At 47.6% G+C, this 72,089-nt stretch overlaps 1 protein-coding gene across 1 annotated transcript; it reads right to left on the reverse strand.

The window, feature by feature from the left end:
- Positions 1-6,939: 6,939 nt before the first annotated feature.
- LOC142588592 (uncharacterized) lies at positions 6,940-56,389 on the reverse strand. The gene is made up of 7 exons (XM_075700428.1): positions 56,339-56,389; positions 49,128-49,176; positions 48,206-48,273; positions 41,358-41,482; positions 30,716-30,778; positions 10,040-10,126; positions 6,940-7,047 (listed from the first exon to the last, which is right to left on the reverse strand). Exons 1-7 carry the CDS (start codon positions 56,361-56,363, stop codon positions 6,940-6,942), a joined length of 525 nt encoding a protein of 174 aa, XP_075556543.1. The 5' UTR covers positions 56,364-56,389.
- Positions 56,390-72,089: the final 15,700 nt, after the last annotated feature.

Consider the following 72,089-nt stretch of genomic DNA (forward strand, 5'->3'; position numbering starts at 1 on the left):
AAAAGACTGGTACAACGTGCTAGTTAGTGACTATGCGCATTCTTTGGATATTGTGAGCACAAACTGTGTAGTTCATCATCCTCTTCATCAGTATATACTCATCCTAATACCAATAATCACCACCGTTTTATCTTTTTCTCGTTGGAACTCACTGACTGGCTCGCGCGGCCGCGTTGCACTACAAGGGCTCTGTCTTGGTACCATGCGTCGTCTTACAAGTGGTGGACCGTGCGTTGATTTCCATGTCCTCTTGCTCTACCGGTCACCCCTGGAGCTTGGCTCTGGTCACCGGTTGTGCTCGCCATCAACAGTAAGAGCACTAACGGACGCTTTCACTTCTGCACCTACGTCGGCTCAACCAGCTGGACCTACTTGGTCCGTCGATGCACTGCGCTGCAACCTTCAGGTTTTTTTTTTCTGGTCTTCGCGGCAAAGACGTGGAAGACTGGCTGGACCATTACGATAGGGTCAGCACTTACAACCATTGGGAGGGGGCACACAAGCTCCGCAATGTTGCTTGCTACCTTAGGGAGGCCCGTAAATTGGAGTTTTTCAACAATGAACGCGACTTTCCTGATTGGTTAACATTTACTGAGCAGCTCTGCTAGATATTCGGCACGTCTGCGAGCGCTCCGAAGTAGCCAAACAGGAGCTCGCTAACCGCGTGCAGGAAGCCGACGATTCTTACACCTTTTACATTTAAGAGGCCCCGTCTCACTCCCATCGCATTCAGAGTGACATGGCAGAAGAGGACCGTATTCACCATATCCTGAAGGACATCAATTCCGTTGCTATTAGAAGTCTTGTCGCTCAGAGCGCTATTAGAGTACGTGTTATTATCACGATATGCCCACGCCTTTCCACGCTCTCCTCTTTTCGTCTTCCACACGCCTCCTGCGACGCCCGCCTTACAGACAAGAGACACCTTTAGCACTGCGCCATGACGATACGTACGCAGCACGCAAGCTTTTGCGGAGCGTAGCTGCATGTGTAACGACAGGGCGTTTAGTACTGGGAAATGCCCACGTACGTAAGTTTACTGCGCCGTCTGATATATAAAAATAAAGGCACTTATTATCGAGAATCATACCAAGCCAATTCGAACGTACTATCGTGATTTCTTCCCAGAATACGGCACATTAGCCGCATACGAGTCGTACTATGAACGTACACTCGGAAAACGTATCATTCTGCACCTGACAAAGTGTCTGCGATTTTTTTGTCCTGCCGTGTGGTAAGTGCTGCGATTTTCCTAAACCATGGTGTGCTCCAGTGTTCTTTGGGACCCCTAATCTCTCGCGTACCTCAGTTGGACAAACGTAGGGACTCTCATGTTGCGTCAGAAAGAGCCGCAGCGTAGGGTGTATGTGTCACGACATGGCCAGCTGAACCTCGATCCAGTCTTGAGCCGGGCTTTTAGACAACAGTTCCATTTCGAGAAAGCAGATTTTACACTACTCGTCCGTGCCCTGCAGATACTGGAGTGCCTCACAAGTGCCAAGGGAGTGATCATATCAGCATGGAAGCCCTGTGCATGTGTCTGAAGTGACTCGCATACTCGCACAGGCTCTGCGACCTGCAAGAAGTTTTTGGATGGTACTACTATGTGGTGCCCAGCGCATGAAAGAAGGTACTTTACCACATAGAGAAGAAGTTTGGTTGTCTTCTGAGTGACCTGACGGTGCACCACTGGCTCAAACATTCAGAATTGGAGTCAATGCGCGAGGTAAGTCACGTCTTTTTCTGCATCGTTTGGACGCTTTGTTCGCGTTCAAGCGACACGCAGCATGTAGGTAAATCCGCTCGCTGCTGCTGCCGCGCCGAGCAGCGTCTGCGCGTTGTCTTGTGGTGCAATTATAGGTGCAGTAATTGCTGACGGCGCCGAGCAGCGTCTGTGTCATTTCACAAAGCAATCAAAACCCTACTATTGCTCGAACAACTTGGTTTAACCGCGTTCAACCACTGCAACTTTTACCCTTTATGTACTTGCCTCCACATTGCGGGATTCTGCAGGACTAATTTACTTAACTAAACTATAATTTTATTGTGCAGCTTGATCGAAACATCAATTTTACGCCAGCCATACACCGCAATAGCATGAGCCTAAATCATACAAAATCCTTCTTTAAAACCTGCGTTCCCTCTGTTGACTTCTTGCAACCGCTAGGATACATATTTTTCTTTACATTCAAATGAATACTAAGCACGATATTCCCAAGGGTAATGGGTTGCTGTCCATTTTTAAAGATATTGATACAGCGTATACACCAAGGGCCCACCATATTATGATACGCAAGTTGAGTTGCTCCTCAAACCTGCAAGTGTCTTGGCTACAGTTTTTAGCATGTCAATTTGTACATCATAGTTTACGTAATCAGGAATAGTGTACTTACTCCGCACTCGGTGGTATTCCATAAACGAAGATATTATTCCACCAGAAAGGCTGTTCTTGGTATTGGCGACATGCAGCCTTCATAGAAAAAGCAGAACGCAATTATTTCTTAGCAAAGGTGCACAGTCTTTTGCACAACAATAGTGCTCATAACTTTCTTTTTCGGACAAATCAGTGAGCTCGCGATGAAAAACTCTCATTTTTCAAAGAAGAGCCACCAAGTGGTAGTGATGACAACGACTTGCCTGAAACCTTGTCTAGCTTGTGGTTTAATTATTGCTAGACGTATTTGTTATTATCATTTATGTATAGCTTTAAACTGAATCCTACGGTGCTGAGTGCATCGCTGGAACATGAATAGTGAAAACAATGCCGAAATTTCTCAAATGCTATCAAATTTTTTGAGGGTTCCTTGTCGGAAAAAGCAGTTTTTTTTGTTCTCTCGGATTATTCATTGTGAAGCGCTTCGGTGCCTTTAAAAGTGGTGACTAATGTGTACACATATATGTTTTCGTGGGGGGGGGGGGGGGGGGTTGGAGATATAGTGGAAACGAGGATGGCTCACTATTAAGCACTACGGTGTCTTTAAAAGGAGGGACAGATGCAGGCGCATATATCCTTTTTTGGGATAAAAGGGAAACAAAGCATTAACAAAGCCCCTGGCTGTTTATGACACCATCAATCATTCCAGGAAATTTGCTAAGGCTCCGAAAAGTCAATTTTGTCATTACGGAAACTAATACTCGCTAAACTTGGGGATTTTTCACTAGCTTACCAACACTGCGCAATGCATACGGGATTGTTAGGTGGCCTATATCACAAAGCCGTCATACACGCGCATACATATGAACATAACTTGTCGGTAAGCTGTGCTTTTCCACTGATTGATCTGAACGAACGATAAAGATGGCTACAGCACGGCGGAACACGCTGTAACATGACGCGATATCATTTGAAAGAGACAAAATGCGACAGGATCCTACTTTGCGAATAGACTTGTTTAACCTCGCATACTGCGAACATCACAATGAATAATCCGCATCTACATTCTGCCGGCAGAAACAAGAAAAGTGTGTATACCAAACTAACTGAACTTCCTTCGAAGTCAACGGGTATGCATAAATAATAACTGTGATTAAGAAACTGCACTAGCGTGTTGTGCGATAAAACCCTCTAGCGTAATTCACCGTGCTTATAATGTCCAGAACGTTGACTACAGAAAGAAGACGTTTACTACCTTTCTTATGGCTCTATCATCCAACATGTAGTGCCCTCAACTTTCAAGGGTCCGTAATTTTATAAATTCGCTGAGGTGCACAAATGCTTCTTCAACATGTACGCCTTCGCAAACGGAGTTCTCGTGAACTAGTTAGCAAGTACAATATTACCGTAAATTTGGTTATTGATTATTTACATTTTGCGGCTATAATAAATGTTTTCCTCGGAGGTGAAGACAACCGCATTAGCAGTCAACTCCATTTTATCGGATTTTTCTAAACTGCTTCTGCTCCTGCATACTAACCGCCAAATTCAAGAATCAAGAGGCTAATCTTGCAATCGTAAGTGGAATTGTTGGGAAAACCAAGCACGTGGCGTGCCTCATTGCAGGGCAAGAAGTGTAGTATCCCTTTCTCTGCCGAAAGCTGATGCATCCGTGTTCTGATCTCCAGCCGTCTTCAAAGCTGGTGTTGTATAAGGATTTAGGTGGGTCACATGGTACGGTTGCCTTTACGCCAAATTGGGAGTTCTGAGTGCCAAGTTTGGCGGCGAATGCCTCGCAAACAAAGCGCTGTTTGAAGTTGTCTTTACATACCATTGCCTTCGAGGCTTACTATAAATACATACCATGATCGCGAAATTTAGATAGGGAAATACTACATTATTCATTATGTGTCTTCCCACTCCAATTGTTCAAATTTTTCTGTCGGCTTAGCCCATAAACCAGTTGAATTAGCTGCCTTTTCGCTGGCACAACAGCGCTGTTATTAAAATTGAAAGATATTTTAACTATAATGGTAGAGTAGAAGAAACCTGAACAGTTCAAATTTTAGACGAAAGATCGGAACCTATTGGGAGCAGAAAGTATCATCTGGTTCTTGGCATTGTCTCATACTGAAACAGACATACAACAAGGAGCACCTGGCAACAGAGATGGACAAAAGTCAGCCTAGAAATACATTCACAGGGGATTGGGAATATAAGATGAAAACATGCAGACTATGTAGTCCTAATAAGTTGTCAAATGTGCAACGCTTTTGTACAGTTTACAGGGGATGCGGGTGGAGGACAAAAACGCAGACCCTTTGCAAACGAAAAGATAATTCATTTAATTAATTTCCGACCAAACAAACGCTTATCGCCCTGCAAGATCCCTGCAAGTTCTCCAGCAATAACACCTGTCCAAATTTTTCTCCCTCCGTTTGAAGCAACTATGGAGCTCCTCAAGCTTAATGCTGTTCAGTGCCCCCTGGCAGCGTTGTCCTGGCTCTGTGCTCAGGGGTAAATCGTCTTCCTTGATTCAATTTTCTTCTTTAAAAAACTGGAAAGCATAAAGGACATTAATCGATGAATACAACGCACGGTAAGCGCGAGACCATTTCTGAAAGGTTAAATAGCACGTCATAGCTAAATCAGCCCAATGTGAGATGACGTTGTGCCGTGTTAGAGAGACCAGTGATTTGTGTTCCCGAACTGTGCGCGTTTCCGACACTCATTCTAACGTATTCGCCTTAGGAGGACGCTCTACCTCTTGCCCAGCTCCGATGCCACCTATTCAAAAACCTTTGAAGCGCGGAAATGCTATTCGGAGATAACCCCAGGCCCCATGTTATTGAAAGTTGTTCCATTGCAGGAAGAAAACTAAATTGCAGTGACTGTTGAAAGCAAAGTTTTGATTTAGGGCGTGAACGTTGTCACATTTTCTAAAAATCTTGAGTTTAAAGAATATGTGCGCAGCTTGGACAAGTGGTACACGGCTAGAGTCAACAGCGGAGCTTGAGATCACCTAGCTTTTACGTGGTTTGCCTAAGTTGTTTGTAGGTTGTAAGAGGTTATGCTAGGTTTTGCTATGTTGTCGGTAGGCTTGGGGCTAAGTCATTTCTAAATTTCGCCTTGGCTAAGTTGCTGCTAGAATTTGTGAGGTTATGCTGGGTTTTGCTGCCTTGCCTCGGCGGGCTTGACGCTGAAAGTTTTCGAGCAGTCGCAGGCCAGGATGGCTTTCTCAGTGACGTCGAGTGTTCAGGCGCCGACTCTTGCATTCTCTGGAATTAAACTCGACATCTTCGACGCGGCGTCGCCTCTTCTTAGCCGGAGCTTCGGCGCGGTGTTCCGGATCAGCTCGGCGGCGACGCATAGCTTCTCGCTTGGCAGTACGGCGCTCTTCTTGGTAAGCCGCTTCTTCGGGCGTCCGTGCGTTCTTCGGTCTTCCCATGGTGGCAGCACGTACGCACGGAGTAGAGGAGGCGAGAGGTGTGTTGCCGCGCAGGCTGTTCCGAGCTTTTACTCACCAGTGACGTCACCACTTCGCCGTACGCGAGTGGGGTGCGAGGAGGTTACCTGTCTCGGTGCTCTTGTGGGTGATTGCTAGGCAACGCGAGGTGGCGCACAGCTGGGCTAAGTTTTCTGGTAACGTTCCATGGTGGAACTAAAAGCTTAAACAGCTCCGTTGCTAAAAAATAGAAGCTCACAGTTTTGCAAGGTTGTCCCTCTACATACAAAAAACAAATACCGCCATTCTGTAAACTTCATTAGTTAGAAAATATAAATGGGCATATGGGACACATAACTTTAGAACTTACGTGAAATTGGAAAAATGTTTACAAGTCTTCCGAAAGCCATATTGAAATAACAGAGCTGTGTATAATACAATCTTGTCCGCTCTCAATGTACCAATAGCAGCATTTCACATAATTGTGGTATCATCTTTAATTGCTGAGTTACAGCGTTATAATCTTGGTGGCGTTCTTTTAAGAAAGTTTGCATTTTTCGACAATTTATATAAACTCATCGACAACCTTAATCAAAAATTCGCTTCCACCATTCGCTATATCTGAATTTTCCATTTTAAGTACGCCAAACCTGATTAATTTTGCTGCAGTGGTTGATCAGAAAATTATGGTTCATCCCTTTTTCACAGGAATCGGTGGAACACGAAAGTGAAGCGCGTCTTCAGAGAAGCTGTTCATTGCACGTGCTGGAGGACGGCGCAAGTTCTCCACAAACATCAGGAACTCGCAAACCGTACAAGTGAAACCAAGCGGATTGGTAGTAAATCGCGTCATGAACTCACGGTCCGCTGCAGCGAAAGGCGCATAATTTGCGGGTCGGCGACCGCGTTGCCGGTTTGCTTATCTAGGGGCGTCCTGTTGGCGAGCACCGTCCTGCTGCCAAGTCGCTTTGACGAAGGGGCGAGCATTTCGTGCGGCTATTCAATACCTTGCGTGGGTGGTTGAGTTGCGAAGTGCTAGGCTTCAGGAATGCGAGGGGCGGAGGCGTTCTGTTTCGCGCCGGACCAAAGCGAGGTCGACGTCGCTGCCTTCCTTCGGCGCTTAGCGCAGCAGGTTTCCTCGTGCCATGGCGAGCGAAGCAGTAGGAGGCGTGTAAGCAATGCTGATGCAGGCTGAAGCAGCACTCCGTAGGCGACCAGGCGTCACAGACTAATCCCACGCGAAAGAGAAACCATGCGCGGAAACTGTGTCGTCACCTGAGCTGAAGGCCTACACCACATAAACCAAGCTACACCGCGTTGGAGCCCCCCCGGCGCTAAGGCTGCCGAAGCGCTCACTGACAGCGCTCGTTAGCGTCGTGAAGCCGTAGTTCGCTTCACCGCTCCTGCATGGCGGTGCAATCCATGTCAGGATAGAGCATATTTTACGCGTCCGTGGCGACGTCACATCCGTTACAGAACGTTCATGGTGGACCCCGGCATAAAACACTTTTGTATTAAAAACAATTTCTCGTTTGCCGTGTACTTCAATAGAAGCCCCCGAGCTAAAACTTCCGCTTAATATCTTCAAGTAAGTTTGCCCATAACAGTCTGGTCAGGACAAAAAAATTACTACGGCAGAAATCTAAAAACGTTGAAGAAGGAAACAAAAACTATAATCATCGTCTTTAAGCAAACATGTTTGTCGCTTTTTTTTATTGGTCTTGGTGGAGAAGGCGTCTTCAAGTGGTTCCTAACTTGCTTCGCTTTGAGGTCATACACATAGCAGAAGCTTTCTTCGCCAGTGATGATCTTGAAAGAAGGCCTAGGTTACTTTCGATCAGATTTTTTTCATATCCTTGCACAATACAGGTAAATATTTTTAGCTTTTTTTTGTTGTTCCTCACTTTCGTAAGAAGACGTGGCACATATGTTGGGACAACGAGTCTCATACCTACATACCCAGCCAAATTTGCTCAGAATAGTTTGAAATTGTGCCATCAGCTCCTGAAATTTTGCGAATTGTGTAGCGAGACTTCTGCTTGGTTTTTTTTATTGAATCCTATTGACAATTATTTCGGTGCAAATGATTGAAATTCGGCGGAAATTCAGATGGTTTTTGACACTCATTTCATCTCCCCGAGCCGCCAAGATAACTCAACGTCTTGACTACGGCTAAGCGCCTCCTTCGTAAGTGTCGTTTGAAGCACTTGAAATGATTAACTGGCAGTTTTTGTAAAGTGAAAATCAAAATTCCAAGGAAATTTCCTCTCGGTTACTAACAGGCGTTGCAATTTCGTGAAAGTAGCGCGATGACAGTTGGGAGAAATGTAACCACAAACACGTGAGACTTTTCAGGGTTATATCGGCTTGGCCACTTACTGACGAATTGTCCGCCAACACAAGATTAGTGAGAGAACATGTCAACGCCACTAAATAGAGCTTTATAAACTCAATTTCCTGGTAGATTTTTCGTGGTGCCCCTTTGCATATGCCTGTTTTCATTAACGTGAACATCACTGGCGGTCACTGCTATAAAATTGTGCGAAACGCACGTAAATAAAAAATAATACTCGTCGACAGAACCCAACTAAACACACATTTCTGTAAAGAAACTAAAAGTGCAAGAGCTCACTTTGAAAAAAGTTTCGAGGTTTTGCAATTTTACCTGGACTATCCGAAGACTCTTGCGAGAAGGATGCTGATTGACTTTTTTGTGTTTGCGTGCCTTCTTTCTTTGGTGGTATAGTCTGAACTGTGCCGCATAAATGAATCAGTATTATCGCTCAACAGTGAACTTCTAACATTATGACAAGTGGTGGCTTATTAACGCCTGCCTATGTTGAGTATTCTGGAAGTATATTTATTTAATAAAGTAGCCAGTGACCTATGCGGACGATGTCAAGTTTACCACCAGTGAACCTTACGAAATGTCTCGGTCGGATTTTTTTTTATTCTGTCCATATGTTCATCTTCATTATAAGTCGACTTATGTTCACAAGCTAACCTCAATTACAAAGATATTTACTTATTTTGCATCAGCTGACTCTGCACTGTACCTTCATGCTTCTTAATCATATCAGGAAAAGTAGTCCACTGACACCTTTGGTAGTATGTACTGGCACGACATTGCGTACTTCCTCATGTTCTTGTTTTTAAGTTTATTCATTCACTTCACAATCTTAGAAAAAAGAAAATGTTGGCCCAGAGTGCCCTGAATAAGTTAGTATAGCAGGCGTTATACGAACCAGCTTCGCTCTGGTTTCCCAGCAGGTGTATGTGCGTGTCATGGCGCAGACGTATTCACGTGGGAGTACGCCAGTGCCGTGTTTGGGCGTGCGTTACGGGTCGCTCAATCCCCTGCGCTGCTGCTACACGTCACGTGGTACTACGTAGCAGCACAGACGACAAAGGAGTGAGCCTGAACGAGCGCGAAACATGTCGATGTTGGTATACCCCGTGACAACCTTTAGCAGAATCACCTCACTACATATATAATTCCTCAGAAACGATATCAAAACTACTCCGTAGAAATGCTAGTAGAGTCAATCGTCTAGGGTGCTCCAAGACTTGTCAGTATCTTTTCTGTAGTTTCGGGGTCCAGGAGCTTCATAATGCACAACGACGTCCACGTTGAAAATGTCCCTATCTGGGCTCCTTCAAGAACACTTAACTACAGAATGTGGGCAAAGAAAGCTTCCACACTTTAATCGACTGCGAATGCAAGCCGCTGCAAAGTGGTGAATCGGTGTCATTCAAATGGAAAGTTAATGCACGAAATTCGTTGACATGCATTTCTTAAATACGATGATGACATCGAGAAAAATCATTCCCACAAACGCACAGCAGAGCTGTAGACACAAGAAAGGTACTGTGCAGCACATTTAACTTCCTTTCTCGTCCAAGTTAGTTACCTTTTTACGGGAACCCACCCGGACTTTCCTGGCCGTGGCTACTAGGACACTTCAAACAACTAACTACTTGAGGTGATCGCCGAGTGGTACACATGGTGTAACACGGGAGTGCGTAAACACATGGGCGCGCGCCTCCGATTAGGTTACGCCAAAGATGCCGCAATGAAACTTGCAAATCTGTAGCATTCGGTAAACCGCATCAGAAAAGGCTTGCTTCGCATAGATTCAAAGACGATTGTTGCAGCTGCACAATTTTTCTTGGTAACATCCAAAGCGCGTTTTCAGCTCGTGATTCTGACGACCACCCACCTCAGCGAACAGGATGTACTTCATCCAGTTCTTGTACTTCTTTGGAAGACCGCGATCAATTTCCTCGCTTCTCAGGGCTCCGAGTTCCTGGAAATATATGTTAAACATGAGTTCTCCCTGCATATTAAAGCGCCCCTTATCTATGTTTAACGCCAGTACAATGAATTAGTGTCTGTGATAACAAAACTTTCAAAAATACTCGTGCCAGCGCTTCTCGCAGAGCCCTCAGTGGCGAGATTAGGCGCCGAATATCGCAAACACAAAAGTCCTACCAATAGAGTTATGTACGCCAGCTTCACTACCAGTGGCATCCTCGAAAATATTTGCGCAGTTTGTAATCACTCGGCCTCGTGCACTGTCCATGCATAAACACAGCCATACCCTCTTCGGGTGCGAGATTAAATCTGCTATACCTTCAATAAATATTGTTACGAAGGCTTACGAAGAAATCATTTTATTTACAGGAGATGGACGATGATCGCAACGTGATGGTAGCGCAGCCCGGCCTCCCTAACTCCTCGTTCTCTTCGTCTTTTTCTCTTCTTGTCTGCGCCTTTCGTATCCGTTACATTTTTCCCCGCAAGCATACGAAGCCCGTGGGGCGAGTCAGGATGGACAAGCAGGGTAAAAAGGCTTCAGGCGAGCAATATGAGTCAGCTGAGTTCTGCTTGATCGCCGACCATTGCACAGGAGGCGAGCTATGGCTTAAGTGAGTTCGCTCAGGCAGTCCACAACTACAAATGGGCCTGAATATTGTGACAAGAACTTTTGGCACAATCCACGCTTGCGTTGCGGTGTCAAAGGAAGGACCAAGTCACCTTTTTCCAATTATACTTGTACGTGACGGTCGTCGTATCGCACTTTCGAGCGACTTTGCGAGGCCAGAGTACGAAGACGAGCTATTCGACGGGCTTCTTCGGCGAGACACAAAGTATTCGATACAGAATAGTCACTGTGCAGTACGAAGGGTAAGAAAGTGTCCAGAGGGCTTCGCGGCAACCTTGCATACAGGAGATGAAATGGGCTATAGTTCGTGGTTTCATGTTTCGCCGTGTTGTATGCGTAAGTGATGAAAGGAAGCACGTCATCCCAGCTCTTATGATTGGAGGAGACGTATATGGCAAGCATGTTGGTCAGCGTTCTGTTCGTCCTTTCAATGAGGCCATTGGTCTGTGGATGATACGGCGTGGAATGACGGTACTGTGAAGTGCACAAACGAAGTAACTCTTCAATGGCAGCAGCCGTGAACTGGCGACCACGGTCGCTTATGAAGACACGTGGCGGGCCATGACGAAGAACCACGGAACGCAGCAGGAAGACCGCCACGCAAGCAGCGGTGGAAGACGGTATGGCTGCAGTTTCTGCATACCGTGTAAGATGGTCTACGCAGACAATTATCCAACGGTTCTTGTTGCTAGATAACGAGAATGGACCCAAAAGGTCAATGCCTACTTGCTCGAACGGCGTACTGGGCGGTGTCAGTGGCCGAAGGGGACCCGGCGCTGCGGTGGTCGGTCGCTTGTGACGTTGGCACGTTTCACAACTAGCGACATAGCGCTTGGTCGTTTCGTAGATCTTGGGCCAGTTAAAGCGCTCCTGCGTGCGGTGCAGCGTTCGTACGAAGCCGAAATGGCCGGATGTCACATCGTCATGCATGGCGCGTAGAACGTCGGAGCGGAGACTCTCGGGGACAACAAGCAGAGAACGCGCTCCATGCCCGGAGTAATTAGTTTTGTAGAGCAATTTATCACGGACAGTAAAGCGACCGCTGCCATTAGAATTACGGGCGGCGACAAAAAGCGGATCTAGGGTAACATCGTTCCGTCGTTCTCGCTGAAAGTCTGCCGCGTCAGGGAACCTAGAAGTAACAGCAGCGAGACAGTCGTCAAAATTCTCAGCATCGCAGTCGGTAGTCGCAAGAGGAATCCGAGAGAGGCAGTCTGTGCCAGCGTGATGACGGCCACTCTTGTACGGTACCACAAAGTCGTATTCCTGGAGGCGCAGCGCCCAACGTGCGAGGCGACCAGAGGGATCACGCAAACCGACCAGCCAGCATAAAGAATGATGGTCGGTGATAATCTTGAATGGTCTACGGTAAAGATAACACCGAAACTTTCGTATGGCGAAAACGGCTGCCAGGCATTCCTGTTCCGTAACCGTATCATTTGCTAGGCAACGGCTGGCATATGCGACAACATGTTCTGCGCCACTGTGACGTTGTACAAGCACCGCTCCTATCCCGATTCCACTAGCATCAGTGTGAACTTCAGTCGGGCAAGATGGATCGAAGTGACGCAAGAGAGGTGCTGACGTTAGTATAAACTTCAATTGAGAGAGTGATGCGTCACACATCGGTGTCCAATTGAAGGATTCATTTTGTCGCACAGTACTTGTCAATGGGTAAACGATGTCGGCGAACCGGGGAACAAAACGACGAAAATACGAACATAGGCCAATGAATGAGCGGAGCTCTCGTGTTGACTGCGGTGGTGTGAAGGAACTCATTCATTCATTCACAAAACTTTATTAGTGTCCTGAAGCCCGGTCTTTTCAGACCGAGGCGGGCCACGTCCACGTCGGCACCGCCAGGCCGAGCCTTATGGCGTCATCGTGGACCCTCTGGACAGCCCATAGCTGATCTTGATATGAAGAGCTTGTTATCAACTTGTGCCAGTAAAGCCATTTTTCTTCGGGGTCGGCGAGAGTTGCGGGACAGCCCGAACTCACCGCTTCGATTTTACGAGGATCGGGTCTGGCGCCATCCTTGTCGACTAAGTGTCCCAGAACCAGGGTTTGACGTTCGCCGAACCGACACTTTTTTTTAGTTCAGAACCAGTCCAGCTTTCTCAATGCAGTCGAGAACGAGGCTGAGGCGTTCGTTATGTTCTTCAAACGTGCGGCCAAAGATTACAACATCATCGAGGTAACACATACAAATCTCCCACTTTAGACCACGTAGTACTGTGTCCATGAATCTTTCAAGGGTGGCAGGAACTTTGCAAAGGCCCAAAAGGCATAACATTAAATTCGAATAGGCCATCTGGAGTCACGAAAGCAGTCTTTTCCTTGTCGGCAGGGTCCATAGGTATTTACCAATACCCCGATCGCAAATGAAGTGTTGAGAAGTAAGAAGCAGAGTGTAAGCAATCAATGACGTCATCGATTCGCGGTAGTGGATAGACATCCTTCTTCGTCACTGCGTTTATATGTCTGTAATCCACGCAGAATCTCCAGGAGCCATGTTTTTTTTTCGGACAAGGATTACTGGGGCTGCCCATGGACTAGACGACTCTTGAACGACACCTTTGTTCATCATCTCCTTGACTTGCTCTGCAATAACTTTGCGCTCGGAGGATGACACTCGGTAGGGCTTCTGGCGGATGGGCTGTGCTGAGCCGGTATCTATTCTGTGACGAGCGCGGGACGACGGCAAATGAAGGGGTGCATCTCCATGCGTGAAGTCGTATGCAGCCTCATGCCTGGCAAGGACCTGTACTAGTGCTTGCCGTTCCGATGTACCGAGAGCCTTGCTGATCATACGAAGCATTAGCTCTTCAGAATGGCGATTATCGCAAGGAGAGCAAGCTGTAGAGACGTCCGTAGTTAGTGCCGCTATTGAGCTACATGCGGCTTTATTGAAGAGAGCGATTTTCATACCGCGAGGAAGGACAACCGGCGTGGTGGAACAGTTCAGCGCCCACAATGTGACGACTCCTTTCGTCATGCACACGACAGAGCAGGGCACAAGTATGTCTTTTTTAGCGCAGTTTATGCGGAGAGACCTAACTACAAATTCAACACAATCAGCATCCACAGTAGTTGCAGAAACACGAACGGGCGTCAGGCACCACAGTGGTGCAATCACTTCATCAAGAACACTGAGTGTGTCTGTGCCCCTGTCTTCACCACCCGAGCTTTGTTCGGAATGTCCAGATATAAATAACTTGTTCAGTGATATTTCGCCACAACCACATTCCACGGAAGTGCCGCACTGTTCAAGAAAATCGGTACCAAGAATAACATTGTGCGAGCAACGAGAAAGAACAAGGAATTCCGACACAAAACACTTTCCTAGCCAACAAAACACTGACAGCACAAACACCAAGGGGATGAAGCCACTCGCCGCCTACTCCATGAAAGGTAATACCTTCGTTCCACGAAAACATAACTTTGTGGCCTTGACGGTTTCTGAAAGCGAGGCTCATCACAGACACAGTCGCCCCAGTAAAAACTGGCGCCATGGTCGGTATTCCGTCAATCGTGACATTCACTTTGTTTTTGTACACCACAGCAGGCAGAGGTATTTCTTGCAAAGACCGTCCGGTGACCACACCTCCATTGGCCGCGGATGTTAGTTTCCCGGTGGCGGTGAGGAAGAACGGCGCCGAGGGGCCGGAGAGTGACGGGGACGGCTATTTGATGGCGTCAAACTCCGCTCAGATGCTGGCGAATCGCTGCGTCTGGTCTCGTGTGAGATGTGATCGCTTGGAAGCAAATCGGTCGTCCGCAAGTCATATAAAGTACGGGTTCTGGGTGGCGAGAACATCGATGGTGTCTTACGTGATTGACAGGCTTGGCGACAATACCGAGCTATATGGCCTCTGGAACTGCAGTGTAACACACGGGAGAGTCGCGGTTCACAGCGTCTTCCTCGAAACGAATGGTAGACGGCTGCGGGCGGCGAGAAAGTTCGTTGTCATGTGGATAACGTGCCTCTGCTGCTTGGTGAAATCCGTTATATTTTTCATAAGTCGCGTCGTGGTAGTAGGGTCGCTGCTGTTCTTGTCGCGTCGTGACAGAAGTCGAAGGGCCTCGGGGGTAAAAACGCAGCTGCTCTCGTTGTGGCCGAGCGTCATAAGTAGCGCCTCTGTCGTAGAGACGTGGCTGCTGTCGGGGCGCGAGTTCATAATCATCCGTGCCCCTTGCCGCAGGATACTGGGAGAAGGATGCCACGTTTGGCTCAAAATCTGGTGGTAGGCGGAAGCTATGAATGCCTGGATGTGTCACTTGCGCGTGCAGGCTGAATTCTTCCCGAACTATTTCTCTGATCGTTGATGCAAGATCAAGGGGCTGGTGGCTGTCCTCGCTTGCAACTGTCGTCACATAGGCTAGCCTGCCAAACTTCGGCGTTATCCGCCTCGTTTTTAGTTGCTCGAAAGTGCGACAGTGCCGAATGATGTCAGCGACGGAAGCCAGGTTGTCTTTTGCGATGAGAAAATTGTAAACATCCTCGGCAATTCCTTTTAGGATGTGCCCGACTTTGTCTTCCTCGGACATTCCAGAGCCCACCATCCTACACAGTTTCATTACTGCCTCAATGTAGGTCGTGCAGGTTTCGCCTGGCACTTGCGCACGTTGCAGTAGCGTCTGTCCTGCCCTTTTCTTTTTCGTCGCGGAGTCGCAGAATCGCCCTTTGATTTCCTAAACAAACCTTCCCCATGTTGTGAATGTTTCCTCGTGGTTGCCGAACCACAACAACGCACTATCCGTTAAAAAGAACACGACGTTCGAAAGCTGAGATGCGCTGTTCCATTTGTTGGCGGCACTCACCCGGTGATAATGGATTAGCCATTCGCGGACGTCTTCGTCCGATCTTCCGGCGAAGGGACGCGCATCTCTCATTGCAGAACAGAACTAGTCGGGGCAGTAGTTGGAATCGGCCGTTGTTCGTCTGCGTCGCGGGACATATTCAGCTCCGGTGGATTTGGTGGGAGTCCAGCAAGGTGACGGCTCCGTCGAAGAACTTATGCTTCAGCCTCTGTCTTCAGGTGTCGATTACCCCGCACCTCCACTACAACTGTTACGAAGACTTGCGATGAAATGGTTTTATTTACAGGAGATTAACGATGATCGCAGCGTGATCGCAGCGCAGCCCGGCCTCTGCAACTCCTCGTTCTCTTCGTCTTTTTCTCTTCTTGTCCGCACCTTTCGTATCCGTTAAATTATTGTTACGTGTAGAAAGACGCAGACGAAACAGGCTATTTACAGGCTATTTGCACTGGATTGGAGCCAGAGCGCCAGGCCGACATTCACTCGCGCCAAGGGCACAGACCCACTTCGTCGTCGTTCTCTCGGCAGCTCGTCCCTTGAGCATCGCTCGATGATAACGTAATACTACCCCCGGCGGCAAAAGCGCCGTCACGGCGCTGTTAAATATCCAAGGGACCTGGAGAGTTGTAGGGTTTCAGTCGGGCGACGTGGACAATGTCACTGCTTGCCACAGCAGAGGACGTAGTGGGCGTGGCTGGACGATTTCATAGGTGACATCGGTCACTTGGCGAATCACGCGATATGGGCCCGTGCAGCAGGAAAGCAGCTTTTCAGAAAGGCCAACTCTACGCGATGGTAACGAAAGCAACACGAGGGTGCCGGGCACAAAATTGACATGGTGGTGACGGAGGTCGTAGCGTTGCTTTTGTTTGCCTTGACGGACTTGTAGACGAGCGCGCGCAAGTTGGCGAGAATGGTCAGCATGGGCGATATCATTACGGGCATAAGCGCTAGTTGATGCTGTGTTGGACGGAAGCACAGTGTCCAGTACTAGCGTCGGTTCACGGCCATACAAGAGGTAAAAAGAAGAAAAGCCAGCAATGTCGAGAGGGGAAGAGTTGTACGCAAAGGTGATGTGAGGTAGAGCCTGGTCCCAGTCACGGTGGTCGTCTGGAACATATTTGAATAGCATGTCTGTAAGCGTACGGTTCAAACGCTCAGTGAGGCCGTTCGTTTGGGGGTGGTAGGAGGGGGTAAAATTATGCTGCATTGAGCAGGCACGCATGATGTCGTCAATGATTTTGGCTAAGAACGTACGGCCATGGTCTGTTAGCAATTGACGCGGAGCACCGTGAATCAAAATGATATCATGCAGGAGGAAATCCGCAACATCAGTTGTGCAACCTATCGGAAGAGCGCGGGTTACGGTGTAGCGGGTCGCGTAGTCCGCCGTGACTGCAACCCACTTGTTTCCTTATGTCGATTCCGGAAATGGGCCGAGAAGGTCTAAGCCGACACGATGGAAGGGCTCGGCAGGGATGTCGATCGGCTGCAGGTAACCAGCGGGGGGCTGGGAAGGCTTCTTACGTCGTTGGCAAAGTTCACAAGCGGCGACGTAACGTCGCACGGAACGGGCAAGGCCCGGCCAGAAAGAACGGCGACGTACACGGTCATAGGTTCGAGATACGCCAAGGTGTCCTGCCGTTGGTGCATCGTGAAGCTCTTCTAGAACGGTTGAGCGGAGGTGTTTAGGTATGACAAGCAGGAACTCAGAGCCGTCCGGATGAAGGTTACGACGGTACACAGTACCGTGGCGGAGGACAAAGAGGCGTAGTGTTGCGTCGGCCGGAGAGTGTTGAGAACTGCAGTAAAACACGTTGTGGGGCTAGTTGGTGCATAACTTACAATAGAATAAGCGCCAAAATTGACGACACACAAGAAAGTGTGTTAAGTGTTTGTTAAGTGTGAACAAGGGGTAGTATACCACATTCCACTGAAGTGTGGAAAAGAGTATATCGGCCAAACTGGCCGATGTATTAATGAACGCCTGCGGGAGCATAAGCTTTCATTGAAAAATGGATATGGTTCTAACTTGCCGCTTCATTGCAAGGCCTGCGGAAATGAGGATGAACGGGTATGTGAAGCGAGGCTTCATGATACGACAATCATGTATAAAAGTAAAGATTCTGTTGCCCGTGAATTATTGGAAGCCAACGAGATTAAGAAAAGAGGGGACAACTGTGTCAGTACCCCGTCTTTGAATATATACACGAATGAAAGCATGTTTTTAGATAAGTTTTATATTTAGATTAAGCGTGATTCCCTATATCTTCAGTGTTCTCGCACGTGCGCATTCACCTATTCAGTGTCCCTCTTTTTCATTCTCCTCTCCCCATGGCTATATAATCAGCCACTTGTCATTTCAATAAACAGTTGCAAGTAGCGCCTTGTCCTGTCCGCATTCTTTCTTTCTTGTGTGTCGTCAATTTTGGCGCTTATTCTATTGTAAGTGTTGAGAACGGTGGATGAGTGCTCTGATGTAGGCGTCATGACGTTGGTCGTCGGCAAAATGAAGCAGCTGCGACACAGAGAATACGGAAGGAGCACTGGTAATATTGGATGAGTCAGGGTTGTGAACAGGGTAACGCGACATGCTGTCAGCGTCTTGGTGCAGGCGGCCAGACTTGTAGACCACGGAATATGAAAATTCTTGTAGCCTCAAAGCCCATCGACCAAGCCGGCCTGTAGCATCTCTTAGCGATGAGAGCCAGCAGAGAGCATAATGGTCAGTGACTACGGAAAAAGGGCGACCGTAAAGGTAAGGACGAAACTTCACAACCGCCTAGACTAGAGCAAGGCATTCTCGTTCCGTAATGGAATAGTTGCGCTCCGATGGTGTGAGGAGGAGGCTCGCATAAGCAATAACGCTATCCTGGCCACGCAGACGCTGGGCTAAGACGGCACCTACGCCACGACCGCTAACATCTGTATGCAATTCTGTAGGGGCATCACGGTCGAAGTGGGTGAGAATGGGTGATGAGGAGAGAAGAGTAACGAGGCGAGAGATGGCGGCGACTTCTGCAGTACCCCACGAGAATTCTACGCCTTTCTTCAAAACATTAGTGAGGCCCTCGTCTAGCAATTGGCCCACATCTTGAATAAAACGACGAAAGTACGAGCATAGCCCTACAAAACTTCGAACGTCGGCGGCTGTCTTCGGAACCGGAAAGTCTCGGACAGCGCGAGTTTTTTCGGGATCAGGCTGTACTCCGGAAGCGTCCACGAGGTGGTCGAGAACAGTAATTTGGCGGCGGCCGAAACTACATTTGGACGAGTTAAGTTGCAGCTTCGCCTTTCGAAATGCATCAAGTATAGCTGTTAGACGCTCAAGGTGAGTGCCCAACGTGGGCGAGAAGACGATGACGTCGCGAAGGTAAAAGAGGCATGTGGACCATTTGAAACGTCGGAGGAAGGAGTCCATCATACGCTCAAAGATGGCAGGGGCGTCGCATAATCCCAACGGCATTACTTTAAATTGGTATAGGCCATCAGGAGTGATGAACGCGGTTTTTTCTCTGTCTATATCGTGAACACCAATCTGCCAGTGTCCAGAACGAAGATCAATAGAAGAGAAATAGCTGGAACCGTGGAGGCAGTCAAGGGCGTCGTCTATACATGGGAGCGGGTAGACGTCCTTCTTAGTAATGTTGTTCATACGACGGTAGTCTACACAGAAGCGCCATGTGCCATCATTCTTCTTAACCAACACTACGGGTGACGCCCAGGGACTCGAAGAAGGCTCAAGGGTGTTTTTGTCTAACATTTTTTTTCTCTTCACTTTGAATTACTTGGCGTTCCGACGCAGAAACTCGATACGGTCGTCGGTGAATAGAAGTAGCATCGCCAGTAAGAATCTGTTGCTTGACCACGAGCGTCTGGCCTAAAGGGCGATCGTCAAAGTCGAAAATATCTCTGTAGGACGATAACACTTGGTAAAGCTCTTAGGCCTGCGCAGAAGACGGGTCCGTCGCAACCATTTCCAGTATCTTGGCATAGGCGGCCGAGGCTTGCACGATGGGCCTGCTAAGCTCGCAAGCATCATCGGTCGATAAAGTTGCCACGTGATGGTCGCCGAGACAATCAACGTTGGCAAGGCAAATACCTTGCGGTAGGATTTGCTTTGCCAATGCAAAGTTAAACATAGGCATGAAGGTGCGGTTCGCAGTAATAGTAAGTATACTGTGAGGCATGGTAACGTCATATTGTAGCGGAATGTCGGGCAGAGGAGTGACGAGGTACTCGCCATCGGGTACTGGTGGGAAAGACAGGAGTTCAATATAGTCTATTGATTTTGGCGGCAAGCGAATAAAGCCGGTGGGGCGTAGGCGGCACTGGGGTGCGTCAGAAGGTTCTGCGAGAATCGGCAAATCAAGGCGAAGGGTACTGGCAGAGCAGTCAATAAGAGCAGAATGCGCGGAGAGAAAATCGAGGCCGAGAATGAAGTCGTGCGGCAATGAGCTATCACGGTGAAGAGAACAGGAGTGTGGCGGCCGGCGATGCTAACACATGCCGTACACATGCCCATGATAGGCACAGTACCGCCATCCTCAACGCGGACGACGTGTGCCGACGCTGGGGTGAGGAGCTTGTTCGGTCGTCGTCGGAAGACTCTGTAATAGAAAGATGTGCGCCTGTATCGTTGAGTGCCGTGACAGGATAGCCATGAACGTCAACGTCAAGAAGGTTTTGGTTAGTGTTTAACGTGAGCAGAGGATTTGAAGGCAGTGTCGACAACGCAGCTTCACCTCCAGAAGCTGCAGTGCCTAGTTTCCCGGCTGGGCCCGGGAGGCGATAGGCGGCAAAGAGAAGCGGCGGAGTTGGGGCGAACGAGACTGATGGCGTCGAGGTGAAGGCGAGCGGCTGTAGCGAAGGTTCGGAGAAGTGGCATCAGCGGCAATGGGTTCATGGCGGGTGTCATAGGGAACAGAAGGTCCAAAGGTGCGGGAATAAGTGGCGGCGTATGTCCGAGGAGGCGGTGGCCATCGGTTGTGGCAGTGACGAGCGACGTGGCCGATGCGACAGCTGTGGAAGCAGATTGGTCTGTCATCAGGGGTACTCCATTCGGACGGGTTGCGGCGAGATGTGGTAGAAAAGGACTGTCGGGGACGAGGAGGACCGGTAGAGAACTGGGAAACGCTGGGTTCAGATGTTGAACACACGGAGTTCAGACAAATGTTCTCAAATTCCTGTCTGACTACGGCCTGAATCATGGCAAACATGGTTGCCGGCGGATCGGGAGGCGTCGCGGAGAAAGCTGTCAAACAGGCGGCCTCGAGCTCGCGGCGAACAATACGGGTGACGTCGTCACAGGTGGTGGCCTGACGCGGTCGACCCTCATATGTCGACGTAGCAGCGGTGTTGGGTAGCCGCGTGATGTGGTGTGTGATACGGCGGCTCTTGGCTTGTTCAAGGCGACGGCATTCTTTAATGATCCCGTCGATTGCCGAGACGTTGCCGAAAACGAGCAAATTGAAAGCGTCGTCGGCGATGCCTTTTAGAAGATGTGGCACTTCATCTGATTCACACATAGCATCGTCAGCTTTGCGGCATAGAGCCAAGACGTCGAAGATGTATGAAACGTATGGCTCTGTAGATGTCTGAACACTAGACGCAAGAGCCTTTCTCGCGGCAGCCTTGTGGCCAATGGGGTCGCCGTACAGTTCCCGTAGCTTTTCTTTGAAAGTGTCCCAACTGTTTATCTCGTCGTCATGCGTCTGCTACTACACGCGTGGGGTGCCGCCTAGATAAAAGATGACATTGGCGAGCATAATGGTTGAGTCCCACCTGTTATTAGCGCTGCCATGTTCATATAGCTTGATCCATTCGTCAACGTCCTGTCCCTCCAGGCCAGAAAACACACCAGGGTCGGGATGTTGGGCAACCGTGACGATTGGAGCAGTCGGACCAGCCGAAGCCGTTGCAGAGGCGGGCTCGTCACCTGGAGGCATGGTGACAAGCTCGATGTACCGACCACTCCGGAGTTCCGTGGCGAGGACGGGGATCGCTGACCTCCACCAGAATGTTACGTGTAGAAAGACACAAACGAAAGAGGCCATTTACAGGCTATTTACACTGGACTGGAGCCCGAGCACCAGGCCCACATTCACTCGCGCCAAGGGCACAGACCCACTTCGTCGTCCTTCTCGCGGCGGCTGGTCCCTTGAGCATCGCTCGATGATATCGTAATGACATATACATATATTAGTTTCGTTCATTCACACATGCGGCGCTTCCATACAGTTTTCCTACAAAAATTAAGACAGTTACCTCAGGCACTGCACTCTTTCTGCTATCATGAGAGTGGTGGTTAATACACGGATTTGTCTGATCTTCCTGCGGGTGGCTTAATGTCTGTTTCACATGCCTCGACTGGAGCGAAAGAAAAAGAAAACAGTGCACCGACGCTCGTGGCAATGCGATTTTTAAGAGGCCTCACTTCAAACGAGTGCGTTTTCAACACTGAGGCTGGTGCAGCGCCCAGGGTTGCTTGCTGGCAGATGTTGCGGCATACGCCGTATAATTTTTTTAATGTATCGAAAAAGGATGTGTGTCATGTTATTATTCGCCTGTGTTTAGTTGGGGCAAACATTATGCATATTTTGTTATTTAAAAATGCTTCGAATCTTAAACTTGTTTTGGAGCACACAGCAGCAGTTCCTGAAGTTCAGTTCTAGGAGACATGGCGGACGTAAACAGCGGTTCGCAGCTGGTCTTTCAGCGGTTGCGCTGTCTGGCTTGCCTATGTCCGTGTCATTCAGCCTGCGCTACAACGAAATTACGAAAGGGCGTTTAATCCAGTTAATCGACTTGCTGCTGCCTTTGTAATTCCTTGGCGCAAGCAAGACAAGACACCCATATAGCATTACTTATGACCTGTGCAGTATTCGGAATTCGACAGCAGCGAAGTCATCATGTCAGGGCAGAAAGCCTCGCACTTCACGTGCTTAGCGTCAGATTCTGAAGAACTGCTGTGTTTATATTCTCGTAATTCTACACAAGCAGTGTCTGCGCCTCGCCATATTCTTGCAGAAAATTTCGCAGCAAGCACAAGCACGAAAGCTCACGGCCGCCCCTGAAGGAAGCCTCACATGACCTGCGTGTGATTACGGAACTTGCAATAGAATTTGTATTGTGTACTTCAACCTTAGCGCAGACCTGTTTCGTCCATCGCGGCGCGGTTGCTGTGATTATGTGTAGAAGTAAAATGTGTATATTATAATAGGCGTATAAGCCGACACCGCGAAATTGAGAAGTTTATTGAGAAGCTGCAGTCACTTGTGTACGTAGCATCATAGCATTCTAACAGACATGAGCGTCATGTACTTTTTTTAGAAGACGACACTAATTATTTAGGATATATTGAAATTTTTGCCCAAGTACAGACTGAACGTATTTGTGTGGTTGAGTGGTGGGCTGCATAACGAAACAGCATCCGTGCAACAACTACTTCGAGGTAATTGCTAGGTTCAACCTATGTTTCTTCTGCCGCCCATGAGCCCGGCAAGCGGCACGATCATACTTGGGCCCATTGGAGTGTTGCCCTGTGCTTTTTATTAGATGGCAGCCAACTCGGCCGAAATGTGATTCCATCACTACAGGTATTAGTATTCGTGTGTATATTATGAGGGCATATGCGTGTATTATGTTGTTATTATTGAAGTTGCAGTGATGTAAGCATATTTTTTAATATTTTGCGCACAGTTATTATTTAATTTTTCAATATATTGCCCCACAGTCATTATTTCATATTATGTTTAAATTGTAACGAAGAAAAGCCCACGCACAAGGCCAGCCAGATCGCCAATAGGATGCCTGCAGTGCAACCATTGGGCCAGCCGGATCACCAGTGCTTGTCACGACAGAGAGCCACTCGGCCATCCACAGTTCCTGCTCGCCTGACCTCTCGATTACTCTTGACGCTACTAGTTGAGCTGTTGTATACACCCTTTAACAATTGGTGGAATTGCGTGTTCTACAAGAAAATCTCCACCCTGGAACTACAGTCTCGGACTCTGCCACCAGTGGTGACTGGCTATATCTAGCAGACGTTGAAGCCACCGTTCGTGGCCTGCTTTGGCGCTCCTCGGCAGAGAGATCCAGTGGTGTTTAGCGGTACGGATGAACATAGACGTCAACGACTGGCTGTCTTCATAAGAACGGGTGAGCTTGCACAATCGTTGGGAGGGCACCATGAAGTTAAAAAACGCCATTTTCCTCCTTACAGGCGTGGCTCACCTGTGGTATAAAAATCACGAAGCCGACTTTCAGTACCGGTTTCAACCACTTTTGCTGAATTTTTCGGTCACCCCGCCACCCGCACCTTGCACGCCAAGCAGCGGCTAGGCTGCAGCGCCCAACAACCAGGTGATACATTCAGCAGTTACACTGAAGCGGTTTTAGATCTGTGCAAACTTGTGGGTGCTTCTATGCTTGAAAATGAAAACGTCAAACTTATATTAATGGGTATTGCCGATTCCATTTTTCAAATTTTGATCGCCAAGAGTACGGATACTGTACCAGAGCGCATAAACTTGTGGAATGTTACGACCACTTGAGGAGGCAACGAGATTTGACCAGGCGCCCCAAACTGGTGGACGAGACCCTCTTTTTGCATGGCCATCCTCTCTGGTCCCACCCCCTGCTCAAGAACGTTCAAGCACTCGTGCGGGACAAAATTGCATGACAGCTTTCTCTAATAGCCTTCGCTGAGCTGCCCCAACAGAAGCCGCTGAACGACCGCCTCCTAAACAGCTTGCCCCGACACTCCGGTGGTTATTGATGTTGCTGAGGCTCTACCAATGCAGCATCAGCAGTACCCTATCGCCGCTCCTCCCACTCACGCACCCGTCGCCGCGCAGCCTCCTCGCCAACCACTCGTTGCGATACATGCATGGCCGCTGCCAACCTTACATAATCTTGTAAATCGACCTGCCACCGCGTTTGGAAATGCTGGGCGGACTTGAGACAACATGCCCATATATTATGACAGCGCTCTAGCTGGACATATTGCACGACACTGCCACCGCCGCGCCCTTCACTCTAATGGCTTTGTGCGGACACCTTCCTACGCCAACAAGCAAGATATACACGACGATTTTAGTCAGCAGTTGAGCACGCCACCAGCCGAGCGCCCGTTACTTGCACGTCCTTCACCTCCCCCGCGTCGCCACTCGTTGTGTCGCATAGGTCGACGTCCTTCACCCATGCAAGATGAAATCTAAGCGCCGTAGTTCAGGAGGCAGAAACTACGTCGACATAAATCTGTACAAGCCCTTCATTGCCACCTTCAGACGTTGTCGACCTTACTGTTCACGGAAAGTGGCGCTACTTCATACTGGAGCAGCCGTGTCTGTACTAAACGAACGCCTCTTTGAACTCTGCGAAAAGTTACGACGACCCTTTCTATGTTTCTCTCCGTATTGTAGACGCCCAGCCAGTTCGGCCATCAGTACAATACAGAGAAAGAGTCGGTATTCAGCGATGTTGTCTACACTGTCAAGTTTGTGGTTCTGTCGTCCTGTTCTCATGACGTTATACTTGGCTAGGACTTTCTCTCACCAAATGACGCCGTTATCGAATGTGCATGTTTTGAAGTCGAACTATCGCCTCTCTGTGATGGGCCCCTCGCTGGCGCAACTTCTGTTTCCTCTAAGCAGGTCTTTCGGGAAGGCATCGCAATACCTCCGTACTCTATTGCCGTTCCCATTTTCTGAGCCAATGCCCCCGAAGGCTCTCTCTTCACCCCCTTGGAACTCTTCCGAAACCGCCAAGATATTCCCCTCCATTTCGCCTCGCTTGAAATGAGCTGGTTTCAGCTGCACAGTTGACTACAAGCCGCTTCCTACAACACTGAAGGCTCTCTTTGGTGAAGCAGTTCACCATGGTAAACCCCTTGATGACATGATTATTACAGACGTGCCGGATGCTTTGTATGCAGAGCTCACTGACTCTTGTGCACTTTCCACTTCTGATCCGCCATAACCTGAGGCATTCACTCCTTTCATTGCCGATGACCTTACATGCGTGAAACGCTCCTAGCATCGTTGTCTGCTTGCCCACTGTTGTTCTTCTTTTGACGTCGCTCAGCCTACACTGGGCCACACGTCGACCATCAGCTACCACATCGACACCATCTCCTACGCGCCATTGCAGAAGCGTCCGCACCGTGTCTCAATCAAGAAGCGTCATGCCATCCGTGAGCACGTCGACGGCATGCTTTAGCGCAGCGTCGCTCGACCTTCCAATAGTCTGTGGGCATCACCGATGGTTCTCGTCAGAAAAAAAGATGTTTTCTCTTGGTTCTACGTTGATTACCGCCGTCTTGATAAGATAAGATGAAAATACGTGTATCATCTACCACGCAACGAGGACGCTCTGAACACCTTGCAAGGTGCTGAATTTTCTTCGTTGGATTTAACCTCGGGATACTGGCAGGCACCGACGACAGTAGTCAATTGCCCTAAAGCGGCATTCATTACCCTACATGGTTTCTACGAATTTAGCGTGATGCCATTTGGACTATGCAATACGCCTGTAGCGTTTCCACGAGTGCTGGACAACATTTTGCGAGGACAAAAATGGAGCACGTGTTTATGCCATCCCGACTGCATCGTTGTGTTCTCCCTAATTTAAACACACATCTCTCCGCCTTTAAGCAAGTGCTGATTTCTTGCACCAACGCAGACGCTTGGTGGGAATGAGTCAGAGTCAGCTCGGATGATTGGAATTTTGGAGAATATGAGTCAGTGCCAGCTTGACTGATTCGAATTTTCGAAAATGTGAGTCAGAGCAAGCTCCGCTGATTCGAAAGTTGGGAAATCTGAGAAACAGCAAGCTCGGCTGAGTAGCATTTTGGTAAATATGAGTCAGAGCTAGCTAGGCTTATTCAAATTTTGGGAAATATGAGTGAGAGCAAGGTTGGATGAGTGGACTTTTGAAGAATATGAGTCATAGTAAGCTCGGCTGAGTAGATTTTTGAGGAATATGATTCAGCGCCAGCTCGGCTGATTCGAATTTTGCGGAATATGAGTGACACCAAGGTCGGCTGAGTAGAGTTTTGGTGAATATGAGTAAGAGCCAGCTAAGCCTATTCCAATTTTGACGTATATGAGCCAGAGCAAGCTATGCTGAGTGAACTTTTGATGAGGACTAGTCAGAGGCAGCTCCACTGATTCGAATTTTGAAGAATATGAGTCACAGCAAGCTCCGACAAGTAGAATTTTGGTACATATTACTCAAGGTAAGGTCGGCTGAGTAGACTTTGGGTGAATATGAGTAATAGGCAGCTGCGCCGATTCCAATTTTGGGGAATATGAGTCAGAACAAGCTCGGCTGAGAATACTTTTGGAGAATATGAGTCATAGCAAGCTCGTCTAGTAGACTTTTCATGAATATGGGTAAGAGCCAGTACGACTGATTAGAATTTTGGAGACCATGAGTCAGTGCCAGCTTGGCTGATTCGAATTTTCCAAAATATGACTCGGAGCAAGCTCGGCTATGAATATGATTATGACTCGGAATATGAGTCAGAGCCAGCTCAGCTGATTCAAATTTTGGGTGCTATGAGTGAGCGCAAGCTCAGCTGAGTAAACCTTTGGTGAATGTGGGTCAGAGTTAGCTCAGAAGAGACTTTTGGTGGATATGAGTCAGAGAAAGCTCGGGTAATTCAAATTTTGGAGAATATGAGTCAGAGGAAGCTCGGCTGAGTAGACTTTTGGTGAATACAAGTCGGAGCCCGCTCGGCTGATACAAATTCTGGGAAATGTGAGTCAGAGGAAGCTCGGCTGAGTAGACTTTTGGTGAATACGAATCGGAGCCCGCTCGGCTGATACAAATTCTTGGGAATGTGAGTCAGAGCAAGCTCGGCTGAGCAAACGCATGGCGAATATGAGTCAGAGCTAGCTCGGCAGAGAAGACTTTGGTGAATATGAGTCAGACCAAGCTCACTTTTAGTGAATAGGAGTCAGAGCAAGCTCGGCTGAATATACTTTTGGTGAATACGGGTCGGAGCCCGCTCGGCTGATACAAATTCTGGGGAATGTGAGTCAGTCAGAGGAAGCTCGGCTAAGTTGACTTTTGGTGAATACGAGTCGGAGCCCGCTCGGCTGATACAAATTCTGGGAAATGAAATATGAGTCAGAGGAAGCTCGGCTGAGTAGACTTTTGGTGAATACGAGTCGGAGCCCGCTCGGCTGATACAAATTCTAGGGAATGTGAGTCAGAACAAGCTCGGCTGAGCAAACGTCTGGCGAATATGAGTCAGAGCTAGCTCGGCAGAGAAGAGTTTGGTGAATATGAGTCAGACCAAGCTCACTTTTAGTGAATAGGAGTCAGAGCAAGCTCGACTGAGAAGACTTTTGGTGAGTATGAGGGGGAGCCAGTTCGGCTGAGTAGAATTTCAATGAACATGACACATGTCAAGCTCGGCTGAGCGGAAATATGGCTGAGCTTGAGTCCGTGTGAGTTAGGCTAGGTAGAATCGTGCTCAGTCTACAAACACCTGCCAATAAATCACACCCTAGAATAAAGTACCACGCAACTGCAGCTCACAGTCTATAAGAAAGAAGATTCAGATGCACAAATGTGATGGTTCCTTTGTATAACTTGCAAGTTGCGTGATACTTTACAGAGACCGCAATGACGGGATGTGATTATGAGTTTATTCAATAATACGTGTAACTGAACACCCTTTAGGAACTTTACCGCTGTCTTCTTTTGCACGGCCTGTGCCTCGTGATACGCCTGCGCAGTTTTTTCAGCTGTGGACATACAACAACCATCCTTAAATGAACAGAAGATGCTATCATTCCTTTGAAAGAATGCAACCGGCTGACTTCACTGCAGGATTTTTATTCGCTTTTGTTTCTTGTGTTATCTACTGCTTATAAAAACAACGTGTTTGCCTGCTCTCCACATTGTTACATATGTTTTACACGAGGTAGAAAGAGAGAAGCAAGGAAAGGCAGGGATCTTTGCGGTGAGTAGTATAATGTTACATTTAATGTTGTTTAAGAATGTTACGACCATCATAAACAAAATATATTACATGCCTTGAAGTAAGTGCAATACGTAATAACCTATTAAAGTGAGGGTTCATACAGGTGCAGTGAGGATAGAAACTCTGCATCACAATCAAGGTTTATTGTTTTCTCTGCCGGAAGACAAAATAAATAAGGAAAAAGAGATAAACTCTTCAAATGATGCCTATGGCTGGTACCTGCAACTGCGATTTCCGATGCATGCGAGTGATATTGCACTTCCGGCGTGATGAAAATAGCAGCATGAGAAACAGGCATCACTTAAGTCGTTCTTGCTGCTTTGTTTACTACTATTTATGTTCATAAATTTAGCAGCGCCCATGGCTTTCTGAATTAATCACGAGCACTGGTTTCTCCGCGCATGCTTAGTCTTTGTGCATTGCTGCATTCATATCCCAATATGTTGCTGCAAGAACACAGCGGTTTCCAGATGGAGAGATGAAATTTAGGCAAATCCATGTACTATAGGAATCGCTACGACGTTTATCGACCACTGTGCTTGAATCTCCCGTAAACACTAGCGCCACAATTCCTTGTAGTAATTATTCTATAAATATATCCGTCATTGGGCAACTGACGATCACAAAGTAAGAACGTCAAGCAGTGCCGAACGAGAAAGAGGCTAATTAGACATAAGGCAAAGAATCGAACATGTACATATTGTGCTGTCTGATGTCCATAACCCCTTTCTCCATGAATATTTATTTCCCTGTGAAAAAAATTTGGAAATATTGAACCCTACTTGAGGCTAGATATACTTAGATCAACAGCATTTTCTTATGAAAAGCAAAGTTGAGATTTCATGAGCAATTGTCGCATATCGGATGTGAAACCCCGTGGGGTTGCCGGTATACTATATGACCACACAGAAAAGCGTGCAAATTCTGAAAACCTGCCAGAACTACCTATCATTGGAAAAAAGCTTGAAACTTGGATGCAAAACTGAAACGCACTTCTCGCTGTTTCATGTAGTCCTAGTTTCCTTGAAATTTGACGACGCCATCTGTCATTGACGAATCGCTAGCCCCAATATCTAGGTCACCACCTTAGGAGGGCTTATATAAAAATCTAATTTGTGTGGTGTTTGAGACTGCTGCAAGCCAGAAGAATACCTTCTTTCTATTTGTACGTGAGTTCTCAGTTGCCGGAGTAGCCATTAGCCGTTATGGCAAAGCAGGCCCCAAAGTAAATATGTCGTTGCCCGGCTAACATTCAGATTTTCTGGTATATTCATTATTGCAATGGTGCTAAGATTCAGTACAGCCTATAAAAGCATAATATTTGCCACCAAGTTGGAGCTTTTGCGTGCAAACAAATGTTTTCTCTCTCATAATAGGTTACTTGTAACTGCATGATGTATTATATGTGATACCATAAATTCTGCTTGACTTGATAAAAAACCTTGATGTCTTCCTCTTTTGAAACATTGCCATAGGCTAGTAAACAGCAAACAGTCACCCTGGTATTTATGCGTGCTCATTTCGTGGGTAAAATTGTTGAATAACCCGTTTCTTAATTAACTTTCCGCGTGTTGTACGACGAGCTTCCGCCATACATTCGTCACGAAAAATTTACTCAGGCGCTATTTGCATAGTTGTGATGATCGCGTAGTTCATCACACATGACACAGACTGCGAGTAAATACGCAAGATTTTCTTCCCCTTTGAGCTTATTAAGCTCGGAGCAGTTGCTCTATGCTCATTGTGTAGGATACAACCTGCGGTAAAGGGCTAAAACAACATTTTCGGCTGAAGCTAGCCCCGCAACCTCACCGTTGTTGAAGCATGTGCATTTGTAATGGATGCGCTTGAAGCTAACTGCCTTTATTCTTTAGGAATGTTCAAGTATTGCCACGAGCTGAAACTAAAGGTGGTAGTTTACTTTATTCTTGCGCAATGCATTCCAAAACGCCCTAACGGTTTCGGAGGCTCATTTTGGCAGCATAAAACTAGAGCAAAATTCCTAGGAACAAACTCACACTTGTGCATTTGCCACACGTAGGATGTCCTTCTATAATCTCGTTAGTCAACAAGTAACGGTAACCTCTAATTATGTTTCCGTGCAGACGAACAAAGGTGTTAAGACTTACCGTGTCAAGAATATGGAAGAACCATCTGCTCGCCAGCATTTCCGCCCAAACCCAGCTGTGTTCCTTTTAACCGACACACGAAAGAATAAACAATGTAAAGTAAGCATGAGATTATGTTCATTTGGGTCGCTGGTACATAACCATTTGTCAAATACCAGCTCTAGAACGAGACAAAGAGGACAAGAAGCAGATGCACTCAAGCCCACCCACCGCGGTTATTTAGTGGCTATGGTGTTGAGCTGCTAAATACGAGGTCACGGGACCGAATACCGGCCATTCTGGTCCCATATCGATGGGGGCGAAATGCGAAAACACCTCTGTACTGAGGTTTATGTGCACGTTGAAGAACCCCAGATGGTCCAGAGTCCACCACTATGGCGTGCCTCATAATCTGATCATCATTTTGGCAAGTAAGACGCGATAACTAACTTTTTTAGCACTTTCAAGCCCTGAGTAAAAACCATTGCTTTATCGATAGTGTGCCTTTTATATACCAACCGAAGCGCATGTGAAACCTGCTTTTTCACTATAAGCGGGCATTAAACTATCGAGTTTCCACGTTTACCTGGCTTAGTGACGTAATTGCCATGATTCCGTGTAACAGCCGAGCTTCAACAATAAATCAATAGTGCACACCGCACAGGCACCGTGCCCACTGCTGAGTCCGCGAATGCGTCCTTTTTTGTCGTTGATGTTGCTGTATAGATTAGTTTGGTCCATAATTTCCATTTCCATTCTTCTCCTGTTCTCACAAATTTTGCAACATTGTCCATGCGATTATACTTTACCATTTAAGCGATGTTGACATGAAGCCGTGGGCACTCCGTTAATGGAATGTTTCAGACTATTTCGTATGGTCACCAAGACAACCAAGCGGACATTTATGTCCTGAAAAATTGCTTGGAAACAACAGGAGACGTCGTACAAGGCTTTAATAGTCGTTTAACCAGCGTCAAGGCTGGTATGAAATAGGTGGAAATCAAAGTAGTTAAAACTTGATGCCTAATTTGTGAGGCAACAAATGTGAAAAAGCATATTCGAACCCAGCAAGCGAAGTTTCCACCTGGAAGATAGAAGCCATTGTTCTAACATGATAGTTTTTGGCATCCTTAACAATAATAATGGCGGAGACCAAATTAGTATTAGGGACTAAAGTGAATAATGAGTTCTTCGAGGAAAAACTGGGCGTTATCTGTAGATCGTTTGATCCTGCGGAGAAAGACTACTGCGCCAGACAAGGTTCACAAACGTGTTTTGTTCTGGCAAAGCTAAAAACCTGACCGAGAAGCCAAGAAGAAGGTTTTGCTTTCGTTCGAGTTGAGAACCGGTCTTTCGTTCGGGACGACGTATCTCATTCGCAAGATGTAACGACGGTAACAGAAAAGCGGCCCTTTCAAATATGGCAGTTAAAGCACGCCTGAACAGCTTCATTTTTTCAGCAGAACAAGAAGACTAACAAACATATATCAACTAGAGTATACGTTTTTGTCATATGATCCACACGTGTGTGTTATCATGGAGACCTGGTTCGGTGATTCGGTCGATGCCGACGACATCATTCCTAGAGGCTCTCATATTTTCAGACGTGAGAGAATTCCCGTGGCGGCGCCGTTGCCGTAATAAGGAAAATTTATATGGTGGTAACTGTTGTCGATCAACTCCTTGTCCATGAAAGCTTTCTTTTGAAGGTTCTGGTAAACTATATACTTTAATCCCTATGGGCTGCTTATTTTGCAACTGTTACAGAACCAACGTTTCTCAACAAATCAAACGACGCTCTCTTACATACCGTGAAAAAAATATAATAATAACAGGATAATAACAGACAAGGGGTTATTGAAAATCGCTCCACAAAGAGCCTTCATCCAGCAGTACACTTAAAGTCGGCCAATGGGGAAACTTCAGTATATGATTCTTCGTGTTTACTTCGTTTTCTCTTGAGTAATCGCAGGCACAACAGCAACGTCAAAAAAACACACACATAATAAAGGGACACTGACAGACACGGACAATCGCGGTGCCTTTATGTGTTCCTTTCTTTTGAGGGTGTTTTTGACGCTGCTATCATGCCTGCAACAAGTGACGAACTGGTCCAAGAACTCGTTTTTTTAGTAATCTTATGGGACGGGAGTAGCTTCTCTACTACAGGAGCCATTTCCAAGCGTTACACGTGCGCGTGTACATGATATACGAAGCTGTCGTTTAGAGCACGCATGACAACACGCAGCGTGTCATTCGGCTTGCGCGTGGAGACCTACCTTTCTCGTGAATGCTGCACACAAAGGCAACCTCTTTATTCACACACTGACGCACGACGCTAGTAATCGCTGTGTAGCAGCGCGTAAACCAAATAATGTCTGGAGCGAATATATGAAACGTAACAACGGGACGCCAGTTGTACACACGCCTCGTGAAATTGCATACAGAAGTTAGCTTATAAATACATATGAAGGAGGGCTTGCTGTTCAGTCAAGGAACAGCCACACAAAGCCAACAGACACCGGACATCAAGACTCGATAACACAAGGGCAATAAATGCATGCCTTCTGTTCTGTAGAAGTGCTTAAACAGAAACATGAATCCTGATGTAATGGTTTAATGCACCCGGTATTTCTCCAATGAAATTAGGTATTCTTGAAGAATCTTCTGTAGCAGATAGCACAATTGAGCTCGGCTACCGAGACAGGCCGATCTTATTTGGAATTTGGACACGAAATCAAAATGCATAATTCATTATTTAAACAAAATGCGCGATTAGGTTAACTAATTACTTTACAGCAGAAATTGCAATTTACAAATCGCAACCTCAGAGTTCGCGAGGTAGATCGAAGTTAAACGAATCCTCAGGACGACACCAGTTTCGAGGAATTGATTCCCAAACTTTGCAAAGAAATACAATGGCGGTCCATTTAATTTTGGGCCGCAGTGAAGAAGACAGCGTTTCGTTAAATAAGAAAGCGGAACTAAGGTGCATTTTTACAGCAAGTTTTACGGTGCATATCTAGGAATCGATGTCATCCACATAATTTTTCATAAATTCAGCAATTCATAATTTAGATATGTGACATAATTAGTTAAAACCATATTTAGTGATGTCTCGTGAATTAGCAGATGAGGCACTTGGACTTCTCGTGCACTTAATGTCCTGTTTTTCAAGTACACCAGCTCAAGCACTAGAATTACGCTAAGTGCCAGAGGTGATTTTTCAAACTTACTTAGTATTCACTGAAACACCTTCTATAAAGATGTTGCTTTTTTTTAAGCTGCGCCAAATTTTGGAAAATTACCTGTGGGATATAGCACAATTCTCACCCTTGATCTAAAGTACTCAGTGAGGCTGTCATTACTTCTACAAAAGATTACAATGCCTAATTACTTAACATAATTGCACTGATTACCTTTCTATATAATTGTTTAAAGGCATATATTTTCATCTACGAGATATAGCCGGTGGGTTGGCGCGGCGCAGGACCGCACCAGTTCCAAGATATAAATTTTCATAGTGTTCGATGAAATGCATTACCATCCCAGTTGCTTTATTTTTTTTCAGAAAACGCTATTTGTGCATTGGAAGCACAAAGGTAACTCGAGCAGCAATGTATCTTGTCGGACATTTGAAGTTAATATCTCGAAACTAGTGCAGTCATGAGAATTTGTTCCAAGTGAATACACCTTGCGAACTCAGTAGCTACAATTCGTACATTCAAATATTTTTGTTAGCTAAGTAATTAAATTTTTAATCAGTATAACTAAGCTAACTATTCAATTAAGCACTCTGCTTTCTTGTGGACGTAATCGCCGCCTCATCGAGTAATTTAGATCAAAGGTTACAATTATACTATCTGCCACAGCGATATTTTATTTATTTTGGTACAGCTAAAATAGCAATCTGGATACAGACATGCGCAAGGAATACAGCGTGCTCTATATAACGACCCGCCATGGTGGTTTAGTGGCTTTCGTGTCAGGCTGCTACGAACGAGGTTGCTGGATCGAATTCCGGCTGCGGCAGTCTCGTTATGAAAGGGCAGAAATGCAGAAACGCAAGTGTACCGTGAATTCGGTGGCGTTAGAAAAACCCAGGTGATGAAAATTGTCTAACGTGCCCCACCACGGCGTGCCTCAAATTTTTATCTTGGTTTTGGCACGTAATACCCCAGAAATTATTATTATTAATCGAAGTAATCTTAGCCGTAGTTGAGAAACACGTCTAGATTCTATAGATGGACACCATCAAATACACGTTGTAGGCTGTATTACATGAATCAGATCCGACTCTTTTATTATTAAGCGTAATTGCAATAATAATTCCAGGATAATGATTGAATTTCGCCAGCATTAACTTTGCAGCAATACTGCCTACGAGGAAACTGTGCAGGGTTCGAACGGGCATCTAATTCAGTATTCGTCAAATTTGTGATAGATAGATAGATAGATAGATAGATAGATAGATAGATAGATAGATAGATAGATAGATAGATAGATAGATAGATAGATAGATAGATAGATAGATAGATAGATAGATAGATAGATAGATAGATAGATAGATAGATAGATAGATAGATAGATAGATAGATAGATAGATAGATAGATAGATAGATAGATAGATAGATAGATAGATAGATAGATAGATAGATAGATAGATAGATAGATAGATAGATAGATAGATAGATAGATAGATAGATAGATAGATAGATAGATAGATAGCTCAACATCATCATGACCAGCCTGGTTATGCCCACTGGCGGGGCAAAGGCTTCTTCCGTACTTCTCCAGCTACCCCGGTCATGTGCTAATTGTGGCCATGTTGTCCCTGCAATAGTGGCCTGTTGTCCGGACAGGCCGCCATTGGAATATGAACCGGGCAACGTTTAACGCTGGAACATTATCTAGTGAGGCGAGTGTAGCAGTGCTATTGGAGGAATTAGAGGGCAGTAAATGGGATATAATAGGGCTCAGTGAAGTTAGGAGGCCAAAAGAAGCATATACAGTGCTGAAAAGCGGGCACGTCCTGTGCTACCGGCGCGTAGCGGAGAGACGAGAACTAGGAGTGGGATTCCTGATTAATAAGAATATAGCTGGAAACATACAGTGATTCTATAGCATTAACGAGAGGGTGGCAGGTCTTGTTGTAAAACTTAAGAGGTACAAAATGAAGGTTGTACAGGTCTACGCCCCTACATCCAGTCATGATGACGAGGAAGTCCAAAGCTTCTATGAAGAAGTAAAATAGGCGACGGGTAAAGTCAAAACAAAATACACTATACTGATGGGCGACTTTAATGCAAGGGTAGGCAAGAAGCAGGCTGGAGACAAGTCACTGGGGGAAATATGGCATAGGTTCTAGGAATAGCACGGGAGAGTTATTAGTAGAGTTTGTGGAACAAAATAATATGCGGATAATGAATACCTCCTTCCGCAAGCGGGATAGCCGAAAGTGGACGTGGAGGAGCCCGAACGGCGAGACTAGAAATGAAATAGACGTCATACTCTGTGCTAACCCTGGCATCATACAAGACGTGGACGTGCTCAGCAAGGTGCGCTGTAATGACCTCAGGAAGGAACGGAAGAAACTGATACATAAGAAGCCGATCAATGAGCTAGCGGTAACAGGGAAAATAGAGTAATTCCAGATCAAGCTGCAGAACAGGTATTCCACTTTAACTCAGGAAGAGGAGCTTAGTGTTGAAGCAATGAACGACAATCGTGTGGGCATCATTAAGGAGTGTGCAATAAAAGTCGGTGGTAACTCCGTGAGACGGGATACCAGTAAGCTATCGCAGCAGACGTAAGATCTGATCAAGAAACGTCAATGCATGAAAGACTCTAACCCTACAGCTAGAATAGAAGTGGCAGAACTTTCTAAGTTAATCAACAAGTTTAAGACAGCTGACATAAGGATAGAATTGAACATGCTCTCCGGAACGGAGGAAGCCCAAAAAGAGTAAAGAAGAAACCAGGAATTGGCAAGAATCAGATGTATGCGTCAAGAGACAAAGCCGGCAATATCATTACTAATATGGATGAAATAGTTCAAGTGGCTGAGGTGTTCTATAGAAATTTATACAGAACCAGTGGCACCCACGATGATAATGGAAGAGAGAGCAGTCTAGAGGAATTCGAAATCCCACAGGTAACGCCGGAAGAAGTAAAGAAAGCCTTGGGAGCTATGCAAAGGGGGAAAGCAGCTGGGGAGGATCAGGTAACAGCAGATTTGTTCAAGGATGATCTGGCCACCCTGTATACGCAATGCCTCATGACTTCGAGCGTACCAGAATCTTGGAAAAACGCTAACATAATCCTAATCCATAAGAAAGGGGACTTCAAAGACTTCAAAAATTATAGACCGATCAGCTTACTGTCCGTTGCCTACAAAGTATTTACTAAGCTAATTGCAAATAGAATAAGGAACACATTAGACTTTCATCAACCAAAGGACCAGGCAGGATTCCGTAAAGGCTACTCAACAATAGACCATATTCATACTATCAATCAGGTGATAGAAAAATGTGCGGAATATAACCAACCTTTATATATAGCTTTCATTGATTACGAGAAAGCGTTTCATTCAGTCGAAACCTCAGCAGTCATGGAGGCGTTGCGGAATCAGGGTGTAGAAGAGCCATATGTGAAAATAGTGAAAAATATCTATAGCGACTACACAGCCACCGTAGTCCTCCATAAGGAAAGCAACAAAATCTCAATAAAGAAAGGCGTCAGGCAGGGAGATACAATCTCTCCAATGCTATTCACAGCGTGTTTACAGGAGGTATTCAGAGACCTGGAGTAGGGAGAACTGGGGATAAGAATTAATGGAGAATACCTTAGTAACTTGCGACGCGCTGATGATATTGCCTTGCTTAGTAACTCAGGGGACCAACTGCAATGCATGCTGACTGACTTGGAGGGGCAAGGCCGAAGGGTGGGTCTGAAAATTATTCTGCAGAAAACTAAAGTAATGTTTAATAGTCTCTGAAGAGAACAGCAGTTTACGATAGGTAGTGAGGCACTGGATGTGGTGAGGGAATACATCTACTTAGGACAGGTAGTGGCTGCGAATCCGGATCATGAGACTGAAATAATCACAAGAATGAAAATGGGCTGGGGTGCGTTTGGCAGGCATTCTCAGATCATGAACAGCAGGTTGCCATTATCCCTCAAGAGAAAAGTCTATAACAGCTGTGTCTTACCAGTACTCACGTACGGGGCAGAAACCTGGAGCCTTACGAAAAGGGTTCTACTTAAATTGAGGACGACGCAACGAGCTATGGAAAGAATGATAGGTGGAACGTTAAGGGATAAGAAAAGAGCAGACTGGGTGAGGGAACAAACGCGAGTTAATGATATCTTAGTTGAAATCAAGAAAAAGAAATGGGCATGGACAGGACACGTAATGAGGAGGGAAGATAACCGATGGTCATTAAGAGTTAAAGAATGGATTCCAAGGGAAGGAAAGCGTAGCAGAGGGCGGCAGAAAGTTAGGTGGGCGAATAAGATTAAGAAGTTAGCGGGTACAGCACGTTCACAATTAGTACATGACCGGGGTAGTTGGAGAAGTATGGGAGAGGCCTTTGCCCTGCAGTGGGCGAAACCAGGATGATGATGATGATGATGATGATGATGATGATGATGATGATGATGATGATGATGATGATAATGCCTCTGCAAACTTCTTAATCTCATCCTCCCGCCTAACTTTCTGCCGCCCTCTGCTGCGCTACCCTTGTCTTGGAATCCAGTGAGTAATCCTTAATGACCATCGGTTACCTTCCCTCCTCATTACATGCCCTGCCCATGCCCATTTCTTTTTCTTGATTTCCACTAAGATGTCATTAACTTGCGCTTGTTCACTCATCCAATCTGCTCTTTTTCATCCCTTAACGTTACACCCATCATTCTTCTTTCCATAGCTAGTTGCGTCGCTCTCAGTTTAAATAGAATCCTTGTTGTAAGCCTCCACGTCTCTGCGCCGCAAGTGAGTACTGGTAAGACACAGCTGTTACATACTTTTCCCTTGAGGGATAATGGCAACCTGCTGTTCATGACCTGAGAATGCCTGCCAAACGCAGCCCAGCCAATTCTTATTTTTCTCGTTATTTCAGTCTCATGATCCGGATCCGCGGTCACTACCTGGCCTCAGTAGATGTATTCCTTTACCACTTCCAGTGCCTCGACGCCTATTGTAAACTGCTGCTCTCTTCCGAGACTGTAAAACATTACTTCAGTTGTCTGCAGATTAACATTTAGACCCACCCTTCTGCTTTGCCTGTCCAGGACAGTGAGCATGCATTGCAATTGGCCCCCTGAGTTACTAAGCAAGGCAATATCATCAGCGAACCGCAAGTTACTAAGGTATTCAAGATTAACTCTTATGCCGAATTCTTCCCAATCGAGGTGCCTGAATACCACCTGTAAACACGCTTTAAATAACATTGCTGAGATCGTATTTCACTGCCTGACGCCTTTCTTTATTGGGATTTTGTTGCTTTCTTTATGGAGGACTACGGTGGGTGTGGAGCCGTTACATATATCTTTTTTATTTTTACATACGGCTCGTCTACACCCTGATTGCGTAATGCCTCAATGACTGTTGAGGTTTGGACTAATCAAACGCTTTCTCGTAATCATTGAAAGCTATATATAAGGGTTGGTTATATTCCGCCCATTTCTCTATCATGTGATTGATAGTGTGAATATGGCTTATTGTTGAGCAGCGTTAACGAAATTCTGCCTGGTCCTTTGGTTGACAGAAGTCTACGGTGTTTAGGATTCTATTTGCGATTACCTTAGTAAATACTTTGTAGGCAACGGACAGTAAGCTGATCGGTCTATAATTTTTCATGTCTTTGGCATCCCCTTTCTAATGGATTAGGATTATGTTGGCGTTCTTCCAAGATTCCGGTATGCTCGAGATCATGAGGCATTGCGTATACAGGGTGGCCAGTTTTTCTAGAACAATCTGCCCACCATCCTTCAACAAATTTGCTGTTACCTAATTGTCCTGAGCTGACTTCCCACTTCGCATAGCTACCAAGGCTTTCTTTACTTCGTCCAGCGTTACTTGTGGGATGTCAAATTCCTCTACACTATTCGTTCTTCCTGTATCATCATGGGTGCCACTGGTACTGTATATATCTCTATACAACTTCTCAGCCACTTGAACTATCTCATTCATAGTAGTAATAATATTGCCGGAATTGTTACTTAACGCATACATCTGATTCTTGTCGGTTCCTAGTTTCTTCTTCACTGCTTTTAGGCTTCCTCCGTTCCTGAGAGCATGTTCAATCGTATTCATATTATACTTCCTTATGTCAGCTGTCTTAGGCTTGTTGATTAACTTGGAAAGTTGTGCCAGTTCAATTCTAGCTGTAGGGTTAGAGGCTTTCATACATTGACGCTTCTTAATCAGATCTTTCGTCGGCCTGCGATAGCTTACTGGCATCCTGTTTAACGAAGTTACCACCAACTTCTGATGCACAATCCTTAATGATGCCCATAAGATTGTCGTTCATTGCTTCAACACTAAGGCCCTCTACCTGAGTTAAAGCCGAATATCTGTTCTGTAGCTTGACCCGGAATTTCTCTATATTCCCTCTAACCGCTAACTCAATGATCGGCTTCTTTTGTATCAATTTCTTCCGTCCCCTCCTCAAGTCTGGGCTAATTCGAGTTCTTACCATCGTTTGGTAACAGTATCGCACCTTGCCGAGCACGTCCACATCTTGTATGATGCCAAGGTTAGTGCAGAGTATAAAGTCTATTTCATTTCTAGTCTCGCCGTTCGGGCTCCTCCACGTTCACTTTCGGCTATCCCGCTTGCGGAAGAAGGTATTCATTATCCGCATATTATTCCGTTCTGCAAACTCTACTAATATCTCTCCACTGCTGTTCCTAGAACCTATGCCATCTTCTCTCACTGACTTGTCTCCAGCCTGCTTCTTGCCTAACCTGGCATTGAAGTCGCCCATCAGTATAGTGTATTTTCTTTACACTTTACCCATCGCCGATTCCACGCCTTCATAGAAGCTTTCGACTTTCTGGTCGTCATGACTGGATGTGGGGCGTTGGCCTTTACGACCTTAACCTTGTACCATTTATTAAGTTTCATTGCAAGACCTGCCACCCTCTCGTTGTTGCTATAGAATTCCTGTATGTTGCCAGCTATATTATTATTAATCAGGAATCAGATTCCTAGTTCACGTCTCTCCGCTAAGTTCCGGTAGCACAAGACGTGCCCGCTTTTTAGCACTGTATATGCTTCTTTTGTCCTCTGTACCTCACTGAGCCCTATTGTATTCCATTTGCTGCCCGCTAATTCCTCCAATAGCACTGCTAGACTCGCCTCACTAGATAACGTTCTAGCGTAAACGCTGCCACGTTCTGATTCTAATGGCGGCATGTCCGGACCCAGGGATTCTTAGCACCCTCTGGTGTGTCACAGGGCTGACCACCACCGTGACCAGTTGCTCCGCAGCTGCTGGGCACTGATGGCCGAGGGCACTACGGATAGATAGATTCTTCCTATTTACAATCTCTTCACATATTCATGCATTCCTTTCCTTTGCTGCTGCGTCCTGTAGACGCGTGCACAAGAACTTGCTTCGAGGTGAAACTTCAACCACCTTAAATCCTTCTATACCTTGGTCACTTTCGAATCGGTCACGTTCAAGGAGTTGCGTAGTTCATCTTCAATAGCTGTAGCATTTTGCATTATGTAGCTTATAATCGGCACTCCACGACGAATTCTTGCCGTGTCATTTGCACCTGCACAAAAATGCGATAATCTATGAGCTACAAACACAGCTGCACATTCCAGTGTCTGCTCTTAGTTTAACTGTTTCGATAATCTTACCACGTTAAACAGTTGAAGTAAATAAATGTTGCCCGTGCTCATGCAAAATGCAGTTCTGACGCAGGTAACGAGACTACAGAAATCAGCCTTAAACAATGAAAACTTGTATTTACTGCACCTCATTGATGGGCAAGATTCTAAGGCCTTTGTTAGAGAAGGCTACACTCTTAATCTATTTTCATAGCACTCACAATAGAGAGCAATATTGCCTGCAGCTAAAGTTCTCATAACATATAACGGGTGACTCGCAAGTCGTGTCCCATTTTAGGAAACGTATGAAGCAACTCAGACTTGAGGACCTGTCAAAAATGGTCCAAAAGGCTTATGTAGCCAGGACTCACAAGCCCGTGTCTTATTGTCTCTCGTAGCCCTCGAACAATGACGCATCAAGAGGGTTGAGGACACGGGACACAACTTTCGCCTCTAAAACTCCCCAATCCTCTTCGCACTCTTTACGCAAGCAATGGAATACACAGGACACAGCGCTCTCTCCTGTGCTTTTTACTCAGTCGTCCTGCGTTGCGCTGTTCCTGTTTTTCTTCTAACGAATACCACCGTTCTGTTCGTCCACAGCTGGTTGTACATTGTTTCTTTTTTTCGCTGTTTTTGTTGCCTTCTTTATTGCATTTATGCCCGCACCAAATCTACAAGTTATCTCTAGGATAGGATAAGATAGGAATAAACTTTATTTCTCCAACGGTTATTTCTGTTGGTACTACTACTTTCAGCGAAATCACTACGCACTGTCACCTAGATAGGAGGACTTATCCTCCCCCTCACAGCAAACTGGCAAGACCTCTGGCGTCCACTTTATGCATGCTTCAGACTAAGTGCTATCCAAACCTGGCCCTCGACGGTGGGGCTGTTAGCAATCTTCGTTACTGCGACCCAATCCCATCACGGAAAAACAATGGAGCTCTGCCATCCAGAGCTCAGAACTTTTACGTCAAACATGGGCTGTCCAGAGAGCCCACGATGCGGCGGTTAGGCACGGCCTACCAGTCCCCACGTGGCAGCGGCCCTCTGCTCTGCCATAGGGCAAAGCTTCTCAGGATCTTGTAGTTAAAGTTCTTTGTCTGTCTGTCTGCTCCTGTAGTGGCCAGGCACCTCTCAGTACGTGGCCGCAAACTCCTCGACATCGTGGTCGGCGTCCCCGTGGACCCCAGCTCCGTCCGCCGCGATTTGGGTTGTGTTGGTAACCCCGTGGCTGCCACCGTCTCTGTCACTCCTCCGCTGGGGTGCCGCACAACGGCAGCGGCTGCCCTCTGCGTGAATGCGTCGCGGCGGGTAAGCTGCCTCGAGACGAGGTGGGCGCGCTCGTTGTGGTTGGGCGGGGTGTCGGTGTGCCTTCGGCTGTTAGCATTGTTGTTGTCGTTGTTGGCGCGGCTGTTTTGTTGCTAGTGCCAAGCTTCCCGACGTTAGCGGCGAACCATTTGAGGGTCCTGTTTGTAACTATGCCGGACCCGAAGTCGCCGGTCCTGGCGTTGAGCATGCGCGCCACATCCGCGGATACCCAACTTCTGGTGTAGTTCCGAGTTGCTGATTTGGAGTCGCCAATAATCCCGCGCCCCCGTGGAGTACCGCGAGGGCTATGGCCACCTTTTCCGCTGCTTCGGCAGACGGCAGACGGCAGCCTCGCTGATGCCGTGACTCGAATCCTTCCCTTCCTATCTACGACTGCCATGGAGAAGGCGGGCGCCGCCGCCGTCGGCCGGCCGTGTCGATCTTGCCGCTGTTGCTGCTGCCCTTTTTGTCGTAGTAGTAGTAGTAGTGATGGTGGTGCTGCTAACTCCGGTTCGTCGCGCACATTCCGTTGTAGCTGTGGCGATGGTCGTCGTCCCTCGACGCCATCACGGTCACCGGCTGGGCGCGGGTACCTGGCTGCATCGACGAAGAGGACGCCTTCTCGTCTTCCGTGCTTCTCGAGAATTGCGACCACCCTGCGTTTACGTCTCTGCACGTCATGGACCGGGTGCACGTTCTTCGGCAAGTTTTCCGTCTGTATGGCGTCCCTGACTTCCGGTAGCAGTGTTTCCTTCAGCCCCCGCGCATTAGAATATCGAAACCCGAGCAGGTCTAGGATTCGTCTTCACGTTCTAGTGCTCCACAGCCTCTCCAGCTGCACTATTCTCTGCGCCTCGGCGATCTTCTCAAGCATGTTGTGCACGCCCAGCTCGAGCAGCGCATGGGTTGGCGTGTACTGTGGTAGTCCCAGGGCGGTCTTGAACGTCCTGCGGATCGCCACGTTCAGCTTGTCGGTTTCACTCCTGTTCCAGTCGACGTACGCAGCAACGTACGCAAAGTGGCTCAGCGCGTACGCCTGTATCAGCCTTGTAACGTTGTCTTCCTTCATTGCTTTCCTCTTATTCGCGACCCGCCGCACGAGGTATGTGGCGGCGGGCACTTTTTTCTGCAGTCAGAAAACGAGCTCGCGGTTGGCACCGTTCTCTTCCAGCCACAGAATGAGCACTCGCAACTTGGACACCGTCGGTATTCGGGTCCCCTCCCTCGTCGTGACGCGGACGCCCAAATGACGGGCGTCTAGCACGCCCTGCGGCAGGTGTGCTTTCTTACGCGGTCTGTAGAGCAGGATCCCCGACTTGTCAGGTGAGCAGATAAGGCCCTTGTCTTCGAGGTGCCGCACCACCTCCTGGACGGCCAGCTGCGGCAAATCTTGCATTTCACCGACGCTCGTGTTCTCCGCGGTTCACACCGTCACGTCATCTGCGTATATCATGTAACTGCTTCCCTGTATCGCGTCCAGACGCCCCGGAAGGCCGATCATGAAGAGGTTCGAAAGCATGGGCGAGAGTACGGAGCCCTGCGGCGTTCCGCTCCACCCATTCGGACTATTCAGGCGGGGCCCCGTCGATCTTGACCGTCGCCTCACGTCCATTCAGGAAGCTGCTGATACATCGGTAGAACCTCACCTCGAGTTCAAGTCGGCTGATCTTGCCCAGTATGGCCGTGTGCTTCACAGTGACGAAGGCGCTCTTGAGGTCTAGCCCGAGCAGGGCACGCACATGCGTGCTTGGAGCGTTCACGACCTGTTCCGTGATCTGCATCATGGCGTCCTACGTGGAAAGTCCCTTCTGGAAACCGGTGATGTGGGTGCCGAAGGCGTCCTGCTTCTCGAGGAGCGTCGTCACCCTGTCGAGGCAGGCGTGCTCCATCACTTTCCCGACGCAGGACGTGAGGGAGATCGGCCTCATGTATCGGATCTCTAGCGGTTTGCGGGCTTTGGTATAAGTATAAACCCCGCGGTCTTCCGTGCTTTTGGAATTTGGCCCTTCTTTCCTTCCAGCATGCGTTGACGTACTCGCAGAGCTTCTCGATGGAGTCGTCGTTCAGGCTCCTCAGGATTATGTTAGTGATCCTGTCAAGACCGGGCGCCAATTTGGACTTCAATAGCGGGAGGGCCGTTCTAATTTCCTGTACGGAAAAGTCCGCGTCCAGCTCCTCGTCGGGAGCCCCGCGGTACTCGGGGTGACTCTGCCCTTCTGGTAGAGCGAGGTGCGTCTGCACCATCTCTTCCGCGAACGCCCCCGGGTCGTCTTTGTACTTATGTCGCAGCTTGGTCCTATCTGTGCGGGTCACCGTTCTGGTGCCTTCCGGGTCAATCAGGTGCTTGCGAATCTTCCAGGTGCGTCCCGCACTCATGTTCCCGTTCATCATGTCGCACAGCTCCTGCCATTTTTGTTCGCACAGGCGGGCGCAATGTGTCTCGATCTTCCGGTTGATTTCGGCGATCTTCTTGGGTATCTTCCTGTTGAGTTTTTGCTTACTCGCTCTCCGTTGCATGGATTTCTTGGCCGCAACGTGGTTTGCCAGCCGGCTGTCCACTCTGGACGGTTGGGGAGCGCCATCATCTCCGGCTCCGTGGCATCTGTATCCTCCTTCTTTGGGGTGTTCTTGTCGCCAGTCCGTCCATTCCATCTCAATGGTGGCTTCCTGTACGTCCGTGAGGAGCTCTCTGCACCATTGGCTGATGTCTTCGATCGGACCCTCCTTCTTGTCTCATTCTCTATTTTTCCGGAATATGTACTAGTCCACGATTCTGGCCTTTCGGCAGACGTCCTCCTAGCTTTCATCCTCTCCCACGGTCACGCCCAGGACCCTGTGGTCACTCGCCAGGTCCTCGAAGGAGTTCGAGCAAGTGACTACGCCCACACCCGACCAAGCGAGCAGGTCGGGCGATGTGTCGCGGCACACTCCCTGCCCGATCCTGGTGTGCGACACCGGTTCGTTGAGTACAGTCAGGCCAAGCTCGTCCATCACTCCGGCTAGCCTCTTCCCTTTCGGCGTGTCGGCTTCGTATCCCTATTGCGTGTGCAGCGTGTTGAAGACTCCACATATCAGCAAGGGATTGGAGGCGGCCTTGACCATCGCTTCGCGAAAGAGGGCATCGAAAGTGTGAGTGTGGTATCTTTGTGAGGGGGAGCTATATACATTGATCACGAAGAGACTTGTCTTCCTTCTTCCAGTATTCGGCCCGACTTCAATCAGGACATGGCCTGGGTCCGACTTTTTGTGGAGCACGAGTTCGTGTTCGACGAAGGCAGTCCCGCGCTTAACCAGGGTGCACACCCTTACGTCCCTCTCCATGCATTCGTAGGGGCGACCGCACGTCAGATAGCCCGGGAGCTGGGCTCGGTCGCAAGGCTCTTGCAAGGCAAGCACGACAGGAAATTTGTTATTCGAAAGCGTTTTCATTTATTGCACCATCGTTGCTTTCTTGTTTTTGAAGCCCCTGCAGTTCCACTGCCAGACTATGCGTCTCTTGTCGGACTTGCGGGACACAGCCGTGATTGTTATGCAGAGGTGTTGGGGGACACAACTGTTCGTGCGTTCCTCCTGCTCTGGTGCGGGTGGTGTTGGCGTTGTTGCCGCTGGTGAGGATGGCCGGTACGTTTACCGCTTGTGGTGACGGTACCCCGGCCCTTCCGGGCAGTTGTTGGTGATGTTGCTGTTGCTGCAGCTGCATCGTCCCACGTTCCACATCTCCGATTCGCTTATTCATGGCCACAAGTTTTGTGTTAACCGCTGCGCACTGCACGTTCAGTCCCGCGTTGGATTCGCTCAGCCTTTTAAGGAGTGTGTCAAGCATTCGCTCCATCTTGTCCGTCAGTTTGTTCACCTTCTCTTCGATCGCGTCTATCTTTCTGGATCCTGACCTGGATCTCTTCGGTGCTTGTGCGTGAGCCACAGCGTCTTCCGTAGGTCGCGCATTGCTCGTGTCCTTGCGCTTCCAGCCTGCCGTCACCGGCGCATCTTCTTCGTCGCAACACTTGTCCATCTGCCCTACTTCGCCTCCTGTCGCGCTCACATCGCCTCGCTCGGTGGCATCGCGGGAGGTGGAGAAGGAGATCCTCAAATCAGGATCCTCTCATGCTCTTCAAGATTTCGTTCAGCGTCTGCTGCAGGTCGTCGATTTTCCTCGCGGATTGTTCGTTCTACTAATTGGCCCAGCCCAGCTCTTCTCGAAGTTCCTGATTCTCTCACTCCATCCTTCGCCATCCTCGCCGCCAGAAGGCAGTGGGTGGCTCCCCTCGTGCTGACAGAGAGGGGGGTGCACTCTACAGAGCATCCATTTCTTCCCGCAAGTATGTAGGACCAAAAGACCTTGCTCGGCTCTGTCTGTATCTTGCCATGTGTGGCCCACACGCCGTCTGGCAGGGGGAGATTTCGGTCCCCGCTTCCACTATGACTCCGGCTTCGACTTCTGCCCTTACGTCTGTTACGACTTCGGCTACGTCGTCTTATTGGTGAGAGGGATCCGGATCTCGAGCGGCTTTGTAGATACATTATAGAATCTTTGTAGATACTTCCAGAGATATTCGCGTATGCCTCCTGTACTGCTCGATAGGTAATCTCCTGTGCTGCTTCATATGCAATGCCTCCAAGGTTGCTGGTATCCCTATTGAATCAAACGCCTCTTCATAATCTATGCAAGACTTATATATACAGAACTTGATCGCACTCCACGGATTTATCAATTGCCTGATTCATGACATGGATGTAGTACGTTGTAGAATATTCCTTCCTGAAGCCAGCCTGTTCTTTTGGTTCATTGAAGTGTTGCTCTGACTATATTGCAAATCATCTTCGTAAACATTTTACACAATACTGAGAGCAAGCTAATGGGCCTATAACTCTTCAATTCTTAAAGTCTGCCTTCTTATGAATTAGTACAATGTTAGCATTCTTTCAGCTCTGCGGTACACTTGAAGTCGTGAGGCATTGCGTATCAAGGGGTACAAGCTTGTCAAGCATAATTTCTCCAGCATCTTTGACTATGGTCCGTATCGTCTTATAAAAGCAAACTTTACAGACGCTGTACTCATAACAAAAATATTTCTTATCTAGGCAGTGACCAATTTTCCGGCAGATATCGCATACTGTCCATCTTAATACTTCTGCTTTTGTGGCCAAATTCACTCCTTTTTTTCGTGAGCGCTGTTTTCCACCAGCCGGACGCTTTAGCTAATCCTCTGTTGAAGATTATGTTTGGCTTGTAAATGATATTACGAATGTTAGTAGCGTAAGAACTTTATGAGTACGACATAATGAGGATCCTTCTTCTTTATCGCATTCCTCGCCCCTTACCGTCTTACAACTTCAGACTGGATACTCACGTTGCTCGAACAAATGTCGAAAAATTGCTTTAAAGGCATCCACAAGAGACATAATTACGTAAGTTTCCCTGAAAATAAGAAAGTTTCAGTTTAATAGCTATATCAAATGGGTAAAATTTTCTCGAGTTTCACAGCATGTCACTTTTACTTAAATAACTCACGAGGAAGGAGAAAGGAACTTCACTAAAGCATTGCATTGTGAACAATGGCATGTAATTTCTAGTCTGCCTGCGGCCCTAGAGAACTTTATGGCAGCACTCACAGCGAACATTGGCCACGATGTTCAGGGGAAGCAACCGGCTCACAGCGAACACAACTTAAACAAGCATTCGGCGCACAAAATATATATGTTTCAGACACGTTATTTCTACTAGTAGCGCTAATTCCCTATATAAATATATCGTCCTTCGCACATGGCGACCAAATCAAGCTCGGAAGAACCTCGTTATAGTGAAACCTTCGGCACCGTGAAAATTTTTATAATGTCAGCGTCTACCCTATAACGCAGGTCGCCAATTTCGTTTTCTGCAACTATAAACTTGGTTATAAACACTTCATTGAGAACTTCGGCCAAGAGTTAGAAGGGATGACATTTCATGTACTGTCAACAAGGGATATGAAATGTGTACATGTTGGGTTTATTACGCGAGAAAATCTTTGTGGGGTCACTTCTATGTTTAGGTGTTGCTGCTAGGTTGTTGCATTGATGAACGTGTGCGGGAGGAGTAATCAGGGTCAGTGTTTATATTCATTATGACTGTTTGTTCACTATACGCGGATTCAGCATAACGAGGTTCTACTGTATTAAAGGCACTGTGTACAACTTCAGTGACACAAAGATCTTATATTGTGCATGAGAGAAGAAAACACGTTGCATTGATGAATGCCCATACAAATCTGCAACTGCTGCATGAGAACGTACTTGAAGTCGGGGTACTGGAGTATTCCGGCCATGTAAACCAGTGGGACAACTGCAAGATGGTGCAAAAGCGACTGTATATATCAGGCACGAATTCCTATAAGAACTGCACTAGAACCATGAAAATTAACAATAAAAGTAAAGGAATGTAATGTGCCCCTGAGACACGCGGGCTCCAAAGGCTAGCAGACATCTACCGCTAAGGAGCTCGAGGCAGATGACACTCTGCAGAGGGATATCTCCTTTATCGGTGAAGGACCCTTGTCGTGGATCCAGGTTTCTTTTTTTTTAATGGCGAAGGGGTCATGCATTTCAAATAGTGATTTGTGATGACGATGACCGCACTGGTAGCTAGGATCAATAGCAGTGATATTCATATAATATGTTGTTGCAGTTCAACGCGAACAAGAGAAAACAAACGTTGCGAAGCGATAACAAAGACGTCCTCTTCGTCTCTGCATTTCCCCAGTCCCACTAGTGAGCCAGCGGAGCGAATGGAGGTTGCTGATGGCTTTGAAGGGGCGACCATACAAATATAGGCGAAATTTTGTAACCACTCATACGACGGCAAAGCACTCCTCAGTTGCAGAGTAGTTTGCTTGTGTGCGTGAGAGCATTGCGCTTACATAAGCAATCCCCCTTTCTGTGTCTTCCTGGCACTGCACAAGTACTGCTCCGATACCAACATTGCTGGCGTCAGTGTGAAGCATTGTAGGAGCTGCCTCGTCAATGTGGGCAAGCACAGGGGGCGTTTGTAAACAGCTCCGCAAATCGGTAAATGCAGCTTGCTGTTCGTCGCCCCATACAAAACGACATCCCTCGTGACACAAGTTAACGGTCACGCAATGCAAGCAAAGTCCGCAATAAAGCGCCGGCAGTGTGCTCAGAGGCCCAGAAAGTGCGGAACAGCCTTGTTATTTGAGGGTACACCTACCTGTGCGACAGCGGCAATTTTCTTAGGATCTGGTGGGTCACACGCGTGGCTGACGACACGGCCAAGAAACTCTACCGTCTCAAAGCAAAATGACATTTCGCCGGCTTTAGGGTGAGGCCGGCGGCCCGTATTGACTGCACAACCGAAATAAGACGGTCAAGGTGTTCTTTAAACGTTTCGGAAAACACTATCATATCGTCGAGATAGACAAAGCAGGTTTTCCCCTTCAGCCCCGAAACCACGGTATTCATAAGCCGTTGGAAAGTAGCAGGTTCAGAGCACAAGCCAAAAGGCAAGACCGTGAATTCATATAGTCCATCTGGCATGACAAAAGCTGTTTTCTCGTGGTCTTTCGGGTCCGTCCTAACTTGCCGATACCCGTTGTTTAAGTCCATGGAAGAGAAATACCGAGTGGTTTGAAGCCTATCAAGTGAATCGTCTATGCGGGGAAGTGGATACACGTCTTGATTTTTTTGTCGCCTGATTTAGCGTTCGATAATCCACATAGAAACGTAGACTGCCATGCATTTTCTTGAAGAAAACTACAGGTGATTTCCAAGGGCTCTCGGAAGGCTGAATCATATCGTGTTCAAGCTTTTGGTTCACTTGCTTTTGTATCGCATTGCGTTCTTTTAGGGCCAGACGATAAGGGTTTTGATGAGTCAGTCTCGTTGCGTCGTCTGTAATCATTTGGTGCTTGGTTAAGGGCGTCCGACTGACCCTTGACGTCGACGCAAACCCGTTGTGAAACTCGGCCAGGAGCGCAAGAAGCCGTTCTCTCTCGTGTTGCGGTAAAGTTCTGTTCACGTCAAACACAAGTACCAGGTCTTGTGCCAATGCTTCCTAAAGTAGTGAAAAGTAGCCACGAACATAAGCGACGCCATCAAAATAGGCCATGGCCGTGCCCTTTTGTAGGTGCCGTTACTCTGCGCTAAAGTTGTTTAACAATAGGTCCGCGCGCCCATTTGGTGGTATTTACGATGCCTCGTGCAACGGAGATACCATGAGTAAGCAACAACGGGGTTACTTGTTCTGCAACTCCTCCACAATCAAACGCCACGTTACATGCAATTAAAACAAGGATACGTGGCCGAGGTTGGAAGACCACATCGTTTTCGGTGACACGAAAGGAGTTGCGTTGCGGCGATGAGCAGGGAAATAAATCAGGACTGTTATAAAATGTAACCGAGCTGCCGCGGATATTGATTATGGCACCACATTCCTTTAGAAAATTCATGCCTATGATCAAATCTTTACAACATGTGGGAAGAACGACAAAAGTGGCCACGAAAGCAGAATCTCCGATGATGATTCTCGCAGTACAGCTTCCAGCAGCCATGAGCAGTTGGCCACCCGCAGTCCTTATATGGTGTCCCGTCCAGTGCATTTTACTTTCTGAAGGCGAACGGCCAGACCTTGACTCATTATGGAATAATCGGCACCATTGTAGACTAGTGCTGTCACTTGCTGTCCATCAACGGAAACAATGAGGTTTGCGCCCAGAATTTCGTTGGTATTCATAATTTCGTCAGTATCAGGGTTTATCGGTTTCACGGCATTCTGCAGCGCGGTTACAGGGGGTTCTTCATGGTCTTGTTTTTGTCCGTAACCTTACCCGAGAGGTCACCGCCATTAGTTTCCCCGGCGTGGGCTTCGCGACCTTCTTCCCTGAAGGTCAGAAAAAGGACGTCCATTCGGAGTAGATGAATGAGCAGAGGACGAAGAGCGTGAACGTCGGCTGAAATCGGTCTGGTGATTAGGCAGAGAGTCCTTGTTCAGAGTACACATTACCGCAGGACCTTGAAAAGCAGCATCGTCGTGTCGTAGCACCTAGTCATTACAGGTGCGTCGACCATCAGACCAGAATTGACGGGATCGGAAAGCGGTGTCGTGGTACCAGCAAAAGCTAGCAATATGGCCGATGCCTCCGCAGTTATAACACAGGAGGCGCCTATTGACAGTGAGCCACACGTCCATTTAAATAAGAACACGAACAGCGCAACACAGGACGAGCGAGACCTGTGCTCTTTACTCGCTCGTCCTGTGTTTCGATGTTCCTGTTTTTATTCTAAGATGAACCAACAGGCCCCATTGAACACACTGCAGTCGTCCGTTTTTCGAATTTGCATAGGCGACTAAGCCTTGTCTTGTGGCGAAGACCAGAACGCAGCTGACGTCAACTAGCGGAAGGACGGAATCGGAACGACAAGCGGACGCCACAAAATTTCCTCTGGTGGTCATGACCAAAGTGAGTCTCTCGGTGGCTGATGGTGCGACCGCATGGGCGTAACAGAGGGTTGACGTCGGAAAGCGTCAGCGTAACTTACGGGACGCTGCTAGTGACTAGGATCGCCTGCCGAGAACGCTTGCCTAATTTCATTACGGACGACTTCAGCGACTGACGCCACGGGTGTGCTCACTGCCTTCGTCCAGAGCTTCGGAACTTCTTAGCGAATAATCTCCCGAATTATGTCACGGAGGGAGCTGTAATTGGTAATGTTCGTTGCGGCGGCCTTGTTTGGAGCGCCAGCGGGCAAGCGATCGTGCTGCCTCCATGTTAGATGAAATGCGCGTTCAATACCAGTGGCAGCCTTCATAAGGCTTCCACGCATAAGGTATCGCAACTTCTTTTCCTCGGGCATGTGAGGGTCAGCTCTGCAACACAGGTGGCTCATCTCCTCGACAAACATTGCTACGGTTTCTTTCGGTGTCTGGATGCGCAACTCAAGTAATTGCTGGGCACGTTCCCGTCGATCGACGCTCGCAAATATGTGAATGAGCTGACTCTGAAAATCATTTCATTTAATGATGCTGGTCTCACGGTTTTCAAGCCACGTGCGAGCACGACCGTCACGGGCGAAATACACGTGGCAGAGCTTCTGTTAAGCAGTTCACCCATTGACATTTGCAACACGTTCGCACTGGTCAAGCCAGTCTTCGACATCTTCATGTGCGCCACCATGAAAGCGATCGGGAACCAGTGGTTGCAGGAGGGTTAACTGGGACGGACTCTGAGTAGAGCTATCTTGTGGAACTCGTGGAACCTGTGGCGGGCTGGCGGTCGCCATTGGCAGAGGCAGACGGAGCGCGCACGAACGTTCCTGTAGGCGTGGAGCTCGGGAGCAAGGCATACCAACCGCACCGCTTAAATGATGCACAGGAGTTGTAATTGGAGACGGGCTAAATGAACGGCTCCCAGGAGGAGTCCGAAGCATCAGGCAGGGTTGTGTACCTCGCACCTCCACCAGTGTCGCGGGTCAACGCGCATAAGAGACAAGAATACGTTGAGCAAGATGGTGGAACAGCCTGTTGCAAAACCACCAGAACAAAGACGTCTTCTTCGTGTCTGCGTTTCCCTGGCTCGCACGTTCAGCAGAAGGCAATATGGCAGCTCTTTTATTGAAAACATTACGATAGAATATGACACAGAAAGCGATGCGAGGCGATATACCGAAAGAACATGTTAAACTTGTTATGAGACACATTTTAATCGAAATTTATTTACAATACACGTCTTGTGCGAAGAAATATTAGGCTGTTGTGATAACCTACCCGAAGTGCAGCACACAAAAGGCAAGAGTTTGTGTCGAACAAACCTTCAAGAAGCTCTTCTTTTTTTTCAAATTTGTGAACAGCGGGTCGAATCTCGGTACAAATAGCTTACCAGCTGAATTTTACTGGTCCTGCCGGTCGCAAGTAAGCACTGGCTTGGTATCTGTCCCGAAAGCAATACTTGCATCTGAAGGTATTCCTTATCATTTATTCGGGGCCGCATGATGCATTTGCCAAAGCCAAACTCCATTCTTGGAGAACCTTCAACCTGGAGGTCAATAATGTTTCTCAACGCGGACTACGAAATATTGACAACACTCCTCGTATATTTCATGAAGGTATTACTGCTGTAAATAGTCGGTCTACACCAAACATGTTCCATACCTGATCGCAGTATGTTTTATTCTCTCAACCTAATACGTGATATCAGACAATTCACAAGAGCACTTAATGATTAAGGAGTATTGGTAGGCTTGGACTATGCCAGAGCGTTCAGCCGCTTAGAACTCCACATCTTATTTGAGATGCTCGATCATATAAGTTTCACAAAAAATATGTTAACATCCTGTCTATCTTCTACTCGGGAACAACAGCTGAACTACTACTCAACAGCCCTTTGACACCTTCCTTTGATGCGACAAGAGAATGCGGCAGAGCTGTATTGCGTCAAAGCTGTATTGCTTGTGCTTCCGATTGAGTTGTGCTTAAAGCATTTTACTGAGAGCCCACTTGTAAGAGGAATGTCCATGCTAGGAATGGGATGCATGATGGTATCAGCGTATGCAGCTGACATTATTTTGTCCTTTCGCTATGGGGACAGTCTTGTATAGGTAGCTCATATCAAATGTTACGTGTGGAAAGACACAGACGAAAGATGCTATTTACACGCTATTTACACTGGAGCCAGGCAGCCAGGCTGACACTCGCTCGTGCCAAGGGCACCGACCAACTTCTTCGCCGTTCTCGCGGCGGCTCGTCTATTGAGCATTGCTCGATGATATCGTTATAATACTATGAACAAGCCCCGATGTCGGGGGGGGGGGGTAAATGAATATGAGGAAATGCAAAGCCTTATACTCCGGACGCACTGCAATAAGATTACTAGGTACTATTAAACAGACCTAGCATATACAAATAGTAGGCATGGAATTTTGTACAACTGGTGTTTCACTTCAGAGGTAGAGAAAGATTGTTAGATCTATTGCAAAAAATTCGGAAGCAGTAACTTCCTCCCCACTACCGCTAGCAGAAACGGCTTGCTTCATTGGGAACGTATTCTGCAGTAAACTGTGGTTTGCTGCAAGGGTAGCTCTTCCGCCGCCGCCACTAACATTACGCGTAGTAAACACACTTATATTCTCATGGTTCTGTCTAAACAAGTCGCAATACGTAGTACCGCATTTTTTGAGTCTGCCGAAAGCCAACGGGGGGTGGAGCTTGCCGTGTGTAGTTACATTTTGCTGGATGCTGTGCAATATGAGTACCTGTGACCTGCTTGACTATAATGAGTACGCATGTAGGCCGCTGCTCATTTACTGGCTGGGCTATTACCATCGAACGTTTATGCCGCATAGCTTAAGCAACTTGCTTGCGCAGGCAGTAACGCCAGCCCCACAGTATGCGGTGGCTGCGCGCTTACAAAGCCAGCTTCTGCAACTAACCAGTGCAAAGTGACGTGCGACACTAGTTTCGATGCTTAGTAATATGTCCAAACATGCAAACCTGCACAGCCGTGCTTTCACTTGACTTGCCATCTCAAGGAAAGAACTTTCATGGAGAATATAAGTGGGACATTTTACCTACAAGAGACAGGCTTGAACGCTGGGAAATGTTACCGAATTACAACTGCGAACACTGCGCACGCATGTAGTAAAGGAGTTCATTGCAGCACACACCTTCTGCAAGCTGGTTGCAAGAATGTTTAATATCCATCGTGCGGCCGCCATTGCTGCGACATCGATTTGCAACTTTCGTCTACTACAGCGCTAGCAGTGCTTAGAGGTGCTTTCGCAATATTGCAGAATTCTCCCGGCAATCAAATAAAGCAATCTACCTCAAACTGCGCAAACTACGGGTGATCGTATGGGGTCGTCTAGAAGAACAGCTTTTCTAAATCGGCTTCACCGAGTTTCTTCGCCGCCCGTCCACGCGGTACCTAACCGTCTTTGGAATAAAATTTTCCCTATAGCGAGAATGATACTCGTGATTTGCTTGCTGAGTTCTTGTTCTTGTGTTTGTTCTTGTATTCGAGGCTGACAATAATATTTTACAGGTACAATGTAATAGTGTTTTTTCACGTGGAAGTTGCAAAGGCACGGTCAAACATACACCATTAACTGTTTTGTTTACGCATTTGTCTTGTTTACATCAAGTGCCATGTATTGTGCGTTCGATAAGTTATGTTGTACTCAATGTATGCGCCGATATTCGTTCTTAGATAGTGAGATATTATAGTTATTTGAACATCTAAGGTAGCAGCGCAGGAGGTACAAAAGGACACAAGTTCAGCGCTCGCGCTGAAACACTTACGTGCTCGTGTCCGTTGTGCTTTCAGCGCTTAATATTGTAGAGCGTTAGGCTCGATCAAAACTTGCTACTGCTGTATATTGTCAGCGCTTTTACAAAAGCGGGAAAAGGGAAGAACTTGTTGAAACACCGTTAATTTAATCGATCATGCACTCTCTTGCCAAAGAAGTAACGTGTAGGTTCATTCAGGGACACTACTTACAAAGATAATTCTTCATGAAACGCATTGCGTAAGCAAAATTGCTTGCCAGGGGTTTGCTGCGTATAAAAAGTGAACGAAAAAAACAGGCATGATCAGTGAATTATAGGATATGCTCAAGCACCACATCACAGAAACATTACATACACACAAATTCCTACAATGAGGAGCACGTCTTAAAAACAGTATGGGACGTAACTTTACAGAAAATACGCTCTCATTTATGGCATTTATGTCCACGTGCAACTATCTGAATTGCACATGCTGATGCGCAAAATCTGTTAAAATGAAGGAGACCACATTAAAGCATCGTATATTTTCAATTGCGATATTCTTGCCCTTCTCGTTGGTTTTGGTTCAAAAAATATTCCACTGTGCTGTCTACTCATAGCAAAATGTTCCCGCTATCAGCAACCCGAGGGTAAAAACTATGGGTTAAAAAATTAAATTATAGGATTTTGCGTGCCAAAACCACTTTCTGATTATGAGGCACGCCGTAGTGGGGGACTCCGGAAATTTCGACCATCTGGGATTCATTAACGTGCACCGCAGTTTAGGTACACGGGTGTTTTCGCATTTTGCCCCCATCGAAATGCGGCCGCCGTGGCCGGAATTGGATCCCGCGACCTCGTGCTCAGTAGCCCAACACCATAACCACTGAGCAACCACGGCGGGTAAAACTATGGTTCAGCGACAACTCATTGAATGCCTTACATTGACGGGTTTTCACAATGTCTGCCCTTTTAAAAGAAAGGTGGAGCATCTCGCATTTTACGTCAGTCTGCGAAGAAGTTAGTATCGTAGAAATGACGACTACGATTTGAGCATCCGAGCAGCCATGCACTTCTTCTGGATTATTCGGCCTCGTCTGCGACCCTGTTCACAGCGTGTTTTCCAACTCGGAGTGGGTGACACGCCTACGTATTATCTTTGAACTGCATATGTCCTCAGAGTTTACCTTCCTCTCACGTGCCTGCTCCGTCCTAGTTTAGAAGTTAAGAACTGGTCTATCGCGCAATGGTTGAAGGAACTACAAAATATTTAATTAACTTATCATGCAGAGTGTTGACAGGAAGCCTTATTTTTCACGTATCATACAACGGAAGAGACAAATATTCACTTTACCGTGGAAGAGTAAGGGTAGGAGGCATCTCAGCGGTTCGCTGATAGACGTAACGTTATACTGAATTTCGTGAAGCCGACGTTAACTATGTAGGAGCGCGTTATGCACCTATGGAAGTGCGTGCGACGAGGCGATCTCACGGCGCCGTTTCGGGCACACTTCGCGAACGAGTGTAGTCTGGCACCGGAATCTGTGTGCTCCCCGTGACAACGAACAGGCTCATTCTTTGAGTGCGCAGCTGGATCCACTCTGTGGTGAATATTGAACTTGAAACCCTTCATAGAGGATACGTCAGCGATTAGGCTGCATGTATACACACCACAATATGCTCTCCACATATTGTAGGTGTCATGAATTGTTGTGAAGTATTTCCATAACCTAAAAGCGTATTACCGGGCTACTGTATGGATGCGATTCTATCAGCATGATCGCCAAAGAACAAAAGATGAAGAAAAAATGTAACCACACAAGGACAAACTGTCGGACGGGTGCAAATAGCATTGCAGCTGATTTTCTTGCCGCCTTGGCGTCCGAATAGCACGCGCCGCGGTGGCGTAGTAGTTTTGGAGTTGCGCTGCTAATTTCGAAAGGGGCGAAATGCAAATCGCCCGTGTGCTGTGCACGTTAAAGACTCCCCTGGTGCTCGAAATTATTCCACAGTCCACCACAACGGCTTGCCTCATAATGACATCGTGGTTCTCGCGCGCGAAACCACAGATTTTCATTTCCCGTGCGAATTCACGCATCAAAGCGAATCGCTGTGCGTTTGCGCATACATGTTTTACAACATGCACATTCATAAGCAGCATTACTACAACGGAGAATATCACAGAAATCAACAGCGATATCTAGGTGTCGCTCACACTTCCTCTTTTCTTCACTACATAAGTCTCCATTAGTTCTCGTGTCTCTTTGCTTTGACTTTCTTGTTAATATATTATTCCCTTAATTGTCCAATCTAATGGTCAAAAACAATAACTTTCGGACAAATTCACTTGCTCACTATGCTGCCTGCAAGTCCGAGGCATGTTTTCCGGTTATTAAGATACCGCCATAAAGGTAAACTATGCAACGAGGCAGGGGCACTAATGGAGGCTTATCATAGAATAAAACCAGGATGTATTTTCGTGAGTGTTGTCTCTGTATTGCTGTAGAGCTCTTAAGCTGGAACCGCATGGTAATTTTTTCCCTCGAGAGGACTCGGCACCCGCGGAGTGTGAACGCCTAGAGTGTGGACGCCTGGTGGACGCTCATCGCGTTTAATTACGGCGTGTCCTGTCGCGCCCACTCGCCTGCGATAGAAGTCGCCGCGTTCCCCGCAAGCCATAGAGTTTCATATTAGTATACCTAGAGGGAAATCTGGCGCTGCGATCGTTCAACCATCATGGGAATTATGGGAAGTACAGGCTTCGGATTGACATTCTCTTGACTGGCGAACTAGTCTACAAGTTTTTATTTTTTTTTTGCAGTTTTGGTTTCGGTCCAAGCGCAATTGCTATAACCTGCAGTGGGACAGTGCAACGCAAAGCTCTCTGCCTTTGTTATGTTGCTCGAAGTGGCGATAGCGCACTGGGCCAGCGGCTGAGCCGATATTTGCGTCGCGGTGTGGCGTCGAAGCCCTGACGAGAAAGCGACGGCATCCTAAACGTTGAAAGTGCATGTTTTGAGGGTTTGGACCTTGGTTTGTTAAGTGTGTTGTTGGCACTGTAGCGTTACGTGCTTTATGAAACTTCAGAATAGGAAAAAGAAGGCGCTACTGATACAAGACACAGACAGGTGTACTTCTAGTAGCTTGACAATCAAATCTTATTGAGGGTTTCATTATGCATTGCTCGTTTATGCGCTCATTGAAATGCGTGTTTTACGACATTGAGAACACAAACTTACTTGTGGTAGGAAAGGTTGCTGTTGCCTGGCTGTAGTCTAGTGTCGAAAAACGGGTAAGTGCAAAGCAACGCTATAAAGCTTCAGAAGCCGTACGTCAATATAAAATATGATGACGCATACTCATAGGAGGCCACAAGCGCCCTAGCTAGCACTGCAGCAGGTGTGCTTAAGAGTACTTGAAGACGTTCAGCAATCGTGACAGCCAACGCAGCCTTTCGAAAGAGCGAGAGAGTTCGCAAGTGCCCGTCGTCTGCGAGAAAAGTCTCGCGTTTGCAGCGAGCAAGCGTCATAGCAGACGACATTTGTAGCATTCCGCTCAAGGGCGCAACACTTTCTCACAATACATTTTTATTTCCAGAAATACTTGCTGAGTATTTTTATATAGCTACATGCACGGTTGTTATTGCTGTTGCAAAAAAATTATTATTATTTGGCGTTAAATCTGAAACAGAATCGCACAAGTATGCATACCGTGGTGTGTCCTGGTGACAAACCATAGTAAACCATGCGTCCATCTCAAAGTGGCACAAAGTTTATATAGCGTGTTGTACATTATATAACATACTGCTCAAATTAAATTAGATTTTACGCGATAATATTCGAGTATAGCTGTGTTTACTGCGCCGTAAGCAAACACCACTATTCTAAAGATCGAAGTCAATCCGAAGCCTGTACTTCCCATCATTCCCATGTAGGTTGAGGCAACGCTCATGAGAACCTCCGTAGACACTAGCGCCACATATCCCTCTAGGGTATTTGTTTAGAAACTCTATGCCACACACTGACACCAACCTTGTTTGCCGTGCGTTTATTTTTCGCCGGTCCCCGCGCTTCTACGGCTCTGGAGCAGTTCCAGTGCGGCTGCTCCTGTCGGGGCCATGGCTGCCTTGGTGGGTTTTCTACAACATGAACGAAGAGCGCCAAGCAACCAGCTCTTCCGAGGCCCATGTTCTAAACGGGCGTGCAAAGGGCCTTCGGCTAATTCGCCGCTTTGTTTCGGTGGGGCATTTATCTACCGCAACGCCATTTTCCAACGAGCAGGAGACGCAATCGGTGACGGGTAACGCCGCCGCGCTTTCCTAGGCAGCAACGAAGACACCCGAGGGGGATACCGCGGGACTGGCCGCCAATCTCATCATCGCCAATTTTCCCTCCTAACAACTGGAGGTAAACAGTCCGACCGCGTAATCGTTGGAGGAAAATGCTGCCCCGAACATTTACAACCACAAAACTGACAACGACGCTTGTGGCTGTTGGAAGACAGTCATACATAAGCGACGCGTCTGTCAGATGCACGCCAACACGTAACCCTCCGAGAACATCTCGGGCATTCCGGACACCTCTCAGCTTACCGTACGCAAGCGCAGTCGGAATCAGAACCTGCCTCGACTTTCCATGCACCATGATAAGATAATTCTGCGGCCTCGCGGAGGAATTTGTCTTGATAAGTGGAGGCGCCCAGAACCCGTCAGTGCTCTATGGAGTGCAGCTGACTTGACCACCGAAGATCGTCAGGACACCATATTCCGACTGCGACCTCAGCAGAACTTGGCTATCGTCAGCACACCCCAGTCACATGTGGCCGACGCATTGTACAAGGTGAGGGAGCTCAACCTTGGTCAGCGGGTCTATCCCATCACAACATATTTTTCGGCCCCAGACAACTCATGGAATAGAATCGTTCCTTGTCTCTTACCCGATGCGCCATCTTCCAAGGTAGTGGATGAACGTTTGGCTCCTGGAACCCATATACTTCAAGCACGAATGATGGGTGAGACCAACACTGCGTTGGTAGCATTTGAAGGACTTAAAGTGCCCCGCTACGTGTGTTGTTATGGTGCAGAATTCCGCAGCTACGCCATAGCACCCGCCAACTGGTTTGCAAGATATGTCACAAGCTCGGCCATTGGGCTGATTACTGTCCTACGCCGCACGTGGTCATTTGTGCGACGTGAGGGACTAACAATCCCACCACATCACATCCGTGCACTCCACGCTGCAGATCCTCTGGCGGGACCCACCCTACAACGGATCCAAACTGCCCGCGGCATGCTAGGCAGACGCTGAACGAGGCTTGCGTGCGGAAAGCTCTCGAGAAAGAGCAGCGTGAACTCCAATCCTCCAGTGACCATACCACAACCACAGATACGGCGGAGACCCGAACATCACGCGCCCCAACGAAGGTGACCGAATAAGTACGGCCGGAGACCAGTTCGAGATCCCGTCACAAGTTCCGGATCCACTCCAAGTCTCGGTCCCGACCCCGCGAGGCATCGGTGCGCCTGCCGCAGAAGCGCCCGCCTTCCCAATCTTCCAACAACCCTACAAGAAGGCCCTGTAGACCAATGTCCCAGCCAAGGTGACCCTGGCCCCTTCAGGGGTGCAGCGGACCTCGAAGAAGAAAACAGCAACGGAAGCGCACCGGGAGGTAGATCGGGTGGAGTGTGCCCCACAACTCGCTCCGCCCCAGAAATTTCTCCCTACCCCTTCCCTTATTACTAATCCATTATCAACCCTCGATGCTCTAATAGAAATAGCCCGTCTACGGCGTGACATGTAGGCGCGCTGTGAGCGCCTGCAAGAACAAATGGACGTGCTGGTAGCAGACATGAGCACTAGTATGCAGGCGGCCTTGGACAGGACCGAACGCCAAATGGAGGACCTACGAATAGGGATTACGGAGCAAGTCTAATCATGTATAGAGCGCAGTTTCGCACGCATGCAAGTTCATGTGCTTAGCAGTTACAATGAAAGCGGGCTGCCCGACCAAAGCTCTCGATCGCAACCTTCAAACATGGGCATCCGACGCCCACATCCCTTTGCACGACCTCATGCTTCCTCTCACGATGATGATGACACCTCAAACACGGAGCACCTAGTGGTATGGCAAGGGGATTGTAGGGGATTCCGCCAAAAAACGAAGTTCCTTACAACAGTATATCGCCACATCCACGAACCCTCCAGATGTCATCCTCTTACATGAGCTCATTTACCCCCCTTCTTTATCCGGCTACAGTACGCTCGCAGGTGTCTCTCCTCTTGTGGGAGCCTCAGTTTCGAAACATTTTATATGTGGCATGCATACGACTAGCGTTGACATCCCTCACCGAATATTGGAAATTACGCAAGGTAAACGCAGCGACAGTCTCTTTATACTCAAAGTATACAGTTCCCCTCGTTCGCTTACGCACTTCAGCACCTACTAACAGAATTTGGTAGTTTTGTATGGGTTTGTGTGGTGGCCGGCGACTTCAACGCTCCGCATACTGCATGGGGTTACCTTAAATCGCAGGCTAAAGGCACCCGCTTATGGAAAACCATCCGTAACATGACATACAGCACTGCTTACCGACCCAGAGCACTCCACTCGGATAGGCAATAGCCTATCTCGTAACACCTACCCTGACCTTACCTTCGTGCGCAATGCTGGCTCTGTCGTTGAGCACGGGCCTTTAGAGGAGCACCTTGGTAGTGACCACTACATTGTGGCGACCACCTTGACATTACGGGGAGCACGCAGGTCCGAGCGCAATGTGCGTATAACAGATTGGGCGAAATTTAGGGAACGCCGCCAGGGCCCACCTGAGGGCCAGCGGCACGAACGCTGGCTTGGCTTTCTCACACAAGATCTACAGGCCAACACGTGCACGCTGAGTACCTCAACCTAGACACCAGGCATAGATCCGCATTTACTTCAACTTTGGAACGCCCGCAGAGGGGACATGGCGATGGAAACGACAACGCCTCAACCGCAAATATAGGAAACGCATAGATCAAATTACGAGGGAATCCCAGGAGTATGCAGGGATCCTTACGAGGAATACCTGGCGAGGAGTTTGAGATCGCATGTCACGTACATTGAGTACAGCAAAAACGTGGTCGATTTTTCGCTCACTGACAGACCCCACCACAACAAAGGGAAAAACAGTTCAACAGCTCCACATCCTAGTGCACGTGTACAGGGACGATGTGTCGAGACTCCTCATGGAGCTAGAGAAGCATTTCATACCCACAGGCCCGCCGCCGCAGTACCCTGACTATCCTTATGTAGGCGAAACGAGAACAAGGTGAAAGCAGGAGCCTTGTTCACCTTGTTCTCATTTTGCTCATCGTCTTGAATTTCCATCTCCCGCCTTCCCCGTGTGTTCCCTTATGCAGGGGAGGCCAACGAATTGCTCGATGCAGACATCACATCTGACAAAGTGCGAGTGGACTTACAAGACCTGCGCCGCAACACGGCTCGGGTAGCCGACCACATCCGATTCGCCACCCTTCGTAAACTCAGTGAGGTGGATATTAACCACCTTACCCATACCTTCATTGACTGCTGGCGCAAGGGCCCGCTTCTCCAAGCATGGCGACACGCCGGCATAACACTGATCCCCAAATCAGGCAAACTTGTAAAGGTTGAAAACTTACGGCCCATCTCCCTAACATCCTGCATTGGCAAGCTCGTGGAGCATGTACTCTTGCGGCGTCTGCAGCCCTTTCTGGAAGAAAAATCGTTCTTTTCTCACTTTCAATTTGGATATCGAGCCCATCTCTCTGCCAAAGACGTGCTTTTACAATTGCGGAACCGCCGTGCGCCCCAATGAGAGCATTCATCGCCTTAGACCTAAAAGAGGCATTCGATAATATTGAACATGACCTCATCCTTCGTAATGTTGCACATTCACACTGTGGAAGCCTTATGTATGACTATATCCGCGTATTTCTTCGACATCGCACAGCCAACGCAGGAATGAAACCACGTCGATCCAGTGCGATTCGCCTTGTAGGACGTGGGAAACCAAGGGCTCAGTCCTTTCCCCTACTCTATTCAATATCGCGCTCGCGGGGCTACCCCGGCTACTCGACCAGATCCCTTATGTCGCCCACGCTATTTATGCTGACGACATTACTATCTGGTCGACACGGGGTTCCGACGGAGCCACCCACGACCGACTGCAGCAAGCAGTCGACAGTCTCCGAGTATGCGAGAAAATGTGGCTTAAGATGTGCTCACACGAGATTCGACCACGCGTTGCCGCTGTGATAGTGATGATGACGATGATCATGATGATTATGATACCGATGATAATTGAGGTCATGACGACGATGATCATCATTATAAAGATGAGGCTGGTGATGATAAAGATAACTGATTACAATACGCAAAAAGGCGATTCAACCTATAGGTTATGTCGATCAAACGTAGTTCTGGCGCGGTTCTCGCAAGAAATCATTCGGTCCATACACCCAATTCTCGCCCCAAACTGGCCCAGGGCCGTAACCCGACGTAACCTAAACGCTAAACCGGCTTTCAATTTTAGAGGCAGCCCTTAGGCGCTCGTTCTTGCGTTGAGCGTCGGCGTGCCTCGGAGCGCCTCGGTGTCATACCTTGGCGCAACTGAGCGAACGAGCACAGCGAAAGATGAAAGAAAAGCGCGCGATGAGGAGAGTGAAGGAGGAGGCTACAGAAACAGAGAGGCATAAAGGAAAGACGCCTCAACATGGGCATCACTAATGTATCGCAGGTGAGAAGGAGGTTACAGTGAAAGCATGAGGCGGAAATTGTAGGCGTAGCGGAGGGGAAACATGCGCATGCTTTCACTTGCCGGCCGCCACACCGCCACGTGGGCGATCTTATCTGCGCTTCGAAGGGGAAGGGCAGGTAGGTGTGAGGTAGGGGCGGGGGCCGGGGGACTACGCTCGTTTGCAGCGTCAGCTATTGAGGTCAGTCCGCGGTACCAGCGTGTGTGACGGGAATCACTGCTCCTGCAGGGGGCGATGGCGAGAGAGCGAGCCTCGATATGGGGGACGCTTCCTGGGGTGTTGTCACCGTTTACAGCGGCGGCACGATTTCCCGGTGACGAAGGGCCGCTCTCGTTGTTAGTGGAACGAAAGCTGATAAGAAAATCGTAGTGCCGCACAAGACGGGCTGTGCGGCGACGATGGCTGGAAGATAGCGCCAGAGTAGCGCACGTCGTGTGTATGGAAACAAAGCGCGCTACTCGCAGCGTTCTCTTCCTAATATAGACAGTGTACCTATATAATCGTGACACAAAAGACTGACACGCGAAATGAAAACACGTATAGAGCTGTGCTCAAATTTCGCATTAGGGAGTATCGCAATCGTCGACGAATTTTTTCTATGTTTGCTGGTGAACAAAACGCAAAAATACACTTCTGAAAACTGTACTTAGGAAAGAACACTTGTTCGAGGCGACTGTTGTATGTACTTACTCGAAGTCAGAGGACCGTTGAGTGAAGCGTGCTGTCCATTCTTTCTTCTTCCGCGTTCTGACCGCATCGACGAAGTAGTACAACGTTACATCGTCAAAAGACTGTCCGGAGGCGCTTCTTATTGGCGCCTGTCCGTCGTTCAAATAGGTAAGCAAAACACGAGGAAAAGATTAGATCACGTCTTGTGATATTCGTTCATTTGTTGGCAGAATGCCTAATCGCCTCGAAGGCATTATGTTGGGGAAACAAATACGGTAACAGAAATCACATGTTCTTGAGGTCCCCTCCCTCCAATATGCGAACAGATAAATAACGTGCACATCTACACATGCGTTCAAGGATGCAAAGCACAATGTACTCCGTGCACATCCCATCCACAGGTACCCCAATAATGGTCTGTCAAAAAATACAGGCCTATACAAACTCAAAAATTAATTTTTAAAATATCACGTACATTATACAAAAACACAGTTGTAATTTCCAAGGGGTATCAGAGAATATAGTAGAATAATTCAGAATTAGACACTCTCTTCGAAACATGTTTTACGGTCGAAGCGCACCGTATTTTTCAATGTCCATATTTCAGTGTTTATACATTTTACCCACTTCACAGCGACTCTTCTTACGCCTTTATAATTACCACGATGCATCTACCCTTGTCACTTACCATACCACTGACTATGTCATATGTGTCGGCGCTCTTTGGCGCCCCATTTACCGTCGCCGCCCTCATTGGATACATTTACGCGCTCATCTCGCAAACGGTTCCATGCTCGTATTGTTTTTCGGGAGGAGTAGAGGAAAGCGCTTCTTTTGCAACTACATTGCGAAATAGATTAACCTTCCCGCGTAAAATCTATTTATTCATGTCACAGATGATGAATACTTGTATTCAGCTCTCCTAGCAGCCTTCCAAACTTGAACATATTGGCATGTGTACTTGTTTATCTTTTCCGGGTGACCGCTTTTCACCGCCTAACAAATGTTATCGCACAGCGCAGGACGCGCCTGCATGTATAGGAAGTTTCTGGGATGTGATCGATGATTCCATCCGCTGTCTGTCACCGAACCTTGTGTAATCTGATTGCATGTGCGCGCGACGCGAATGGCGTAGAACTTTGTGGAACGCACGCGGGTCCCAGCGATTACTCTGGAACATTCGACGACTGATGTATAAAAGTTGACGCGCTTGACCCGTTCATCAGATTTTCGACGATCGCCGAGTGTGTTCGCCGATACCGTTGTTCTTTGAATGTAGCCTGCTTTTGAGGGCACAAGTTCGCCCAATAAAACGCTAGTTTCGTTAATCACAGTTTTGCTGCCTTCTTCACCGTTACTGCTACGTGACAATATTCAAGCAAGACCCTGCTAGCATTTTACTTTAACATTTATTCCGTCCACCATAGTCCTACCGTTAACCAGCACTCTTCAGTCACTCTACATACGTTCCAATAATTAAGGAAGATCTAGATGCAAACATTGCCAACTAACCGCACCGCCCCAGTTTATTCTCAGTTTGAATTGCTTACTCTTACCCAGCTTTACTACGTTAAGCTCGCCCTGTATAGCCACGAAGAAGGCGCAGACAGCGTGACCAGTTATATGCAACATTGCTACCCTACTAAGAGTCCCTGTGATCTTTGACACTACCAATTCAGAACACCGCCCTCCAGCATTAAATACGGAAATCAAACACTATCCTACCAAATACTTAACCTACTGCACAATATACAGGTTGTCCACATAAGTTGAGGCAAAGTTTCAAAAGTTAAAGGCACTCTAGACGCGAGTTGAACCGAATGCTTAATGTTGGCACTGGCCTACAGTTACTGAGGCAACTTTTTTTATTTTTCCCTAACTAACGGATTTGTAACTTTAGTTAATTAACTTTTTATGCACTGGCTGCAAACCCCAAGCCTGATACGCAAAGCTGCAGAGCACGTTGAGAATCCTCTCAATAAATTCTTTCCAACACGATATATCTCACGTGGTGCTGTTTTTTCCGCGTTCCAAAGAAAGCCCATGAAATATGAAAAAAAATACCACGTGACCGGGTGCTTACGCACTGTTACATTGATGCCGTCAAGCGTGCGATGGATGAGAAAGGTCGTCTGCAGCGAGGCTGGCTGGTGACAGGACGTTATGCTTAGTGTAGGCATCTGGGCATGCGACGCCTATCGCATAACGGTGCAAATTCATGCTGCTGGCCGAGCGTTGCCGAAGCGATAAAGCGTGTAAAGCCACGAAAAAAAACATAAAAGCAGCATTTTTATTCTGCTTGAAAGAAGGAAAGGGCGAAGTGCATGCGAACGATGGGAGGCGATGACGGCTGCTACTGTACTGCCTTCGTGCACATTGACATTGTAGTGGTTTTCGAATTGAGCAATGATGCTACAACTTTAAACCTTAGGGCTCGAATTACAGCGGATAAATCACACGGGAACAAAACTAACTGATAGTAAAAAAAAAGCCTTGACAATATTTAAGGAAAATTACGCACGTTTTCTTCAGACGATTACTCTTCTCACACGGGCCCCGTCGGCTCTCCTTCTCGCACTTACTGTTTACCAGACGTTCTGTTGTGATCTCACGCCCCACAAATAGGCATCACTTCGTGGTCTTAGCATAGGGCGGCCGCTTCTGGCTTCAAACTTGTGTACCGTGACCGGCGCGTCAGTCGCCGAGAGTGTGCGCCCACAGGCTGTTCCAATTTACCGGATGTAGAACATACCTTATGTACCTCGTTTGAATCAATCCAAGCGAACTGCAATTTATCCAGTGCTCCTCAGGCGCCCGTATCCATGCGTGTTTTCCACAGCAACGCTATGTGGCTGTGACCAACGTTGAGCAGCAGATATGGCTTTCTCCAATGAGGAAAGAGCGGCTACGGTTTTGGCTCTAGGGGCATCAAGTGGAGATAGAATCCGCGCAGTTGAGCTATCTCAACGCTGGCATCCAGGTACGCGTCCGAGCTCATTGACGATTGCGCAGGCATACGAAACGCTGAGACAGACTGGGACTTTCACGAAGAAACGACATAAATCTTCAATCCTGGATGAGGACGTGGAGACAGATATTCTGTCAAAGTTTTCTGCTGACCCACATGCAAATGTTGGTAGTGCGGGTGCTCAAGGTGGGGTGTGAAATTTTCAGTGTGGAGACTACTTAAGAAAAGGCAACTTCATCCGTACCACGCGCAGCTGTACTAGATGTTGGAGCCCCGCGATTTCCAAAATCGAAATGACTTTGCAAACTGGACTATAATCAAGACGGAAGAGGACCCAGGCTTTGTCAACAAAATAGTGCCGACTGATGAAGCTAACTTCTCACGTAATGCCCAAGTGACCATCCCCAACGCTCATTATTGGAGCGACGAAAGCGCTCACCGGGTTTTGAAGACACATAAAAAATATCAGCTGTCGGTTAATGTGTTGTGTGGAATTTACGGTGGCGCCATCATTGGCCGCTTTTTTTGTGATAACACGTTTACAGGCGAAAGATACATCAACGACATCTTTGATCGGGCGCTTGAAGATTTTCTTTGTGAATTTCCATTGGATAGGAACATGGCTAGGAACTATATTTGGCATCAGCATGATGCTGCTCCCGCGCACGGCAGAAGCAAAGCTTGCAAATGCCTGCATAAAGTATTCCCCCGGCAGTGGATTGGACGGCATGGACCAATTGCTTGGCCGGCGCGGTCCCCAGATTGAACTCCCCTCGACTTCTTTCTTTCAAGTCTACCGGACACCAACCACAACATCAGAGAACCTGAAAGAAAAAATAAGGCGTCTGTAACTCTATACGTGGTACCATGGTAAAGAATGCCTCAGAAACTGTGCGTATGAGATGCTAAATGTGCACAGCGGATGGTGACCTATTCGAACACGGATTACAATCAAAGGGCGCTTTTTGGATTGAATGTCACCGGAATATCATTCCTGCCCTTAACCGCCGCATTCCCACACAAATTCATTACACTCCGTCGGCAGGCTGCTGCAGCCCTTGTCCATTTCAAGCATCAAAGCACGTTCTTGTTCTCTTTTATCTCCTTAGATGCTCTATCGCTTCGGCACCACTCGGCCAGCAGCACGTATTTGCGCCGTCATGCCATAAAAAGCGCATGCCCAGATACCTACACTAGGCATAACGCCCTGTCGCCCGCCGGTGTCATTGCAGCCGACCTTGTTCATCCATCACACGCTTGACAGCAGCAGTATAACAGTGCACTAGCGCCCCGTCACGTGGTATTTTTTTCATATTTCGCGGGCTTTCATTCTTTGGAACACGGAAAAAAGCACCGCCTGAGATATTACGTGTTGGAAACAAATTAGTGAGAGGTTTCTCAAGGAGCCCTGCAACTTTGCGTATAACATTAGGGGTCTGCTGCCAATCCCTAAAAATTTCATTAATTAAACGTAACTAATACTTTACATAATGGGAAAAAAATGCCCTGAGTAACTCAAGGCCAGTGCCAACATTATACATTCCGTTCAACTCGCGTCCGGAGTGCCTTTCATATTTAAAGCTTTCGCTCAAGTTATGTGGGACAACCTGTATATATCTGCTAAAATATTCTACAAGGCTACTCTGCATAAACTGTAAAAGAAGCATAACATATTTACTGTCTCGGTCCTGCACCGTGAATACGTCGGTGAATTAAAACGTACCACTTACTGTTTATTCTAAAGCATATGTACTCGCCTAGTGTTGCTGCATTTCATACTTTCTGTTATCATCCGTGGTAGTTCAGTGGCAATGGTGTCGAGCTGCTGAGCACGAAGTCACGGGATCGAATCCCGGCCACGGCGGCACCATTTCGATGCGGGAGAAATGCGAAAACACACGTGTACTTAGATTTAGGTGCACGTTAAAGGGAAGCTGAAAGGCTTTCCAGAAAAAAAATGAGTGAACATCTGTACGTAATGGTTTTCAACCCTCCGAATTCGAATATCGCATCGAAATTGAGCGAAAGAATGCGCAAATATATTTTATTTCGACGAAAAGTGCAGCAGCGGACACGCCCAGCTCGCGCGTCTCCTTTCCGCCTGTGATTGGTCGGGCGCATCGTGACGTCAATACTGGTGTTCGTCCGAACCGACCACTGCCGCTACACATGAAGCGCGGTGCCAGGTAGTTTGGTGTTGTTTTTCTGAGACGGTAATGGAAAATTTAGAGACTGCGTTTTTCTGAGGAGTTCGGCGTTACTCCCTACATGTACGAGCCGATTGCGAAGAGCCGGCCTCTCGAAGAAGCAAACTATGCTGGTGCGAGCAGTGCTTTCGACGCGAACGAAAGCGAAGTCTTGGGATCTCCTCGTGTTGGAAATGCTCTTTGGTGAGTATGTTTTTTGCAAAGCGATCTAGTGATCTCGCCGTTCTTCCGCCGATCTAGTGAGCTCGTTTCCGGTCGAACAACTGTAGTGTTGTGTTCCTGCATGCCTCCTCGTGGAACGTAAGTGGGGATGCGATCGTCGGCATTTATGCGCTGTCCAAAGCTGTCGGCAATCTACAAAGACGGTTTAAACGCGTGAAAAGCTTCCCGGTTCATGCAGTACGTGTAGTGACCTTCATCTGTGCGCCATCCGCACACTACTCGTAACTGAAGTCGTAAAGGCGGCGAATTCCGTCGGCTACGTGAGACGGTCGGTTTCTCGCTGTGCGCGAGAGAAGGGGGGAGCGTAGCGTCTTGGCGTGCGCCGACTTTCCAGCACATGCAAACTCTACATTTGCACTGCGTTATGGTAGCTGCATGCAGGCTGTTTCACAACACACGTGCAAATAGAAAATTCGCGGCGCTTTGCGACGAAACCTGCGTCAAGGGCGGGAGATAAACATGCACCTTCCGTTCAGCGTGCTAACACGAAGGAGCTCGCAGTAAATCAAAATCCAGATTTGGGCGAGTTCGTGTATTCATAAGGCCTTCCAACACCAGTTATCATCAGTCAGTCCGCACTCGTGCCGTCTTTGTTTTCGTTGCTGCGATCTCTTCGCGCTGCGTTTAGAAAGCCTGCTAGTGGCAAGTAGTCCTCTCTCATTCTGTGGCCATATACAGCAACTGCGCAGGCCGAATTACAGGGCTGGCCGTATACGTGCTGCGTGCTTGATAATGTATCAAGCTCCTTGTGTACGCGAACACTGATGGCACTGCGCCGGGCCTTAGACGAGCCGACTTGACTGGCAAACCCAACGCGCGCATTAATGATACATTCTTGTGATAATCATCGTCACGGAAGTGGTTGGAGCACAGCACTGTTGTTCTTGAGGGCTTGAAATTTTTTCGCTTCACAGCAGCCTCCCACTTCATTAAAAGCTTCTTGTCTTGTGGGAAGTAATGGAAGATAACATCGCCGCGGCCGCTGGTGTTCGTGCAACCGTAGGCTGCACAGAAAGCCGGCATGATCGGCCCACCACTTCAGTTGATGCTGCGCACGTTGACTACCACTCTACATACACGCAGACGCACCAACAATGGAATGCAGGGTCGATCGAAGCAGATTACGATGGCACGCACGCAGAA

This window comes from Dermacentor variabilis, chromosome 7 (genome assembly GCF_050947875.1).
Source record: "Dermacentor variabilis isolate Ectoservices chromosome 7, ASM5094787v1, whole genome shotgun sequence".
Classification (NCBI taxonomy): Eukaryota; Metazoa; Arthropoda; class Arachnida; order Ixodida; family Ixodidae; genus Dermacentor; species Dermacentor variabilis.

Excerpts from the sequence above, each read along its gene's own strand:
- LOC142588592 (XM_075700428.1), bottom strand. The coding sequence starts at position 56,363 with ATGCGTTTCATGAAGAATTATCTTT. Across the intron at positions 48,274-49,127 it reads CTCCAGTACCCCGACTTCAA|GGAAACTTACGTAATTATGT; the intron begins GTACGTTCTCAT and ends TCTTATTTTCAG. Across the intron at positions 41,483-48,205 it reads TCGACATTTGTTCGAGCAAC|GTGCAAATGACACGGCAAGA; the intron begins GTGAGTATCCAG and ends ATTTTTGTGCAG.